At 42.6% G+C, this 72,089-nt stretch overlaps 1 long non-coding RNA gene across 1 annotated transcript; it reads right to left on the bottom strand.

The window, feature by feature from the left end:
- Positions 1-33,906: 33,906 nt before the first annotated feature.
- On the bottom strand, positions 33,907-64,235 carry LOC126188017 (uncharacterized). The gene is made up of 3 exons (XR_007537818.1): positions 64,222-64,235; positions 40,258-40,337; positions 33,907-34,067 (listed from the first exon to the last, which is right to left on the bottom strand). It is a non-coding gene; the product is annotated as an uncharacterized LOC126188017 (long non-coding RNA).
- Between the last annotated feature and the right edge of the window lie 7,854 nt (positions 64,236-72,089).

Below are 72,089 nucleotides of genomic sequence, written 5' to 3'. Positions count from 1 at the left end.
TTTCAGAACTGAGTTCATAATTTCCTTGTTCGATATATTACGCCTACATGGTCAAGACTTTTACTGTGTATAAGCGTTTGGAGAGAAACGCTTGAAAGCTATATGCTGGAGTGGCTGAAGAAACATAGTACAGAGCTATATCGTCCTCTTTATTGTTGATCTGTATTTTATGATTGTAAGACGTATGTGTTCATTTCAGATGCCGAACTCGTGGATAAAATAAATAAATAAAAGACAAAAAGTGTTTTAGTTTTGATTCATATGAGGCATCTGTTCACACAGACCATTAGGATCCAAGAATTGAAGAATGCCAATGTAAATATCACGTAACAATTTAATTTTGTAATAAAATACAAACGTATACAAATGATACGGTACATAAGCAATGTAGAGCCTTAGCAGTATTTTGTTTAGGAACCATGAATTATTTACAAAATATATGAAAAATTGATAGTACAGCTTGCCTTTTTAACTTGAGGAATGCCATTGTACATAACCGGTTCCCTAAGTCTTCAGATCTCAGTTCTATAACTAAAATCAATTCGTAATTTATGGCAAACACACACACACACATACACATACATACAAAACATTTTGTGTCATACAACATTTTCCTCAATAGTACAGTAGAAATAAACCAGTAACATTTCTGTTTCTACTGTTATGCAGGGATACTTTTACCTACATCACATCACTATTACTACATCATTCGACACAGCGACTTCGCCTTTCTGTTTCCGCATTTGTCTTCTTTCCGTGGTCAACTGCGGCCCTGAGACAACCTTTGGCAGCTTCACCATTTGCTCTCTCGTCACTACCATGCATCTTCGAGTATACACGGAACTGCAAACTGTCTGTTCGAACAATAGCAGGTCGACCTAATTTCATAGTCTTACATAGTGTAGAATGTAGATCACAATCATCATACACTTCGGGCTGGAAGTCTTTTCAGGGATCAAACCAGTCCACGTTAACACTGGCATACGAAAATACAGATCGGGACACAAGGCGTGTGAAATTTTATAAGTAAAGCTTGACGAAAAACATAAACTGTGTACACCACGTTAAAGTCAGCGTAATAATGTTTTTAAAAACAGGCATAATAAATGTGAGGTGTATAACACGGGCTTCGAGGAACATAAGCACTTTCTTGGTCAGTGTGACAGGCGTTTGCTGTACTAGAAATTATCCTTCTGGCCTACAATATACGACAGCCGATCAAAAAGTACCATACATAAAGCACGTCTGTTACAGTAAGAGCACGGAAGTGGATATTTTGTATGTAGAAACATACTTGCACGAAACCAAATTTGGTTGTTCTAGCTGAGGCATCATGGATGATAAATGCAACACTCTTCTACCCTATCGCGCAACTTCTCTACAAATATGGTCTTAACTAACGAACACCTGCTCACAGTAAGCTATTAGTAGTCCATGGCGACAACACATTGGATCTACGTGCATTGTTCCGATGGCCTCAGATGTTTCACCACAGTAATTACAGCATCTAGGAATAGCCATCAAGAGTCATTTTAACTTGAAACGCGTCACTCATTCGTGAAGACAATGAATATTACGAATGTATCAGTATGATATAGTTCATGATGCATGTAGGAATGGCGAAAATATTCACTTTAACGAAAATCGAACAACTGGGACATGGAAAAGATTGTGTACACTGAATTACATTTCTCTTCGTAAGGAACTGATTTCAATTAGAAAGGAAGTGTACGACGATCTGTGAACTTAATGTAGGACTTGATCTAGCCCTAGAGCGAAAGGGAGTGGAAGACGTGTACCTCGGCACCGTACAGTCCGCAACTTCGCACATAACGTAACAAATTGCTGGCGTTCTTTCGCGATCTCAGGGAAACGTTTTTCCGCCGGATTTCTTCGATATGAAACGAACAGTACCAAACAGCGACTTGACCAAACTGCAGCGCACCGAGGGAACAAAATAGCGAGAGTGTCAGTCTGAAGACAATGAGTTACCAAGCAATAGTGTAATCCCGCCTGCTTCACAAGTTATCACGTCACAGTTCGAAAGGTTGACCAAGTGGGGACAGCTTTGGTGCCACATCTCACATACAACTCTGTGTCAGTACCATCGGTTTCATAACTGTTTGGACGACTAAAAGATCGTCAGCGTGGGAATAAGTTTCTATGAGCACATTGCGTATGTGAAGTAGTACATTCTTATCAGGGGAGCAATGAAGTCTGCAGTATAGTGAAGCAGAGAAATTATATACGAGTGCCTTTTCCGAAGGAGTAAAGTACCAGTGCTCCTAGCTTCAAAGTTTAATTTGCGTGGTGCCTATCATGACCAAGTGACAGTGTACTGTGAGTTAACTTTTGATTGATCATTGTAGTGAGTTGAAAGGGACAATCACATGTAACGGAATTATACTTCTTCTCGTACGAGATGATGCGTACTTCAGAAGATTTGAGAACCGGCTACACCAGAGAGTATGTTCTGGCGGTATCTGACTCCACGTCAGAGACGTCACCAGTAGCCACAATCAATACGGATTGGAGACGGCGGGTATGCATTCCAGTGAGCAACTCTTACTTGTAAGTCATACCTCAGTAATTATCTTTTATAGGATCATTTTCTATGAGAATTCCCTGTTGGTACTGATATGTTCGGTGCGTGAAGGTCATAGTAAATGCAGCCGCGGCGGAGAGATTTCTCTCAGTTGTAGTTGTGTGATATGTTCTGCGAACACGAGGTACGGGGTTCGTTTCGGGAGAGGGAAACCAGGCTGTAAGTCGCTGTGTGGCGCCGTGGCTCGCAGGTCAGGAAAACCGCAGGGCAGCAGCGCTAGTGGGCCGCAGCTGGCGAAGTCTCCTGCTTCTGAGGCGGACACGGAGGAGTGGGGCCCCGGGTTCGGTCCCCGTCACACTACAAGACGGCCGGCCGCTGCGCTGCGATCCACCTGAAAAATAGCCAGGGGCGCTCCCTCAGACAGGTGCTCCCAGCAACGAACCAACCGGCAACAAGGGAGTTATATTTTGTAACATCGGTGTATAATACGCAAATTACACGTGAGAGATGAAAAAGAATCGGTACCATCAAGTCGAGTGTTTCCTCAGCATGAAACTAAGTTTTGTCAGTAACCTGCACCAGCAATTAAATGGGCCCCGAAGGGAAACACGGACAGCAGAAAAGCAGAGCGCATTATTACATAAACTATCTATATTACTAACAAGGGAAACTCCCCATCGCATTCCTTTCAGATTTAGTAGTAACATGGCCATCAAAAACTGAACACACATCAAGCGTGAAAACAGGAAGAAGGTATATTGCACTGTGAAAAAAGAAGCAAAATAGAAACAAATAATGGTCCAAGATGTGGAACATCGAGAGCGTTGGAAGAATTATGGCGTCCTGGTTCTACGTTCACGGCGGTAAACTGCCAAGAGGAAGATCCCTTTTCAAATCATCCTATTGCCTGATTTTTTTCACGAATTATGAACTGTCCGTCCAGTCAGTACAACGAAAAACCAGTCCAGAGCTGCAAATTTTACTTTTTTTATTCGCTCGATGACTAGTTTCGGGCCGAGACCCATTTTCAAATCATCCTACAGGGCGGAAAACCAAATTCACACTCCTGAATAACAGAGCTGTTACTAAATTTTCAAGCATATACCGAAAATACAGAACATATCGTTTCAAGGGTTAAGTAACATAGTCAAAAATGGTATTTCCGGAGATGTGAAAACCGTGCAAAAAATGTGCAACGAACGGTAACAGCTCATTCTGATCTCTGGCGGTATATGCTGCAACTGTTCGTTGCATCTATGTCACTGTATCAGCTGTTTCCCTCTCGGGCTAACATATATTATTAACTATATTAAAATACGTAATTACGTATAATCCATTTACTTAAAATACATTAATTTACAAATACATATGAGAAATGAAATACATAGTTTAATATTCCCCATCATTGCCCTGGAATTCCCGGTCGCTTTTGTGATGGTTGCAATCTATGTCAATCATCTCATCACCTGCAACCAAACATAATAATAATAATAGTATATTATTAAATAAAAAATACTTGCATAAAGTGCTTCTATACTTTTAATACATAGTAACGCATGAACGTAATTTTTAAATAAATCAGAATATTATTTATAAAAGGTGTCTGAGTTAGAATGGAAAATTTTTAAATGTTTTTAAATTTTTAAATTAAGCAAACTAATCAGATAAGTACATTTAAATAAGGAAATATTAGTAGAGAGATGGAGAATTCTAACCAGCAGAACTTCAATAAAAGAATACATCGTCCATTACGTTAATGTGTTTTATTAAAATCGTGCTGTTAGTTAATTTTGGCCATGAGCCATTATCAATCACCAGAAATAAACCAGCGTGAATGAGCGTCACGTGTCTGCATAGATTGTCATGTACAAATAAAGCTCTCCATAACTCACTTTAACATAACCAAATTCACAGTGCAATAACATGGCTTACATTTGCTATATCATGTATACATCGTGCTCATCACATCAAAAATGGCTCTGAGCACTATGGGACTTAACCTCTGAGGTCATCAGTCGCCTAGAACGTAAAACTACTTAAACCTAACTAACCTAAGCACATCACACACAACCATGCCCGAGGCAGGATTCGAACCTGCGACCGTAGCGGTCGCGCGGTTCCAGACTGTTAGCGCGTAAAACCGCTCGGCCACGCCGGCCGGCGTGGTCATCACATACATATCATGCTGATGACACATACTTAAATGCAGAAGTCGTACTTCATCGCAACATACTATAAGTGCTCCAGCCTGACAACAAAAACAGCTGTCACGATGTTGTCAAAGATGCACTTACTTCCAAATATTGTAAACCTGTCGATAGCGATGTGCAACTATATTACATTTACTGCTCACGTGTCAGACTTAGTTGAAGTATTGTTTACTCGGTAATGTGACGAATGTCACTTAAGGGCTTATATATTCTTTACAGTAAATTAAAATCATATATGAAAGCATCAATGTCATGAAAAGTATACAGAGAAAGAGTCTATTTATTACTGGTGCACCAGACCGCTAATCTATTATAACGTAGGTCATCAGTGACCTGGGATTACATACAGATACACGGAGACCAAGTTATTCACATATTTTACATACGAATGGTTCATAAAGATACAAATTTCAAAAATATTTTAAGTTTACATTGTCTGTGATAGGTCAGTGGGACCAAATGACAATTTATGACAAACAAATCTGTAACTATAGTTCTGCTTTATATTACACCAAGGTGTGTTGGAAGTGATAATAGGAACCAGTAAAGATATACGTCTATCAGTACACTTAAAATTCATTGCAACTATACTGCACACAGACAAATGAGAAAACACCCTTCTCAAAACCAAGTATATGTATCTTACATTAATCAAAACACATCGCATAAACCCCATTATGTATCTTGAACATGAGGTAAAAATAATTCTAAGGCATGTATCGAATAAAAGTGTGGGCCACTACAAACAGTATCACAGGTCATCACTGTGTGAAGATACACAGAGAGATCAACTTAATGACATCTCATACAGAGGAAGTTTTTTAAGCTACAACTAAAGAAAACCAAGGAAATATTTGGAAAGGAAATAAAAATTCAGAGAGAAGGATTAAATTTTTGAGAGGTTTTCCGATAACATTCTGATTTTTTCTGAGACTTAGAAAGACTTCGAGTAACCATTGAGCGAAACGAATAATGTCTTGAAAAGCAAAAGATCAACAAAATTAAAACAGTGCTAATGGGATGTAGTCGAATTAAATCAGGCGATGATGACGGAATTAGATTAGCAAATAAGACACTTAAAAGTAGTAAATGATTTGTGCTATTTTAGCAGCATATAACTGATGATGGCTGAAGTAGAGGAAAAGACAAACTCATTAACATCTAATACCACCTTAGGTATTGGGGACTATGTTCGGAAGGTATTTGTCTGGAGTGTAGCTTTATGTACAAATGTGGAGTGGACGATCAACAGCTCAGATAAAAAGAGAAAAGAAGCTTTCTAAATTTGGTGCTACAAAAGAACGTTGAAGATAAGATGGGTAGACTGGATTGTGAATGAGGTGGCACTAAGTCAAACTGGGGAAAAAGGGTATATGGCGCAAGGTGAGTAAAATAAGGGTTCGGTTTGACAGGACACATCATGAGACATCTAAGAATCGCTTGATTATGGTAAATGAGTACAAATGGATATAGGTATCAATACTTGCGCAGAGATGGAGAGGCTCGCACAGAATACACTACCGTGGAGAGCCGCATCAAACCAGTTTTAGGACTGAAGACCACACAACACAGTACACTCCGTAAATTCTATAAAGCAGCCTTCAGTTCTCAAGAAAATCGGTCCAAAGTAAGTTTAATAAACACAGCAAACAGTTTTCAAAGAGCTATGTTTGTTGTTTTTTACTTCAATGTTAAAACGAACTTCACTGTGAAGCGGCCTCGTAAAATATTGGGCAAACCAGGAAAGTTTTTATATGAGATACGTCATAAGTATTGTCTCAGAACACCACCATGAAACAACAATAGTGGGTAACAATAAGGTCAGAAAAACAGGACGTGAAACATCAGCGTCCTATAACAATTTTCATAACTAACATAGCAAGATTTAGATTAACCTTATTGTAATAAATTGTAAATTAATCGTAAGCTTAGCATTTGAATGAAAAATTTATTCTGAGTGATGGCCTGATTATGAGCTGAAATACGAAACGCGTGACGACGTGTGTAATTGACTTAGCTTAAAACGAATTTTGGTTAGTGACTGGTATCCGATTGCATAAAATTAATAAAAAAATTATCATACAGTCGCTTAGTCGCGGACTCTCAGTCGCCAAAGAAGGCAAGAGATTTTTTAAATAAGAGTATTAAACTGTTAGAAACTGGTCAGTCTCATTATTGACCTCTTCTAGGATTTTCATCATTCCTACTCCAACCCTTTTAATATTTTCGTCCGATGGATGTGCCTCATTATTCACTGCACAGAACATTTTCTCCTTTATTTCAGAGCACAAATTAGCATCAAAGGTTGCTAAGGCGACTGATTTAGAAGACAGGACGATAAATAATTTCTCGAATTTTCTAAACCACGCGAAAAATATCATGATCGAGAAATTGACGTCTAAAATCCAAATAACACGCTTTGGCTTCAGTAAGTGCCCAGAGATCATGCTTCGACGTTCTCAGTCACAAGGGAGACACAGATATCAGAAACTGTATTGTCTTGTAGTGATTATTCAAATTCATCATGACATATGAACATAAATAGCTTTAGACACCCACTATGCATATTGCATAGTCCCTGGAGCACAGGAAGGTACTCCATTACATGTTGCTCGGATCAGAAATATCACAATTAATTCTAATTCCACGTACTCCTCTCTCGGTTGCTTTTTATTATGATACTGCGGAGACATGGCTTAGCCACAGCCTGGGAGAGGTTTCCAGAATGAAATTTTCACTCTGCAGCGGAGTGTGCGCTGATATGAAACTTCCTGGCAGATTAAAACTGTGTGCCCGACCGAGACTCGAGGCAAAGGTCCCAAGTTCGAGTCTCGGTCGGGCACACAGTTTTAATCTGCCAGGAAGTTTCATATCAGCGCACACAGCCCAGACTGTGGCTAAGCCATGTCTCTGCAGTATCCTTTCTTTCAGGAGTGCTAGTTCTGCAAGGTTCGCAGGAGAGCTTCTGTGAAGTTTGAAAGGTAGGAGACGAGATACTGGCAGAAGTAAAGCTGTGAGGACGGGCGTGAGTCGTGCTTCGGTAGCTCAGATGGTAGAGCACTTGCCCGCGAAAGGCAAAGGTCTCGAGTTCGAGTCTCGGTCGGGCACACAGTTTTAATCTGCCAGGAAGTTTCAAGTGAAAGAGCATTGAATGCTGTTTTAAATCAGTGTACGGGACTTTAGAAACAGAAATGTGTATCTGTGGAATGTCGTAATCGCCCACCAGCCTGCGAACAATGGAATGCCACGGAAGATCGGATTAACGTCAGGAGAATCTTTTATTAAGCAGGCGGATGTATCCACCGTAATTTCGTTGCTGATGGAGCTACAATAGTTACGCTGTCAGTATCAACGAGTCACTGTTTACGTCATAACCGTCGTCTACAAAAAAAAAAAAAGAAAGTCTCCTCTCACCTGCACAGATTTAAAGAATTTCGTGTAGTTTCAAATGTAATTCCTTTCTCTATTGCGAAGAACTTTTCTTAATTTTGGTTTCTTCAGAAATAAATCCAATTTCAGTGATGTGTGTGTACTATCTATGTTGAAATTATTGACACATCGTTAGTAGTAGTTATTGCTGTTTACTTCCAGTATTTTATTCATTTATTTTATTGCAGTTTTATTGCATGTGTTTTACGTATTGTTTTGGAGGGGTGTGTTCTCATGCATCCATGTAGCGTTCTTTATCAGGCGCAGTTAGGTGTTTTTTGTGGTTTGTGCCATACCATGTAAGTTGCGGTGTCCGCCATTAAGGCTACAGGGTACTTATAAATAGTGGAAAAATCGAAATGTTTTATGACTTTACTAAATTCTATAGCCTTTCCTTATTACATTGATATACACATAATAGGGTTTCAAATTAAAAATGACCTATATATACCAAATTTTAAAGTTATAGTCATATATGCCGCCACACCCTCTTTATTTCTGTTACAGAAACCAGTATTATTTCGAAAAGAACTGTGAACTTTCTTTTTCCCAGCGATTACAAGTATGATGCATTGTATATGTTGGTAACAGTGCTGGTTTCTAGAGTCTGTAAATGATTATCTTTGCTAGTATTTACTTTTGTTTCGCTAAAGCAGTTTTTTTATGTGTTACTGAATGTTTCTTGCCCAAGTGCTACATATATTTGTCGAAGTACTCGTCCTTTAGCGTGCAATAAAAACGAACTCTGCCACACATCAAGAAATGCAATAAAAGGAAATTCCATGGTAACCAGTTCACAAAAAAAGCACGCCACATTGTTGAAAGTAACCTATGTATCAGTTCTTCAGGTAATTCAAATTTTTGTGGTAGCTATGATGCTGTTTGTAGTGGATTTGTTGTTGTTGATGTGGGATCTTATATTCTTTGATAAAGGAAGTGGCGAACTGTAAACGATTTGATAGCGAAGGCTGTCTGGAAGTAACTGAACAAGAAACTAGCAGGAAGGCTTAGCGTCAAAATTAGTTGTTCTGTGTAGATCCTGTAATAAAACTACTTCTAAAATGACTTCGAACATTGTGCATAATTCATATGACGTGAATTTGAAGATAGTGTGTGCAATGCCTGCAATAGGAAAAGGAGAAAAGGCTACTCAAATGTTTTGTGCTTTGATGGACCTCCCAGCAGGTTCATCAAGTACATAAAAATACTTTTAGGTGCCTTGACGGTTGTGTCTAAATCATCTATGAAACCTACAGTAGAAGAAACCGTAAATATTAGTGGAGCCAGGGACACTGCTGTTACACTTGATGGGACATGGTAACGTCGAGGACATCGTTCTTTTAGTGGTGTTGTAAGTGGTACTTCTCTGGAGAATAGCTAACTAAGTACTGCCACACCTGCCACAGTAACATTGAAGGACATATTGAATATCATTGTTCTAAGAATTATGATGATTACAGTGGAGGTATAAAGTGTGATGGAGCTCTAAAAATATTTCAGAGGTCGGTGCCAGTTTATAACGTTAGATATATGAAGTACATAGGCGATGGGGACTCTAAAGCTTTCAATAAAGTTAATGGGTTCAATGTTTATGGTGATACCTTGCTAACAAAACTGGAGTGTTGTGGACATCTGCAAAAGGGGATGGGTGCTAGATTGAGGAAGCTACGAAGAGAAATGAAAGGAAAGTTGCTATCTGATGGAAAATCTCTGTCTGGCCGAGGCAGAGTGACAGAAACTGAAACAGACCTTCTTCAGAGTTATTATGGAATGGCCATTAGACGAACTGCACCTCTGAATGATAAAAGCCGTATGGACCACCTACTTTCAAAAGGAGTCCACAGGTGACCACCTGTTCAAGGACTTTGCCCTAAAGGAGCAGATTCTTGATGTGGTAACCAAAAAGCAAAAGAAAGCCTTCAAATATACTAACATCAGCATTCTCATCCTGAGCCTGTTATGAATGAAATAAGTTAATTGGACTCCTATATTCATCCACAATTTCCCACAAGTTGTACTTTTCAGAATTCAGTTACAAATATTTCCTAAAGTTTATAAAGCATTGCTCTATTTTTTTCTGTGTCTTGCAATAGTTCCTACATATGCAGTAGACCTAAACTTTATTGCAGAATCAACTAAATTATAGAAAAAATTAACATTTTTACTGGGAAAAAAATTATAAAAATTAAAATGTAAGATGTGATACTTTTTTTCCTTGTAATATACATAATAGGTGGAATTAAATACGTCTACTATCACTGCCATCATGTCATGCTTATCTGTAAAAATTTGGTCTCCTTCAAATGTATAACATTGGATTAAATGGTACCTCAATTTGAGGAAGCATTATGGAAAAGAAATTGCATCAATTTTTTGTAATTTTTTTAATAACCCTAAGCAGGTTCAAAAATATTCAAAATACTTCTAATTTGTTTAGAAAGTGTGCTGCATTACCTGATATCAACAAAAAATCTGTAAAACACGTACATTACAAACAGTACATGAAAGGAACAGGTGTCGATTGTTAGATAATATTGAGCCGAAAAAGTACCCTGTATCCTTAAATTCTGAGCGCTGACCAATCGAAGTTAGACAGCTCGTCCACTGTTGTTGCGAGGCACTTTATACGTGAGATTTTTTTTAATGTGACAGCTGTCAACTACATAAATTGTGATTACATTCAATAAGAGATCATATTACGCCACACTCATGACCAAATGTGAGTTTATTTGGCTCTTACAGTTATAGCTGAATACAGTTATAGAAATTTCCCAAATTATTTACGAACTAACTTACGGCAGTTTTCGTGTTTTATGTTATTGCGGCGTTTGCTGCTAAACTCTGACGCCATTCCTTTAGTTAAGTTTGGGAGTAAAACGGGATCTTTTGAGTTTAGATAATCAAAGTTCACGGTCAAAATTACGCAGATATCTGAAAACCTGTTTTCTTCATTTATGGATCACTTCGTGATAGGATCAGATAACACAGCATGATATGGCTTAATTTTCTTACACACGTAAGTCATTTTATTCACAAAGGCTGAAGAATTTCATCAGTTCATCTACCACATGGTTCCCAATCCCGATTTGAAATTTATAGCTAATTTCATTTTTCCTCGTTATTTTCGTCATTAATTACTTTTCTTATAGTCCATATGCAGTGCTCATTAGATTGTTCATTCACTTAATCAAATGTTGTAATTCTTCCCTATATTCACTGAGGATAGTAATGTTTTCAGCTAATCTTATCGATATCGTTTCATTGCTTCTTGAATCTACATCATCTTTAGTCCGAGAATTTTTGTCTTGTTGTTCCAGTAGTATTGGTCTCTGTTGTTTTGTATACATATTGACTATTCCTCGATTTTACGTATGGCTTATACCTTTTATCCCGAGAATTTCGAACGTCTTGCGTCTTGTCGAACGTTTTTTCTAAGTAAACAAATCCTGTGAAGAGGTCATGATTTTTCTGAAGTCTTGCTTGTGCTGGCTAAGCTGGCGCTAGCACACCATGTGGCAAAGGGATTTGGAGAAGATCGAAAGAGGCCAATGCCAGACTCGCAGAAAACACGCCGCCAACGCCCTCTCGGCCGCCAGTATTTAGATAGTCGCCGTGTACCGGAGGGCCAGTTCGAGTTTGTCGGACCTAGTGAGTTCCAGCGTGTCACCGAGATGGAGCTGCTGTCTTAGCCTTTAGCAAAGAAACAGGCAGCACACAGTAACCTTATAGTGAACATAGCGGACTTGTACTTCACCACTAGTGAGGCTAACGTGGAATACGCCACGCAACAACTAGCTAAAGTACGAGGGCAGTTCAATAAGTAATGCAACACATTTTTTTCTCGGCCAATTTTGGTTGAAAAAACCGGAAATTTCTTGTGGAATATTTTCAAACATTCCCGCTTCGTCTCGTATAGTTTCATTGCCTTCCGACAGGTGGCAGCGCTGTACGGAGCTGTTAAAATGGCGTCTGTAACGGATGTGCATTGCAAACAACGGGCAGTGATCGAGTTTCTTTTGGCAGAAAACCAGGGCATCTCAGATATTCATAGGCGCTTGCAGAATGTCTACGGTGATCTGGCAGTGGACAAAAGCACGTTGAGTCGTTGGGCAAAGCGTGTGTCATCATCGCCTCAAGGTCAAGCAAGACTGTCTGATCTCCCGCGTGCGGGCCGGCCGTGCACAGCTGTGACTTCTGCAATGGCGGAGCGTGCGAACACACTCGTTCGAGATGATCGACGGATCACCATCAAACAACTCAGTGCTCAACTTGACATCTCTGTTGGTAGTGCTGTCACAATTGTTCACCAGTTGGGATATTCAAAGGTTTGTTCCCGAACTTCTCCTTCTTCATGACAACGCAAGACCTCACACAAGTCTTCGCACCCGAGAGGAGCTCACAAAACTTCAGTGGACTGTTCTTCCTCATGCACCCTACAGCCCCGATCTCGCACCGTCGGATTTCCATATGTTTGGCCCAATGAAGGACGCAATCCGTGGGAGGCACTACGCGGATGATGAAGAAGTTATTGATGCAGTACGACGTTGGATCCGACATCAACCAGTGGAATGGTACCGTGCAGGCATACAGGCCCTCATTTCAAGGTGGCGTAAGGCCGTAGCATTGAATGGAGATTACGTTGAAAAATAGTGTTGTGTAGCTAAAAGATTGGGGAATAACCTGGTGTATATCAATGCTGAATATAACAACCCCTGTTTCAGAAAAAAAATGTGTTGCATTACTTATTGAACTGCCCTCATAGATTTCTATTCTTACCAATAAAGAATCCAGTTAATAATTGTGTGCAGTTTTGTGTTATAGAAAGAGGATACCGTCCAGCAACAACATCCTCTCCTTGTTCCCACGGTACAGCTCTACAGAGACAGCGAGACGACGTAAAAGACGGCGACGAGGATTTAAAATTGCTTCCATTATCAAGCTTAACGTCAGAACTGGCTCTGTGATGTTCTAACCTTTCGGAGGCAAAACTGTTCGTCATCTAACAGATTCTCAATTTTCTTTTTAATTTTTACTATCAAAAACAGTCTTGATCACAATTTATTTATTACGGTGACCAGTTTCAAAAATGGTTCAAATGGCACTGAGCACTATGGGATTCAACTGCTGAGGTCATAAGTCCCCTAGAACTTAGAACTACTTAAACCTAAGTAATCTAAGGACATCACACACATCCATGCCCGAGGCAGGATTCATACCTGTGACCGTAGCAGTTGCGCGGTTCCAGACTGTAGCGCCTAGAACCGCTTGGCCAGTCCGGCCGGCGGTCACCGGTTTCGACCACTACTGTGTTCATCAGTAAGAACCTCCTCCTGCTGGAGAGGTTCTTACTCATTGGTCTGAAGATGACCACAGCAGTGGTCGAAACCGGTCACCGTAATAAATAAATTGTGATCAAGACTGTTTTTGATAGTAAATATTAGTAATACGTTGATCACTGTTCACTCCCATAATGTATTCAGAAGTAATTTCTTCTAAATTCTTTTGGAGAAGGAGGAGGAGGAGATTAGTGTTTAACGTCCCGTCGACAACGAGGTCATTAGAGACGGAGCGCAAGCTCGGGTAAGGGAAGGATGGGGAAGGAAATCGGCCGTGCCCTTTCAAAGGAACCATCCCGGCATTTGCCTGAAGCGATTTAGGGAAATCACGGAAAACCTAAATCAGGATGGCCGGAGACGGGATTGAACCGTCGTCCTCCCGAATGCGAGTCCAGTGTGCTAACCACTGCGCCACCTCGCTCGGTTAAATTCTTTTGCATATCATTCTCGTCAGCATGCTGATTGCATATTGTTCGACAGTTCTCGCATTTATGTAGAGGAAAAACTAAACAACAGCCGTACTTCGATCAGTTCTTATTTATTTTTATTTAAACTAGCAGTTTCGGCACTTCGCTGGTGCCATCCTCGGGCTCCGATTCACACTGTGAACTGATGTACGACAAGTGTTGGTGTAGCATCCATAAAAACAAGTCTAGATTCCGTGGTTTATTCTTCTGAAGAGAGTACCCTAAGGATTAGACAACAATACTTACCGTCTAACCGTTGAGGTACTTACTTCAATAAAATATTCACGGAATCCAGATTTATTTGATGTCCTCTACACCTAGCATTGCGCTACATCCGTTCAGATTGTGCCTTGGGGCCTGAGGATGGCATCAGTGAAGTGACGAAACTGGTAACTTGAAGAAAAATAAGTAAGAATACGGGTGTTATATGGGCTGTGCTGTACATACTGTTTGATCAGCCGCTACAGTTTGATTAGCCGCTATACCGAGCCCATAACGGATCCAAAAGTTCTCGCATTTATCCGTCTTTGTTATCTTTGCAGCTGCGTGGTCGGTATCCTTCCGAAAGTTCTATGGTATGTCTGATATTACACAGGTTCAACACAAGAAATTTAATTCCTGGCAGTTTTCTTAAGCTTCGTCATTACTAAATTGTGGCCTGTGATGAAGTGCAATGTGGAAATCGCAGTTTAGGTCACGACAGGCGCGTAGCTAGAACATACCCTCAGCCTGTGAGCGATTTGAAAATTCGCCAGTAGCTCAGTAGGTATTAATGAGGGGCGTTCAGTAAGTAATACAACACTTGTTTTCTGAAAGTAGATTGGTTTTATTCAGGTTTCCAATACACAATATTATCCCCACTCTTTTCGGACTAAACCCTGTTTTTCGACATAATCTCCGGTCAATGCAACGGCCTTACGCCACGTTATTCGGAGGGTTTGTACGACCGCATGATACCACTCTACCGGTCGACGTCGGAGAAAATGTTTTACTACCTCAATAACCCTCCCATCGTCATGTACTGCTTCCTGTGGAATGCGTCTTTCATTGGATCAAACAGATGGAAGATGGAAGGTGCGAGATCGGGGCTGTACGGTGGATGACCGAGTACAGTCCAATGAAAGTTAGTAAGCGCAGACTTATGTGAGACCTTGCGATGTGTGGAGAGGGAGAAGTTCATTTGCATTTTTGTGGCGATGAGCACGCTGAAGTCGGTTCTTCAATTTCCTCGACGCTACGACAACACACTTCCAACACTTCTGAGTTGATTGTTGCACCATGAGTGATGAAATCGAAAAGAACAACGCCTTCAGGTTTCCAAAAGAACATCGTCATAACTTTACCGCCTGAGAGTGCAGCTTTGAACTTTTTCTTCGTAGTGGTGTGGTGTGATGTGGTTCCACTACTTGGACTGCCGTTTTGTTTCCGCTTCGAAGTGAAGAATCTATGTTTTATCTCCTGTGACCATTTTCGACAAAAAATTGTCACGATCGGCCTCGTAACAAGCAAGGAACTCCGCAGCAGATGGTCCTTCGTTGCTCTTTACGATCTTCTGTTTGGTGGTGAGGAACCCAGCTGACGCACACTTTCGAGTACCCCAACTTGTGCAAGAGTGTGTCAGTACCGCCAAATGAGACGTCAAGTTCTGCAGCGAGGTTTGTGATTGTGATCCGTTGATCACCTCGAACGAGAGTGTCCGCACGTTCCAAAATTACAGGAAACACAGCTGTGTGCGGCCGGCCGACACGCGGGAGCTTGGAGATGTCTGCGTGACCTTGTTACGATGATGACAGACGCTTCCCCCAAAAACCCACCGTGCTTTTGTTCACTGCCACGTCTCCTTAGACATTCTGCAAGCGCCTGTCTACATCTACACTACGTCTACATCCATACTCCGCAAGCCGGCCGGGATCGCCGACGGGTTCTAGACGCTACAGTCTGGAACCCCGCGACCGCTGCGGTCGCAGGTTCGAATCCTGCCTCGGGCATTGATGTGTGTGATGTCCATAGGTTAGTTACGTTCAAGTAGTTCTAAGTTCTAGGGGACTGATGACCTCAAAAGTTAAGTCCCATAGTGCTTAGAGCCATTAGAATCCACAAGCCACCTGACGGTGTCAGGCGGAGGGCACCTTGAGTACCTCTATCGGTTCTCCTATTCCAGTCTTGTATTGTTCGTAGAAAGAAGAATTGTCGCTCTGCCTCTGTGTGGGCTCTAATCTCTCTGATTTTATCATGTTGTCTTCGCGAGATATACGTAGGAGGGAACAATATACTACTTGACTCCTCGGTGAAGGTATGTTCTCGAAACTTGAGCAAAAGCCCGTACCGAGCTACTGAGCGTCTCTCTTGCAGAGTCTTCCACTGGAGTTTATCATCTCGGTTACGCTTTCGCGATTACTAAATGGTCCTGTAACGAAGCGCACTGCTCTCCGTTGGATCTTCTCTATCTCTTGTATCAACCCTGTCTGGTACGGATCCCATACCGGTGAGCAGTATTCAAGCAGTGAGCGAACAAGTGTACAGTAACCTATTTCCTTTGTTTTCGGAATGCATTTCCTTAGGATTCTTCCAGTGAATCTCAGTCTGGCATCTGCTTTACCGACGATTAATTTTATATGGTCATTCCATTTTAAACCACTCCTAATGCCTACTCCCAGATAATTTATGGAATTAACTTCTTCCAGCTGCTGACCTGCTATATTGTAGCTAATTGATAAGGGATCTTTCTTTCTATGTATTCGCAGCACATTACACTTGTCTACATTGAGATTCAATTGACATACCCTTGCACCATGCGTCAATTCGTTGCAGATCCTCCTGCATTTCAGTACAATTTTCCATTCTTACAACCTCTCGATATACTACAGCATCATCCGCAAAAAGGATCAGTGAACTTCCGATGTTATCCACAAGGTCGTTTATGTATATTGTGAATAGCAACGGTCCTACGACACTCCCCTGCGGCACACCTGAAATTACTCTTACTTCGGCAATGCTCTGCAATGATCTGTCTTTCCGCCTAAACAAACTCGATGACAGCGCCCTCAGCTTCGAACTCGTCTCCGGTACAGACGCCATTTTGAAGTGTACATATACTACTGGCCATTAAAATTGCTACACCAAGAAGAGATGCAGATGATAAACGGGTATTCATTAGACAAATATATTATGCTAGAACTGACATGTGATTACATTTTCACGCAATTTTGGTGCATAGATCCTGAGAATTCAGTACCCAGAACAACCACCTCTGGCCGTAATAACGGCCTTGATACGCCTGGGCATTGAGTCAAACAGAGCTTGGATGGCGTGTACAGGTACAGCTGCCCATGCAGCTTCAACACGATACCACAGTTCATCAAGAGTAGTGACTGGCGTATTGTGACGAACCAGTTGCTCGGCCACGATTGACCAGACGTTTTCAATTGGTGAAAGATCTGGAAAATGTCTGTGCCAGGGCAGCAGTCGAACATTTTCTGTATCCAGAAAGGCCCGTACAGGACCTGCAAAATGCGGTCGTGCATTATCCTGCTGAAATGTAGTGTTTCGCAGGGATCGAATGAAGGGTAGAGCCACGAGCCGTAACACATCTGAAATGTAACGCCCACTGTTCAAAGCGCCGTCAGTGCGAACAAGAGGTGAGCGAGACGTGTAACCAATGGCACCCCATACCATCACGCCGGGTGATACGCCAATATGGCGATGATGAATACACACTTCGAATGTGCGTTCACCGCGACGTCACCAGACACAGATGCGGCCATCATGATGCTGTAAACGGAACCTGGATTCATCCGAAACGATTTGCCATTCGTGCACCCAGGTTCGTCGTCGAGTACACCATCGCAGGCGCTCCTGTCTGTGATGCAGCGTCAAGGGTAACCGCAGCCATGGTCTCCGAGCTGATAGTCAATGCTGCTGCGAACGTCGTCGAACTGTTCGTGCAGATGGTTGTTGTCTAGAAAACGTCCCCATCTATTGACTCAGGGATCGAGACGTGGCTGCACGATCCGTTACAGCCATGCGGATAAGATGCCTGTCATCTCGACTGCTAGTGATACGAGGCCGTTGGGATCCAGCACGGCGTTCCGTATTACCCTCCTGAACCCACCGATTCCATATTCTGCTAACAGTCATTGGATCTCGACCAACGCGAGCAGCAACGTCGCGATACGATAAACCGCAATCGCGATAGGCTAAAATCCGACCTTTATCAAACTCGGAAACGTGATGGTACGCATTTCTCCTCCTTACACGAGGCATCACAACAACGTTGGACCAGGCAACGCCGGTCAACTGTTGTTTGTGTATGAGAAATCGGTTGGAAACTTTCCTGATGCAGCACGTTGTAGGTGTCGCCACCGGCGCCAACCTTGCGTGAATGCTCTGAAAAGCTAAGCATTTGCATATCACAGCATCTTCTTCCTGTCGGTTAATTTTCACGTCTGTAGCAAGTCATCTTCGTGGTGTATCAATTTTAATGGCCAGTAGCGTACGACACGGACACGCGTCGGAACTTTGTGAAACATCACGGGCTGAAGCGGGAATATTCCACGACATCTTGTAACAAATTCCACATTTTTTTCAACCGAAATCGACCAACAAAAAAAAGGTGTTGCATTACACATCGAACGCCTCTCGCGCGTGTCAGAAGGGTGGAGCACTGGTGGTGGCAGACAACAGGTGACGAGCGAGCGGGCTGTCGCTTTTCCATGTGACCTCTGGTCTCTCCCTGACAGGGTAGGCCCGCTGCTTGCTTGCGCGTCACGAGACAGCGTCGTTCCTTTTTCTCTCTGTTAAAACATATGAGGAAGCAGCCTATGCGGACGCCGACGCTTGCGGCTGATGGATGGCTGTGCGGTTCAGTGAAGGGCCGAGGCAAAGGCCACTGCACCGCCGGGGGAGAAACTGCCAGCTCAGTGACACGTAGACGCTACTCACTGGCAGCGGAGAACAACACATCGAACGAGACAATCAGGGGAAAGTGGCAGCGGAGAAGCCAGTGAAATTAGCGGAAAACGAGAGGCGCTCGGAGGACATAAGAAGTGCGAGCGGAAACACTCAGCGCTTTCTCTGGATTCATTTCTCTTATAAATGGTAATGTTCAATAAAAGGTGTCCTGAAACTCACACTTTCCGAGAAGAAGACGTGCGTGTCTCGAACTTTACGTGGGCCGAGACAGCGCTGCCAATCACGGTCCTTCCCCCCCCCCCCCTTCCTTTTTTTTTGTCAGGAGACGCAGCTTTCGTTCCAGTTCAGTGCAAGATAACTGACTGCTCCCTTTCATTAGGGAGCAAGGGAATTTCAAACAGGTGGTCTCCGTGCTTACTTTATCGAATCCCAGATGTAGGACGAGGCATCTATTTCACTTTAAACGTTTTTTTGATTCGATAGCGATATACAGGGGCATTCAATTGCCTCTAACGATATGTTTTATACAACCCTCAACACCTTCAAAAACCATATGAAAGATTTTCATATTCTCTCGCTGGCTACGTGCAAGTAAAAAATGAACAGGGCCTTTTTGTAGGAAATTTAATGTAGTTAAATTTTGTACTGAGATACGTTTTCGCTGGAGGCCACTCTTTCAGTTTACTCAAGAAAAACGAGTTTCAAGGTAACTTTTCTACGTTTTTCTTGAATAATTCGAAAACTATGGCCTCTAGCGAAAATATATGCCATGACAAAATTTAACTACATTAAGGTTCCTACAACGAGGTCCTGTTTTTTTTCTGTAGGTCTGATAATTTCTACATAGCAGGCGAAAGAGTATGAAAATTTTGTGCGTGGTATTTGAAAGCGTTGCAGCTTGCACAAAACTCATGGGTAGGGGCAGTTGAATCACCATGTATATACAATCTTGAAACTTGCTGGCATAGTTTTAATCTGCCAGGAAGTTTCATATCAGCGCACACTCTGCTGCAGAGTGAAAATCTCATTCCATATATTTCTTGTTTCCACTTTGGTGAACAGTCAACAAGGCCTCATAAACTAGTGAACAGCGTTTTAATGTGCTGTCTTGACAAAATACAGGTGCTAAATTTTCAGTTTCTAATGATCTATGAAGTTTTTTTTTCAGAAAAGCAGTATCATATCATTTCCGCTAGTCTTCATTCATTCTTCTTAAGCTACTCATTCTCCTTTAATAAACAGCATTGTAGAGCCAAAACACATTTACAGATTAATAACGCCATTATGTCAAACCAGCCCTGTATTTAAGGGGATGATGGTAGGAGGGCAGATGCACGAATTCTATTTCGTGATTCTGTGAAATGTCAAAATGGGGATAGTTTTCCTTTGCCTTCCTCCAACCTGTTATGAAGTATCAAATTGTGTTTTTGTGTCCTGTGAACGACTATGATGAGCGCTTTTACAGCTTAGAGTTGGGTTTGTGTTGTTACGAATGAAGGGAAGGGAGAGGGTGAAACACAGTGCCGACACGTACCTTACTCCTCTCGAATAGTACCGAGGAGGATGTAGAGTCTAACGTCCCCAGGTCATGGACGGATCATCATCAACAGTGTCACATGCCAACACAAAACACTGCGAAGAGGTTTGGAATTTAATCCAAGACACCGGCGCACGGCTACAGAGGCAGGCTAAAACGCCACGACACTACGCACTTTACGAAGCCATAAAATAAATTAAATTCGGAATATCTCACAATAAGCGAAGACTTCTTAAGTAATAGGACCCAGCAGATTGTCCTCGAGGCGAATGTTCATCGCTGGCCGGGGTGGCCGAGCGGTTCTAGGCGCTACAGTCTGGAACCACGCGACCGCTACGGGTGCAGGTTCGAATCCTGCCTCGGGCATGGATGTATGTGATATCCTTAGGTTAGTTAGATTTAAGTGATTCTAAGTTCTAGGGGTCTGATGACCTTAGTAGTTCAGTCCCATAGTGTTCAGAGCCATTTGAACCATTTTTGAATGTTCATCAACGAGCAGGGTAATGTCAGGAGTGCCCCAGGGAAGTGTGTCAGGACCGTTCTTGTTCTCCAAAAACATAAATGAAATGACGGATAGCGTGAGGAGCAGTCTGCAGCTGCCGATGGCGCTGTAATGTATGAGAAAGTGTCGTCTTCGAGTGACTGCAGAAGGATATAAGATAGAGTTTTTATTTGTGTTGGTGAATGCCAGCGTGCTCTTAAAGTAGTAAACTGTAAGTTAATGCAGATCAGGGAAGAAATCTTGTGATTTTCTATAATAGTGTTTGTGGTGTGCTGCGTGACAGTCACGTCGATTAAATGGCGAGGTGTAACATCGCAAAGTAATACGAAATGGAATCAGCATGTAAGATCTGTAATAGGGAAGGAGAATGGTCGACTTCGGTTTATTGGGAGAATTTTAGGAAAGTGTGTTTTATCTGTAAAGGAGACCGCATATGGGACACTGTTGCGACCCATTGCTGAATACTGTTAGAGTGTTTGTGATTCGCACCAGGTGGAATTAAAGGAAGATAATGAAACAATTCAGAGGCGGGCTGCTAGATTTGTTACCGGTAGGTTGGTGCTATACGATAAAATTGGGAACAATACGCAAGTATCGGGAACTCAAACGGGAATCACTGGAGCGAAGGAGACGTTTTTCTTCGAGGAGCACTATTGAGGAAATTTAGAGGCCTTTGCAGCTGACTGCAGAAAGATTCTACTGCGGCCGACGTACATTTCGCGTAAGTATCATCAAGATAAGTTTAGTGAGATTAGGATCATACGGAGGCATAAAGAGAGTTTCCTTGGTACGTCTCCGAGCGGAACAGGAAAGGAAGTGAATAATAGTGGCGCAGGGTACCTTCCACCATGCACGATATGGTGGCTTCGGAGAATGTATGTAGATGTAGCTGTAGATACACTGACCTACGAAATTGTGTATATCGCAGAATTATGTAACACACACACACGTTTTTATATGAGAAAAATGTTACCTACACACCTTTTCCCGCTAGTATTCCATGAAGGTTTAGACGCTACTGAGGTTCAACCTCGTTCTTCACACTACCTTGTGTTGCATTTTGTTTAAGAGAAGTTGCTGGAACTGTCGTCCGCTTGCATAAATGCGCAACTGGCGTATGCGTGTTACGCAGTTCGGTGAGGAACTCTGGCTGAGATGGCGACTACTTCTGCTATGTTAATAGATATATCGGATTCCGATTCTGAGTTTGAGTTCGAAACGGTGTGTTACATCGCTTTGATGAAACAAAAAGCTTTAACTAAGGAATCTGATGATGAAAAATTCACGAACTATTTTAGATTAAACCGTGATCAATTCCAAGAAGTGCATGGTCTCATCAAGAATGAAATTGACATACAGGGATGCAACGCTACAGGGCTTGTATCATACAGAACTTTGCGAACACGTACGGCTTCAATTAGCTTTTTCTCCATTTCGCACTACCAACAGCCAGAACCACCGTGAGCCTCGTAGTACGAGGCCTCCGATTTTTTTTTTTTCTGATTAACTACTCACCCGAAATCGATGAAACTGGCGTTACTTCTCGACGTAATCGCCCTGCAGACGTACACATTTTTCACAACGCTGACGCCATGATTCCATGGCAGCGGCGAAGGCTTCTTTAGGAGTCTGTTTTGACCACTGGAAAATCGCTGAGGCAATAGCAGCACGGCTGGTGAATGTGCGGCCACGGAGAGTGTCTTTCATTGTTGGAAAAATCCAAAAGTCACTAGCAGCTATGTCAGGTGAGTAGGGAGCATGAGGAATCACTTCAAAGTTGTTATCACGAAGAAACTGTTGCGTAACGTTAGCTCGATGTGCAGGTGCGTTGTCTAGGTGAGACAGCACACGCGCAGCCCTTCCCGGACGTGTTTGTTGCAGTGAAGGAAGGAATTTGTTCTTCAAAACATTTTCGTAGGATGCACCTGTTACCGTAGAGCCCTTTGGAACGCAACGGGTAAGGATTACGCCCTCGCTGTCCCAGAACATGGACACCATCATTTTTTCAGCACTGGCAGTTACCCGAAATTTTTTTGGTGGTGGTGGATCTGTGTGCTTCCATTGAGCTGACTGGCGCTTTGTTTCTGGATTGAAAAATGGCATCCACGACTCATCCATTATCACAACCGACGAATAGAAAGTCCCATTCATGCTGTCGTTGCGCGTCAACATTGCTTGGCAACATGCCACACGGGCAGCCATGTGGTCGTCCGTCAGCATTCGTGGCACCCACCTGGATGACACTTTTCGCATTTTCAGGTCGTCAAGCAGGATTGTGTGCACAGAACCCACAGAAACGCCAACTCTGGAGGCGATCTGTTCAACAGTCATTCGGCGATCCCCCAAAACAATTCTCTCCACTTTCTCGATCATGTCGTCAGAACGGCTTGTGCGAGCCCGAGGTTGTTTCAGTTTGTTGTCACACGATGTTCTGCCTTCATTAAACTGTCGCACCCACGAACGCACTTTCGACACATCCATAACTCCATCACCACATGTCTCCTTCAACTGTCGATGAATTTCAATTGGTTTCACACCACGCAAATTCAGAAAACGAATGATTGCACGCTGTTCAAGTAAGGAAAACGTCGCCATTTTAAGTATTTAAAACAGTTCTCATTCTCGCCGCTGGCGGTAAAATTCCATATGCCGTACGATGCTGCCATCTATGGGACGTATTGACAATGAACGCGGCCTCATTTTAAAACAATGCTCATGTGTCTATCTCTTTCCAGTCCGGAGAAAAAAAATCGGAGGTCTTAGAACTTGAATGCACCTCGTAAACTGCGTACAGGAGACTGCGGACCGCAGGGTCACCAAGCGCAGGAACTGCGTCACGTCACGCTGCACTCTAACGTGCGCAGGACCATTCAGTTGTGTGGTTCGCAAAAACTCGCCGTGAGTCACCTTGCGTCACCTCACGGACCTGCGTCTCATCTTGCGGTCAGCCTTAGTGATTGCCTAACACGCTCATAAAATCCAGGTACTTTGCGAGTAGTAGCTGCGTCTTCAGCGAGACGGGCCACCAGTTGTTCTGCAGTGTTTATACGTGCCTCGAACACCAAAAAACCCGCACAAAAAGAAGGAATGAGTTCGGCAGAAAGTGGTAGCCACGGTACTAACCCAAACCTCCCAAATGACAATTTGGGGAAAACATTGTATAAATGTTCAGCGACGTCAGTGACAAAGTGTGGGGGCCCCGTCATGCTGGAATCATAATCATGTAATCAGCCACCAAGCACTTATATACATCATTAGAAACGTTCATTTAAACATATCATAAAGTAAATAATAAAGCATCCTTACCAGAACGCAGCTCGTAAAAACGTGATTTTTTTCGGGGCTCATAGCACAGGTTTGTTGGTAACAGAAACGAAGCGTCAAGTGTTTTGGAATGCCCTTGGGATAGGGATCATTTTGTATACCCAGCACAAGGATCGTCTTAGTGCGTCTGTCCTACGGTACGGGATCAAAGTACACTACTGGCCATTAAAATTGCTACACCACGAAGACGACGTGCTACAGACGCAAAATTTAACCGACAGGAAGACGATGCTGTGATATGCAAATGATTAGTTTTTCAGAGCATACACACAAGGTTGGCACCGGTGGCGACACCTACAACGTGCTGCATGAGGAAAGTTTCCAACCCATTTCTCATACACAAACAGCAGTTCACCGGCGTTGCCTGGTGAAACGTTGTTGTGATGCCTCGTGTTAGGAGGAGAAATGCGTACCATCACGTTTCCGACTTTGATAAAGGTCAAATTGTAGCCCATCGCGATTGCGGTTTATCGTATCGCGACATTGCTGCTCGCGTTGGTCGAGATCCAATGACTGTTAGCAGAATATGGAATCGGTGGGTTCAGGAGGGTAATATGGAACGTCATGCTGGATCCCAACGGCTTCTTATCACTAGCAGTCGAGATGATAGGCATCTTATCCGCATGGCTGTAACGGATCGTGCAGCCACGTCTCGATCCCTGAGTCAACAGATGGGGACGTTTGCAAGACAACAACCATCTGCACGAACAGTTCGACGACGTTTGCAGCAGCGTGGACTAACAGCTCGGAGACGATAGCTGCGGTTACCTTTGACGCTTCATTACAGACAGGAGCGCCTGCGATGGTGTACTCAACGATGAACCTGGGTGCACGAATGGCAAAATGTCATTTTTTCGGATGAATCCAGGTTCTATTTACAGCATCATGATGGTCGCATCCGTGTTTGGCGAAATCGAGGTGAACGCACATTGGAAACGTGTATTCGTCATCGCCATACTGGCGTATCACCCGGCTTGATGGTATGGGGTACCATTGGTTACACGTCTCGGTCACCTCTTGTTTGCATTGACGGCACTTTGAACAGTGCACGTTACATTTCACATGTGTTACGAACCGTGGCTGTACCCTTCATTCGATCCCTGCGAAACACTACATTTCAGCAGGATAATGCACGACCGCATATTGCAGGTCCTGTCCGGGCCTTTCTGGATACAGAAAATGTTCGACTGCTGCCCTGGCCAGCACATTCTCCAAATCTCTCACGAATTGAAAACGTCTGGTCAATGGTGGCCGAGCAAGTGGCTCGTCACAATACGCCAGTCACTACTCTTGGTGAACTGTGGTATCGTGTTGAAGCTGCATGGGCAGCTGTACCTGTACACGCCATCCAAGCTCTGTTTGACTCAATGCCCAGGCGTATCAAGGCCGTTATTACGGTCAGAGGTGGTTTGTTCTGGGTACTGATTTCTCAGGATCTATGCACCCAAATTGCGTGAAGATGTAATCACATGTCAGTTCTAGGATAATATATTTGTCCAATGAATACCCGTTTATCATCTGCATTTCTTCTTGGTGTAGCAATTTTAATGGCCAGTAGTGTATTAATATTACTTAATTCCTCCTGCTTGGGCAAATAGGGTAAATCGATTGGTTCTCATTGAGTTTCCTGTGGTCTACGGTGAGCTTTAAGGGGCTTATGGAGGCACGATTAGTTCACTGGCGGTTCCTTGTAAAACCTTAAAAAAGGTTTTTTACTATTTTTTTTTTTGTTCCAAAACCGAGTCGCCGATTCCAACATGGCTACGAACAACAAATCGCTGTTATTTTTATGATATGTGCCTAAGATACGGATCTCGAATAACCTTGAAAATTTCTCGGATATGTTTATCCATTTCTGAGGTGCAGAGGTTCAAAGTTAGCCTAATTACACACAAAAAAGACAGGAAACTTGTTTTGGATGTTCTGAATTGTAAAATTGTGCAGTTAGCAAAACTAAAACAATGTGGCAACCTTCGACTACATTATCAACGAATCACAAGTGGAATCGGCCAACTCACACAAATACCTGGGTGTGACAGTTTGTAGGGATATGAAATAGAACGATCACATAGGCTCAGTCACAGTTAGAGCAGGTGGCAGATTTCGGTTTATTGGTAGGATACTAGAGAAATGCAGTCAGTCCGCATACAGAAGACTCGTGTTACCCTACTTGGCATAGTGCTCAAGTGTGTGGGACCACTCCAAATAGGACTAACAATGAGTATTGATCGAAAAGGAGGAAGGTGGCACTAATGGTCACAGGTTAGTTCGACCACTGTGTGTCACGGAGATGCTGATGAAACTGAACTGGCGAGCCCTATAAGATGGAGGCAAACTATTCCGAAAAAGCCCAGTTAGCAAATTCAAGAACCAGCTGTAAATAATGAATCTAGGAATGTAGTACAACCCCTACGTTTTGGTCCCATAGGCATCGTGAGGACAAGTTTGCGGCGCCCACTGAGGCCTTTAATCAATCGTTCTTCCCGTGCACCATACGTGGATGGAATGTTAAGAAACCTTAAGTAGCTGGTAAAGTGGGACGTAGCCTCTGACACACACTTCACAATGGTTTGCAAGGTATGGATGTAGATGTAGAATTATTGCTATAAAGAAAATTGATTTCATATTTTAAGTCACATGTAGAGGATGTGCGCAGGTTGCACTAGGAATGGGAGGAGATAAGTACAACTCATGTCATATACAGGGCTATTACAAATGATTGAAGCGATTTCATAGATTCACTGTAGCTCCATTCATTGACATATGGTCACGACACACTACAGATACGTAGAAAAACTCATAAAGTTTTGTTCGGCTGAAGCCGCACTTCAGGTTTCTGCTGCCAGAGCGCTCGAGAGCGCAGTGACACAAAATGGCGTCAGGAGCCGAGAAAGCGTATGTCGTGCTTCAAATGCACTCACATCAGTCAGTCATAACAGTGCAACGACACTTCAGGACGAAGTTCAACAAAGATCCACCAACTGCTAACTCCATTCGGCGATGGTATGCGCAGTTTAAAGCTTCTGGATGCCTCTCTAAGGGGAAATCAACGGGTCGGCCTGCAGTGAGCGAAGAAACGGTTGAACGCGTGCGGGCAAGTTTCACGCATAGTGATGTGAAAGATTCAGTGTTTAAACCTCCTCTACCAAGAAACGTGCCAGAACTGCGAGCTCGCATCAACAATGCTTTCGAACTCATTGATGGGGACATGCTGCGCCGAGTGTGGGAGGAACTTGATTATCGGTTTGATGTCTGCCGAATCACTAAAGGGGCACATATCGAACATTTGTGAATGCCTAAAAAAACTTTTTGAGTTTTTGTATGTGTGTACAAAGCATTGTGAAAATATCTCCAGTAATAAAGTTATTGCAGAGCTGTGAAATCGCTTCAATCATTTGTAATAACCCTGTATGTAGGGTGAAACGGAAGTCCATCGACAAAATTTCTGAGGTTCTTCAGGAACATTTTCTGAGTATTATGGTACGAAGGACCTGTGGTTACAAAGTAATAATGTAATTATGACTTTTGACATTTATATCAGAACTATCTTTGTTTCTGTAAACATACTTTCACAACAGGAAAAACCCTGTAGTATCAAATCGACAAAACGTAGTAACAAGGAAACATCCAGTTATTCGTGGACGCCTATGTACACATACAAAAATTCTGTTATCTTGTTGACGTCGCTGCGGGTACAGCTGAGCATGTAGCCGTCTTGCTGTTTTTCCAGTGCATTCAGTGAAACGATAGAAGAGAGGTATATCAGCCGATTCTTCAGCAGTAAGCCAGTCCACACTGTTGCGTAGCTCTGTTAACGCACAACTAACGCTGTCGGAAATACCAACTCGAGACTGGACAGAGCGGTAGTGGACGCAGGCCTGAGGGGGAAGAGTAAAGCGGGAACCACTGTTGTCAACGGCGAGTGCCGTGAGTGAACGGAACAACTTCGTTTTCGGACAAGACACACGCACACAGTAGACATCGTCGACATTCCACTGTTTTGCAAATATTTGCAATGCAATACCGATGTAAGGGGTAAGAAATCAAACGATACGTAATCACTTTGCCACTGGGGATCACGGGTACTTTTTGTCTGAGGAGTTCTGATTGATCCCGTATAAATGCATAATGGCCTTTTCTTTAGAATGACAACGCAACTTATGTGCATTACATGTAGGCCATATTTTATGTTAAAGTATAATATTCTTGAGTAGAAGACATAAGATTTTTACAATCCACGTTTGTAACTCAGTTGTCATGTTTCCCATTAAATATATTGGGAAGATTTGGTCGTACGTAAAAAAAATAAAAATAAATACAGGGTTATTGCAAATGATTGAAGCGGTTTCACAGCTCTACAGTAACTTTATTATTTGAGATATTTTCACAATGCTTTGCACACACATACAAAAACTCAAAAAGTTTTTTTAGGCATTCACAAATGTTCGATATATGCCCCTTTAGTGATTCGGCAGACATCGAGCCGATAATCAAGTTCCTCCCACACTCGGCGCAGCATGTCCCCATCAATGAGTACGAAAGCATCGTTGATGCGAGCTCGCAGTTCTGGCACGTTTCTTGGTAGAGGAGGTTTAAACACTGAATCTTTCACATAACCCCACAGAAAGAAATCGCATGGGGTTAAGTCGGGAGAGCGTGGAGGCCATGACATGAATTGCTGATCATGATCTCCACCACGACCGATCCATCGGTTTTCCAATCTCCTGTTTAAGAAATGCCGAACATCATGATGGAAGTGTGGTGGAGCACCATCCTGTTGAAAGATGAAGTCGGCGCTGTCAGTCTCCAGTTGTGGCATGAGCCAATTTTCCAGCATGTCCATATACACGTGTCCTGTAACGTTTTTTTCGCAGAAGAAAAAGGGGCCGTAAACTTTAAACCGTGAGATTGCAACAAAACACATTAACTTTTGGTGAATTGCGAATTTGCTGCACGAATGCGTGAGGATTCTCTACCGCCCAGATTCGCACATTGTGTCTGTTCACTTCACCATTAAGAAAAAATGTTGCTTCATCACTGAAAACAAGTTTCGTACTGAACGCATCCTCTTCCATGAGCTGTTGCAACCGCGCCGAAAATTCAAAGCGTTTGACTTTGTCGTCGGGTGTCAGGGCTTGTAGCAATTGTAAACGGTAAGGTTTCTGCTTTAGCCTTTTCCGTAAGATTTTCCAAACCGTCGGCTGTGGTACGTTTAGCTCCCTGCTTGCTTTATTCGTCGACTTCCGCGGGCTACGCGTGAAACTTGCCCGCACGCGTTCAACCGTTTCTTCGCTCACTGCAGGCCGACCCGTCGATTTCCCCTTACAGAGGCATCCAGAAGCTTTAAACTGCGCATACCATCGCCAAATGGAGTTAGCAGTTGGTGGATCTTTGTTGAACTTCGTCCTGAAGTGTCGTTGCACTGTTATGACTGTCTGATGTGAGTGCATTTCAAGCACGACATACGCTTTCTCGGCTCCTGTCGCCATTTTGTCTCACTGCGCTCTCGAGCGCTCTGGCGGCAGAAACCTGAAGTGCGGCTTCAGCCGAACAAAACTTTATGAGTTTTTCTACGTATCTGTAGTGTGTCGTGACCACATGTCAATGAATGGAGCTACAGTGAATTTATGAAATCGCTTCAATCATTTGTAATAGCCCTGTAAATAAAATATAAAATAAAAAAAAATATCTCGAGTCCTCTTGATCAGCACATCACATAAAGGATGGCCGTTGTGGGCGGTTGGCTCTTCTACCTTCTGGGCCAGTCGCGGAGTTGGGGCAGAGGATCAGCGGACCATTCCTCGACCACCGTTTACAGGACACCGTTTTCGCCATGGCGAATCAGAAGGGGAAAGGACAGAGTGTAGGGTGACAAGTTGGGGTTGGGGCTGGCAGGTAGCGATGCGCCACTGGAGCCGACCACACGAGGACTGTGGATCCGACCGCTGTACAATCTTACAACACAAACACAAACGTGTTGGTGCAGTCCCGCTCGGCAGGAGAGGTGGGGCTGCTTAACTGTCACTATGCCGCGAATGCCTAACGGATCTGCAGGCTTCGTAGTGTCTGCTGTGACCGCCGGATGGCAGTAGCGGTCATTTCTGAAACCTTTGTTACGTCCCTTGTTTCGTAGTCACTAGCTGACTTACAGACTTGTTTCATGCGTTTTGCCTGCTTTTGTGTTGGTTATGTGTTGAAAATGTGCAGTGAAGAGGAGAAACATTTGTAGAAAATAATTTACAACGTGCTTGACGAGTCCACTGCTGATGAAATATTTGATGACGGTTAGATTACCTATCATCTGAAAACAGTAGCAAGTATAGGCTGTTTTGAATATGAGTACATGTGTTTATCATACTATTTTCACAGACTGTGTTGTTATGAAGGATTCTCCTGCAGGTAGAACAGGAAATAAATCTAAGCATATGACTCCAGTGAATGTAACGTGTGACTGCATATGTGTCCATATTTCATTTTGTATCACATTGCATTCCAATATAAATGTTAAATTTTGCTGTGGTGTTGAGTTTTATATGTTTCTTTACATTAAATTTGCTGTAAATGAAATGTAAATACAACGTTAACGTGTTTTGTTATGTATTTGACAACACTAGCGATACGAAAATATGTGTACATAAAGCAGAAAGTCGAGTAAACATAATAATGTGTAGCAATTCCAATTACCCAATATGCACACGACTTTTAATTCCCAAAACACCACTTATTGTAGCCAATTCGCAGGTAATGGCAGTTAACTACGAAACCAGCACCATAAATGTTAATTGGTAGTTGCAGTATGATTAATTAATTTCTCCATTTGCCAATGTTCATTTTGCCATATAAGACACGTCTATTACTGTTTATGACCCTGTAAATTTGCACAACAGTTTTAATTTTTCTATGATGTAATCCGACTACAAAAGGAGATTTTAATCCGCGACAGACTATTTATATCTGAACACTGACTCCCAAAAGCCTCTAGCTTAACGGTCTGTCATGATCCGTCTTCTGTCACTGAAAAGACGGTTTCTGGAACATGCCAATTATGTTCTCTGTTTTACCTTCAAGATGGCGGCGAGACTTGACTCAGTGTGTCACTCGTCGCATAGCGACGTTTTGCGGGACAATGATTAAATGGAAGAAGGAAACTACAAGTATTCGTTTTGAGAAGTAAATTATGATTTTTCATTTTGTCGGCACTGGCTGTTAGTACATAAAATCAGCACTAATTACAGTACTTTGCATGGTTATGGTCAGATTTCGCAGATTAATTTAAGGGGCAACTGGATGCTCTTCTTGTCGCCATCCCGTTATGGAAATGATGATAAGGGATTCCCGTATGGAGGACATAGTGATAGACATTCCTGGGGTTGTGAAGCAGCTGAATGGGTTGAAAATAAATAAATCACCAGGTCCTGATGGGATTCCAATTCGGTTTCACAGAGAGTACTCTACTGCATTGGCTCCTTACTTAGCTTGCATGTATCGCGAATCTCTTGCCCAACGTAAAGTCCCGAGTGACTGGAAAAAAGCGTAGGTGATGCCTGTATATAAGAAGGGCAGAAGGACGGATCCTCAAAATTACAGACCTACATCCTTAACATCGGTTTGTTCCAGGAATCTCGAACATATTCTCAGTTCGAATATAATGAATTTCCTTGAGACAGAGAAGTTGCTGTCCATGCATCATCACGGCTTCAGAAAGCATCGCTCCTGCGAAACACAACTCGCTCTTTTTTCACATGATATGTTGCGAACCATGGATGAAGGGTATCAGACGGATGCCATATTCCTTGACTTCCGGAAAGCGTTTGACTCGGTGCCCCACTGCAGACTCCTAACTAAGGTACGAGCATATGGGATTGGTTCCCAAATATGTGAGTGGCTCAAAGACTTCTTAGAACCCAGTACGTTGTCCTCGATGGTCAGTGTTCATCGGAGGTGAGGGTATCATCTGGAGTGCCGCAGGGAAGTGTGGTAGGTCCACTGTTGTTTTCTATCAACATAAATGATCTTTTGGATAGGGTGGATAGCAATGTGCGGCTGTTTGCTGATGATGCTTTGGTGTACGGGAAGGTGTCGTCGTTGAGTGAGTGTAGGAGGATACAAAATGACTTGGACAGGATTTGTGATTGGTGTAAAGAATGGCAGCAAACTCTAAATATAGAGAAATGTAAATTAATGCAGATGTATAGGAAAAAGAATCCTGTAATGTTTGAATACTCCATTAGTAGTGTAGCACTTGACACAGTCGCGTCGATTAAATATTTGGGCGTAACATTGCAGAGCGATATGAAGTGGGACAAGCATGTAATGGCAGTTGTGGGGAAGGCGGATAGTCGTCTTCGGTTCATTGGTAGAATTTTGGGAAGATGTGGTTCATCTGTAAAGGAGAGCGCTTATAAAACACTAATACGACCTATTCTTGAGTACTGCTCGAGCGTTTGGGATCCCTATGAGGTCCGATTGAGGGTGGACATAGAAGCAATTCAGAGGTGGGCTGCTAGATTTGTTACTGGTAGGTTTGATCATCACGCGAGTGTTACGGAAATGCTTCAGGAACTCGGGTGGGAGCCTCTAGAGGAAACAAGGCGTTCTTTTCGTGAATCGCTACTGAGGGAATTTAGAGAACCAGCATTTGAGGCTGACTGCAGTACAATTTTACTGTCACCAACTTACATTTCGTGGAAAGACCACAAAGCTGAGATAAGAGAGATTAGGTCTCGTACAGAGGCATATAGGCAGTCATTTTTCCCTCTTTCCGTTTGGGAGTGGAACAGGGAGAGAAGATGCTACTTGTGGTACGAGGTACCCTCCGCCACGCACCGTATGGTGGATTGCGGAGTATGTTTGCAGATAAGGTAACGATGAGGACAACACAAGGACAACACAAACACCCAGTCCTCAGGCAGAGAAAATTCCCAACCCGGCTGGGGATCGAACCCGGGACCCCGTGATCCAGAGGCAGCAACGCTAGCCACTAGACCACGAGCTGCGAACGATCATGTCAGACACTATGTCGAATATAATTGTTTCATTGTCGTTCTTGCCATACTGTGTCATCTTTCTTGCACTCTCAAGGCTCTGTCCTAAATGTTGATTTTATCGACGTTTTCGCTCACACTTCCACGTCTTCCGTCGTCGATTCCACGACTGCTAAGGTCCGACCAACACTCAGGTGGCGTCGCTGCCCTCGTGTGTGTCACATCCAGTAATCTTGCGTCTTTCATGAGCTCATCAGAGGACCACATTCCTCTTCTGGACAATTTTTTTTTTCTTTATGAGACTTTTCTAATCAAAAAGTTGCATTAAAGGGGTACTGAATTCTGGGCCAAATTTAGTTAGTCATTTACATATGAAGACATTTAATAAGGTGTGCATTAATAAAATGTGCTGTGACATCTCTGGCGTTGCTGAGGATATACTCATCTTACGTACCTTCCCCATTAAAACAAAAGGAAATTTTCTTTTTAAAGTTAAACATTCTTTACAAATATTTGAACTATTTAAATTTTTAAGGAAAAGGAAATTTCATGCTGTGTAATTAACATAAAATGATAAAAGAATATGAAAACTGAATAACTGAAAAAACTGTCCTCAATATTGCAGGTTTACGTGGCAGTTACCTCGTAGTTGGGCGGGCAAATGCTGCTCAGCTGTTGACGCAGTGCGTTGCTTATCTGAAGAACGGCCGGCGTGGCGGCACTGGCAGCCTGTGCCCGTGGTTGTGGTTGTGGTTATGGTAGTGCACGTGTTCGTGCCGGCCATCCTCCTCGCCTAGCCAGGGCAGGCGCCACTTCCTCGCACTGCAATCACACTCAGATTTGTAATCTGTACGTAAATGCTACAACGAACTTTGTTATGATTGAACAATTGCCTCTAAGTATTAACTTATTTTGGTCTACTTATTTTGGTCTGTCAGTCAACTAGAATTCTACCGTCGGGTTTCATGACCATTATAGTGACCTAGCGAAAGGTTAAATTCATATTATTAATATATATGACACAAAAATTAAAGTAACAATCAAAAAAACCACAGTTAAATACACTGCACATGTTTTGATTAGCGAAAATACACTCCTGGAAATTGAAATAAGAACACCGTGAATTCATTGTCCCAGGAAGGGGAAACTTTATTGACACATTCCTGGGGTCAGATACATCACATGATCACACTGACAGAACCACAAGCACATAGACACAGGCAACAGAGCATGCACAATGTCGGCACTAGTACAGTGTATATCCACCTTTCGCAGCAATGCAGGCTGCTATTCTCCCATGGAGACGATCGTAGAGATGCTGGATGTAGTCCTGTGGAACGGCTTGCCATGCCATTTCCACCTGGCGCCTCAGTTGGACCAGCGTTCGTGCTGGACGTGCAGACCGCGTGAGACGACGCTTCATCCAGTCCCAAACATGCTCAATGGGGGACAGATCCGGAGATCTTGCTGGCCAGGGTAGTTGACTTACACCTTCTAGAGCACGTTGGGTGGCACGGGATACATGCGGACGTGCATTGTCCTGTTGGAACAGCAAGTTCCCTTGCCGGTCTAGGAATGGTAGAACGATGGGTTCGATGACGGTTTTGATGTACCGTGCACTATTCAGTGTCCCCTCGACGATCACCAGTGGTGTACGGCCAGTGTAGGAGATCGCTCCCCACACCATGATGCCGGGTGTTGGCCCTGTGTGCCTCGGTCGTATGCAGTCCTGATTGTGGCGCTCACCTGCACGGCGCCAAACACGCATACGACCATCACTGGCACCAAGGCAGAAGCGACTCTCATCGCTGAAGACGACACGTCTCCATTCGTCCCTCCATTCACGCCTGTCGCGACACCACTGGAGGCGGGCTGCACGATGTTGGGGTGTGAGCGGAAGACGGCCTAACGGTGTGCGGGACCGTAGCCCAGCTTCATGGAGACGGTTGCGAATGGTCCTCGCCGATACCCCAGGAGCAACAGTGTCCCTAATTTGCTGGGAAGTGGCGGTGCGGTCCCCTACGGCACTGCGTAGGATCCTACGGTCTTGGCGTGCATCCGTGCGTCGCTGCGGTCCGGTCCCAGGTCGACGGGCACGTGCACCTTCCGCCGACCACTGGCGACAACATCGATGTACTGTGGAGACCTCACGCCCCACGTGTTGAGCAATTCGGCGGTACGTCCACCCGGCCTCCCGCATGCCCACTATACGCCCTCGCTCAAAGTCCGTCAGCTGCACATACGGTTCACGTCCACGCTGTCGCGGCATGCTACCAGTGTTAAAGACTGCGATGGAGCTCCGTATGCCACGGCAAACTGGCTGACACTGACGGCGGCGGTGCACAAATGCTGCGCAGCTAGCGCCATTCGACGGCCAACACCGCGGTTCCTGGTGTGTCCGCTGTGCCGTGCGTGTGATCATTGCTTGTACAGCCCTCTCGCAGTGTCCGGAGCAAGTATGGTGGGTCTGACACACTGGTGTCAATGTGTTCTTTTTTCTATTTCCAGGAGTGTATGTTGATAAACAGCTTAATACAGTATTGGTACACTTTCAGAACTCAATACCAGACGGACTGCATGACGTGCATTTGAAAAATCCTTGATGTCTTTCCGGAGGTATTTGGCACTATACCTCTAACCACGGGTCAAAAAGTTCCACTAAAATTACCAGCTGGTGGTTTATGGGTACAGGTCTGCCACCCAATAGCGTCGTAAATGTGCAATCGTGTGCGTATCAGGTGAATTTCATGCCCAACACATCAACGTGAGTATACGGTCATGCTCCTAAAACCACTGAAGTATGATTCTGGTCTTGTGACGAGAACAGTCATCTTGCTGGAAGATGCCATTACTATTGGAGAAGGCATCAACCATGAAGGGATGCAGGTAATCAGCTATAATGTTCATTTGGTCCACATCGGTCATGTTCCCTGTGATGACTACCACGGTCCCATGGCGTCCAGGCGAATGTCGTGAGTAACATAACACTGTCGCCACTGGCTTGTGCCATAGCACAGAGCATGTTTCAAACAGCCGCTTGCCAGGATGAAGATGTGACCGCACACGATCATCGCCCTGGTGAGTTTCAACTATCCTCACTCTGCCTGAATAGCTTTATATTTTATTTTATTTATTTATTGTTTTGCACAGTACCATAATCTGGCATCATCAGCAGAATATGACTAAGGTTTTTTTAATAGCGCAATTTGTGCTTTAATATGCTGTAATAAGTTACTAATAAAGTAATATGTTACAATTATGCTACTACATGGCGATGTATACCGCAATCTCTTACAAATTTGCTATTACATAATGGTCTATAAGGCAGTTTGTTACAATTTTGCTATAACATGATGGTGTATAGGGCAATTTGTTACAACTTTTCTACACTCCTGGAAATGGAAAAAAGAACGCATTGACACCGGTGTGTCAGACCCACCATACTTGCTCCGGACACTGCGAGAGGGCTGTACAAGCAATGATCACACGCATGGCACAGCGGACACACCAGGAACCGCGGTGTTGGCCGTCGAACGGCGCTAGCTGCGCAGCATTTGTGCACCGCCGCCGTCAGTGTCAGCCAGTTTGCCGTGGCATACGGAGCTCCATCGCAGTCTTTAACACTGGTAGCATGCCGCGACAGCGTGGACGTGAACCGTATGTGCAGCTGACAGACTTTGAGCGAGGGCGTATAGTGGGCATGCGGGAGGCCGGGTGGACGTACCGCCGAATTGCTCAACACGTGGGGCGTGAGGTCTCCACAGTACATCGATGTTGTCGCCAGTGGTCGGCGGAAGGTGCACGTGCCCGTCGACCTGGGACCGGACCGCAGCGACGCACGGATGCACGCCAAGACCGTAGGATCCTACGCAGTGCCGTAGGGGACCGCACCGGCACTTCCCAGCAAATTAGGGACACTGTTGCTCCTGGGGTATCGGCGAGGACCATTCGCAACCGTCTCCATGAAGCTGGGCTACGGTCCCGCACACCGTTAGGCCGTCTTCCGCTCACGCCCCAACATCGTGCAGCCCGCCTCCAGTGGTGTCGCGACAGGCGTGAATGGAGGGACGAATGGAGACGTGTCGTCTTCAGCGATGAGAGTCGCTTCTGCCTTGGTGCCAGTGATGGTCGTATGCGTGTTTGGCGCCGTGCAGGTGAGCGCCACAATCAGGACTGCATACGACCGAGGCACACAGGGCCAACACCCGGCATCATGGTGTGGGGAGCGATCTCCTACACTGGCCGTACACCACTGGTGATCGTCGAGGGGACACTGAATAGTGCACGGTACATCCAAACCGTCATCGAACCCATCGTTCTACCATTCCTAGACCGGCAAGGGAACTTGCTGTTCCAACAGGACAATGCACGTCCGCATGTATCCCGTGCCACCCAACGTGCTCTAGAAGGTGTAAGTCAACTACCCTGGCCAGCAAGATCTCCGGATCTGTCCCCCATTGAGCATGTTTGGGACTGGATGAAGCGTCGTCTCACGCGGTCTGCACGTCCAGCACGAACGCTGGTCCAACTGAGGCGCCAGGTGGAAATGGCATGGCAAGCCGTTCCACAGGACTACATCCAGCATCTCTACGATCGTCTCCATGGGAGAATAGCAGCCTGCATTGCTGCGAAAGGTGGATATACACTGTACTAGTGCCGACATTGTGCATGCTCTGTTGCCTGTGTCTATGTGCTTGTGGTTCTGTCAGTGTGATCATGTGATGTATCTGACCCCAGGAATGTGTCAATAAAGTTTCCCCTTCCTGGGACAATGAATTCACGGTGTTCTTATTTCAATTTCCAGGAGTGTATATTACCATCAGCACTTGACAAATGTTTTGCACTGCAAGATAAAGTTACTGCCCTAGCATAGTGGTCACTGTAAAGACTGGCTGACTTTGATATCAGTTTTAGCAAAATGACAATGAGTTTCTGTCAAATAATATATACAACTTAGATGTAAGAATAGCGTCGGTTAGTACAAAGACCAGACTATCCTAATCAACAAGTACCCTTTCAGTATCATGAGTGTTCCGCAATGTTATAGAACAAATCTGTACATATTTTAATACACAACACAGATAATTTTTCGTTTGTTAATGTGTGGTACAAAGAGCGAACTAAGCTCATTGACTAACCTGTAAGTTGTATCAGTAGTATCAGTATATGAGCTATGAGTATTTTGCTGTGTAAAACAGACATTTTAGATGTTGAAATGCTTAATTTGAGGGTTCATTGAACCTGGTAGAGTGTTGTACTGCTAATCGAACCACTCTCGTGAATATTTGCAACTTTTCAGTAAGTTACATCAATAGTGTCAATATGCTACTCATGTGTATATTTAAAAAATTTTGTAAATAATTAAGTTCTGACAGTAGTGCCACATGTGTTTTGTACAACAGTAGTTTTATCTGTTTCATATTTAAAGTTTTTATTCATTTTGATAGATAATACAGACAATATTATCCTGGTGCAAAATCGAATTTTTGTTCATGATCAAAGGCATATAATTCTACTAATGTATTACGATAAGCATCCTGTGTCTATTTTCTAATCCAAATCACTATTAATTGTGAAAATTATTTTATTTTGGTGGAATGATCATATTTTTGAAATATGGGGTTTCCTCTTTTTATGGAAACTTGTCCATCTATTCCTTTGCCCACATTGTCTGTTTACATTTTATACTTCGAGCATTACAAATTTATTCTCAGTATTATGAAAATATATAGTGTAATTGAACTGACACATTAAAGATCTCATCAAAATTATTTTTGTTCAAGTTCATCTCTTTGTATAGCCTCATTCAGGCATAGGAGAAACTGTCAACTACATGCTTAGCATGTTATTTTATACAGTTACATAACAATTTAGGCTTGGAAATACCTAAGTGGAAATCAATTTGAGAATCCACACTCATGTTTTTATACTTCAAATGAAGGTTACACCATCTTCTTATTTGGTCATGTTAAGTGTTTATGTCTCATATTTGGATATGAAGTTATCCTTGCATATTACAAAAATATGGAGTTTAAGTTGTACAATCCATTAAATGTCTCATCAGAATGCATTTTAATATGGTTCTCTGTGCTAAATTGTTTCAAAAAAGTAATGCCAGTGGATAAACACATTACCACAGGCATGCGCAAAATATAATGTAAAAAAAGGCTATATTAATCTTGAATAATAATTATTAAATTTTTCTAGTGTAGTACATGATGTGTTTTATTCTCCCCCCCCCCCTTCATGAGGTGAAGTATTACTGAAAAAATTTGTAAAAACATCAGATCATGAAAGTTTTATCTTTCTACCATGAGTTCATTGCCTCATGTAGTCCAATGATCTGAATGTAAATATTTTTTAAGTACCAGTATTTTGATATTTCTAATGTGAAAACATTGTAAGTTACCCATTACCTATTTTTTTGGTGCTGTGTGTACACATGCTAGATGATAGGTACAGTATTTGACACAAATACTTTTTTCGTATTTTTAATAGATAATAAAGGTAGTTCAGATGCTTTTGAACATGGCAGATGCATCTGATGGGTCAGTTTCATTTCAATGGCTGGTAATCTTCTAGGTTCTGCTTGGTGGACAAGGGGAGGAGAGTGGGATGAGGTGGGAGAGAAAGATTGTATAATGTGTTCAAGGTTATTAATAACATCATGTGATCAAGGTGGAAGGTCACTGATGACATCATGCATTGGCCCCTGCATGCAGGCACCCAAAGATGAAAGGTCAAATTTGCCTCCAGATTGGCATTGCATTGGTACTGATGGGTCTCAATGAAAACTATAATTTTTCATCTCCAGTGATGATGCCATGAACAAATTTTGTAGGTAGACAACAATTCATAGAATACACATACACTTGCATTCCCTCCTGTTGTTGAAAAGGTGATATATGATACAATGATATTTGTTTCCGGTTTTCCAATCAGAGTGAAGGAAAGTGTGTCATGTACTGTGATCATTTAACATGTATGATAAATACAGTATTTGTTCACTCACAACTTGAAACACCAGAAGGGCAAGAAGAATGCGCCAGCCTCAGGTGCAGTAATCAGGTGGAGAACAGCCAGCAAGCACACCTGCAAAGGAAGGCACAGAGTTGTTAGTAACAGTGTCCAATGTGTAGCCAAGCATAGCAGATGCTGGGATTCACTAAACTTGCTAAAGTACCACAAGCACACATAATGTCAGTGAACTGTATCAATGGTTTATTTTGTTTCTATGCAGGACATTTACTGTAGCTGATAGTTTTATAATGCTGTACTTTAAGGCACTACTGAATGCAACTTGAATATGCTGGTGGCATTGTCCAGCTGTTGTCAGTGCCTTCGCCAGGGTGGACAGATCTGCTCTGCCTGTGACGGATTTTCGGCGTAGTTCAACATGACAGGAATCAGCAGGTCAGTATGCCCATGAGGTACATGATTGCCTTGGTCGAAGGGGCAACAAAATGACTAGTCGCAGCAGAGTTCAATGTGTCAGTGCTATAGCCATAGAATTTAAATGTGCTTATGCTCATTACAGAACCATTTTGTGATGACATCATGGTTTTTAAAACCTGTGATGAAGTGGACTGCGAAGAACAATTACAGAAGGGACAGTCTGTAACATTAAAGAAGAAAATGTGTGGGGCATTTAATAATTATCTATATGACGGATTTTCCAAGCTGATCTCTGCAAGACATCTGCTACCTCTCCTACATGAGAATGACAGTCCGACAGCAAGAGATATACTAGAAAAAATTGACAAGGAAGCACTAGAAATAATTTCCAGGAAAGATAAAAATCTTGTTGTTGTACAGTATAAAGAGGAACTGGCTCATATTAAAATGGCTGTACTAATGGATGAGCTGTCTCAGATATTGTAGCAGCTATCTGTAGCTGATTATTATGTAGATTATCAACCTGGATGTAATGTAGGATTTTGTTGGGATTTTTGACAGAATTCAGATGTTTGGTTACCCAACATCAAACCACAACTTCTGAATGCAAGAAAACTACCACAGAATAAGCACTGTGATTGTGGAGAATTATAACAGGCTGCTGAATGTGGATGAGCTCAATTGTAGAGTAAAGACAAATAACAAGAATATATTTCGTCACAAATTCTGGGATATAAAAAAATACCAGTAACTATCAATTTTATAAACTGCTCAGACATGTGACTATGTCCATCTTGGCTAAAGAACAAGGTATTACCAGACTGGAAGCTACAATACACGACTACAGAGTTGATGGTTTGTTCCACCAAACAGTATTTATAATGTGCTTCACTTTAGCATGTGCCAGTTGCTTTTATGTGGTGTAGGTTATTGAATAGCTTATAAAACAAATTCTGTGCTGTGTTACAATCATTCAGCAATTTGCTACTGGGCTCTAAGAACAGACAGAAGTTGACTGGTGTGCAAGTAAACCCTCCAGACAAACAAGAAAGAGGAAATATTGTAAACTATGTTCTGTCTGCTTATAGCTATAATTATCTACCTGTAAAGTGTTAGTAACACAGACTCCAACAGAGCAACAAAAATATTATATGTAAGTGTTACAGTAAAGTTTGAGAGGATATTTTTTTCGATCCAGGACATTTTTCTCCATAATTCCATCAAATATAAATATTGCCAAATTACAGCTGGTTGCAGGTTAAATGTTGTTCCCACAGGTCTTAAGAAAAAGAAAAATATATATTGTACAGGTTTTAACCAATCCCTAGTGAATGTAGTAACAGATTATGTATATGTGAAAGAAATCTGAAGGTGGAGGAAATCAAAGTCAAAAAACTAAAATTGTGGTATATTGTGAAAACAACTGTCATAACGAAACAATATAAACTGGTACAAGTAAAGGAAGAAGTCACTGCACATGTGCAAGCAAGGCTTACAAATTACTTTACACACACATACATAAATATCTGGATGTCATTGGGGAATATAAAATATCTGAATTGACTACAAATAGCAATGGAAATGCGACGCACATTGAAGTACTTGAAGAAATCATTGATCCAAGCATGTTCACTGTATTAAAGGATACACAAAAAATCTGTTTATAAACATTTATTCCTATTTCTTTAACTTGCTTAAAAGGAATAGTTACGTTGCATCTAAATATGGTGGACTGGGCATTATGCATCTAACAACAGAAAAGACATAGGGACATTCCACAAGAATGTGAAAGGAAAGATATGGAAATGTACACCCAAGAATGTGGAACACTTTAATAATTGACTAATGCAGAAAATGAAATGCAAAATTGATATCCCTGAATGTTCTTGGCTAAAAGACTTACAATAAGGAATGGAGTTAGTTGTTAAGGGGATGCTAGAGTTAGTTTACAGGTAAAGTTTTAGATATGTATTGGAATTCATAAATATACCTTGCAGTTTTTGTAAAAAAAGCTATTGCCTGGAAAAATAATTAAGTGGTTTGGATGTTAAGTTGGTTTTTTTAAAATTATACCAAACAAGTATTAAAAATAAATTGTTTTCAGTGTATAAATGTATATGCACAAAGTAAAATTTGTTTTCTTATTATTTCCTCTACCAAAATTCGTAAGAATATGTTATTTTTGTTTGTATTTTGAAAGCCGATCTTGCAAAGTAAGCAAAATTTGGTATACAGGGTGTTTCAAAAATGACCGGTATATTTGAAACGGTAATAAAAACTAAACGAGCAGCGATAGAAATACACCGTTTGTTGCAATATGCTTGGGACAACAGTACATTTTCAGGCAGACAAACTTTCGAAATTACAGTAGTTACAATTGTCAACAACAGATGGCGCTGCGGTCTGGGAAACTCTATAGTACGATATTTTCCACATATCCACCATGCGTAGCAATAATATGGCGTAGTCTCTGAATGAAATTACCCGAAACCTTTGACAACGTGTCTGGCGGAATGGCTTCACATGCAGATGAGATGTACTGCTTCAGCTGTTTAATTGTTTCTGGATTCTGGCGGTACACCTGGTCTTTCAAGTGTCCCCACAGAAAGAAGTCACAGGGGTTCATGTCTGGCGAATAGGGAGGCCAATCCACGCCGCCTCCTGTATGTTTCGGATAGCCCAAAGCAATCACACGATCATCGAAATATTCATTCAGTAAATTAAAGACGTCGGCCGTGCGATGTAGAGATGGGCAAAACTGTTCTTTTCAGAGATTGGATCAGGACTGTTCACTCCCTGAAATGAATTAGCTCTTTTTCATGACTCACCACTCATTTACAATATAAAATAAATGGAAGGCACATTGCCCTTTAAACTTGGTTTATTCCAGTACTATACCTGTATTTTGATCTTATTTGATCCTATTTTGAAGTAACACAGATAATGAGTAAGAATTTTGTATTGTTTATTGAAATGTCCACGATATGACAAAGTTTTTGATTATTGATTTATTTTGCACTATCGTGGTTTTTTGGGTGATCGGAAAATGTTGTAACTTGAGATTTACATTAACAATATATTTGGCTATAACGTATTAAAATTTCATTAACCTCATACAAATACATCGCAAGCCATATATTTTTAAAGTGAACGTTTCCTTTCGAAGACGCCTAAAATCGCAAAATCCGTACCAGAATAAGAAAAAAAATATATAAATTTGACTGTAAAACGAAAGTTCTGCATATAGCCTTACGCAGAATAAAACAAGGAAAATATTGGTGTATCACATTTTGCGATACGTTTATTGGTTCGCTCGTAATTAAAGCGTTAATTCGAGTGTCTATAATAAAAATCCTTTAGTAAGAGGAGTCATCAGGAACCTAATCTAATCAGTTTAAACAATTAAAAATAAAATAAAAACAATTGATGTATACATAACATAATAATGTAATATACATAGCGGCATTACTACGAAGAACAATATCCAGTGGGGACGAACTCCGATGCAGAGGCGCTGAGTCGAGCAGGTCGAGCCGCGAGCTGTATTACTGCATGAGCTGAGACCGCAGAGACACCTGAGTCGCTTTGCTCGACGCTCTGGCTAGAGTCGAGACGGTGGGGCGAGCGTTGAGCGGGCGAGTTCCGAGGGAGGGGGTAGCGGTGAACTCACCCGCTCCGAGACAAATAGTTCGTTCCCTTGCGAGCGGGTTTTTGCAAGTAGTTCCTATGTTATCCGCTAGGTGGCTCTCTGTCCTGTTGCTCGCATCAACTGCCCAGAGGGCAGGACGTGCGACTGAAACGATCGCCGACAGAGGGCGATGCGAAGTTACGTGCAGGCAGCCAAGGTAGAAGCAGGGCAGAGGCCGGCGCTGGCTGTGTTGTGTGGCGTGCACTGTGCTGTGACCAGCAGAGGCGCCGCTGATATGCTCTCTCTCTCTCTCTCTCTCTCTCTCTCTCTCTCTCTCTGCCGTGGGAAACGTTTGGAGCTACCGTTCTTTTTTTCTGAATCACTGATTGTTCACTCCTTTGAAAGACTGAACTCTATGAATTAGTTCAAGAGCGGATCCCCCATCTCTAGTGCGATGTGGCCGGGCACCATCTTGCATAAACCACGAGGTGTTCGCAGTGTCGTCTAAGGCAGTTTGTACCGCCACAAATTCACGAAGAATGTCCAGATAGCGTGATGCAGTAATCGTTTTGGATCTGAAAAATGGGCCAATGATTCCTTTGGAAGAAATGGCGGCCCAGACCAGTACTTTTTGAGGATGCAAGGACGATGGGACTGCAACATGGGGCTTTTCGGTTCCCCATACGCGCCAGTTCTGTTTATTGACGAAGCCGTCCAGGTAAAAATAAACTTTGTCAGTAAACCAAATGCTGCCCACATGCATATCGCCGTCATCAATCCTGTGCACTATATCGTTAGCGAATGTCTCTCGTGCAGCAATGGTAGCGGCGCTGAGGGGTTGCCGCGTTTGAATTTTGTATGGATAGAAGTGTAAACTCTGGCGCATGAGACGATACGTGGACGTTGGCATCATTTGGACCGCAGCTGCAACACGGCGAACGGAAACCCGAGGCCGCTGTCGGATCACCTGCTGCACTAGCTGCGCGTTGCCCTCTGTGGTTGCCGTATGCGGTCGCCCTACCTTTCCAGCACGTTCATCTGTCACGTTCCCAGTCCGTTGAAATTTTTCAAACAGATCCTTTATTGTATCGCTTTTCGGTCCTTTGGTTACATTAAACCTCCGTTGAAAACTTCGTCTTGTTGCAACAACACTGTGTTCTAGGCGGTGGAATTCCAACACCAGAAAAATCCTCTGTTCTAAGGAATAAACCATGTTGTCTACAGCACACTTGCACGTTGTGAACAGCACACGCTTACAGCAGAAAGACGCCGTACAGAATGGCGCACCCACAGACTGCGTTGTCTTCTATATCTTTCACATCACTTGCAGCGCCATCTGTTGTTGAAAATTGTAACTACTGTAATTTCGAAAGTTTGTCCGCCTGAAAATGTACTGTTGTCCCAAGCATATTGCAACAAACGGTGTATTTCTATCGCTGCTCGTTTAGTTTTTATTGCCGTTTCAAATATACCGGTCATTTTTGAAACACCCTGTATGTATAAACTTGTAATGTAGGTGAAAGCATAGTAAGTGTTGCTTGTGTAATTTCACAGATACATTACGATTGGCTGCCTCATTTTAATATTACTCTGATGAAATACAAAGGTAGGAGGGCAGGTGTTGTAACACCTGTTTTTGACGTTTTTTGTATCTGTATCGATATTTCTATATCAATTTGTATTATTGCTTATGTATAATGAATCTGTCATGGAAATTCTCTAAGTATACATGTTTCAGCTATGTGAAACTTTTTAACAATGTTGCTTAAAATTTGCTTGTGGATTAAAATAACTAATGGAATGATTCTTATGTAGTGTACTTAAATGACTTGGTCCATAGTTATGGAATTTAGTGTTGAATGTAGAAGATGGCTCAAATGGCTCTGAGCACTATGGTCAACAGTCCCCTAGAACTGAGAACTACTTAAACCTAACTAACCTAAGGACATCACACAACACTCAGGCATCACGAGGCAGAGAAAATCCCTAACCCCGCCGGGAATCGAACCCGGGAACCCGGGCGCGGGAAGCGAAAACGCTACCGCACGACCACGAGCTGCGGCCAATGTAGAAGATGTAGAGAAGCCCCACAGCTATGGCAGTAGCCTGGCGGAGTGGAAGACGTCTGGTTGGCGCGCAAGTGGCAACATGTCCTTTGTGATAGGCAAGACGTCAGGACTGAGCAGTTAGTGTGGTTAACATCTCATTAGCAGCAGCGGATTATTGTGGCTCATATTCCTGGAGTTTTTAGGCCAGAAGATCTTCAGGGCAGTATCTATGTGCCTCGGATGTTGAATTTTGTGATACCATTGTCATGGCATGGTTTTTGGCCCTGTAAAAATATAATTCCGATACCAAGAATATATGTAACGGGGAGAGGCCAACAGTATTTCTATGATTGCATCGCCGTCAGATTAATAGTCACTGCAAATTGCACCACCAGTGCCACCAGTCTTCCACTAAATTGTTTATATCTGGCACTCTGTAAATAGACCAAGTATTTGTGAAATTTAGTTGATTTTAATAATGATCGTGGTGCTCTTAAAAATCTTACACATGTGATTATCCCAAATCACAAACCTGGACAGGAATCCTATCCTAGTGAATTTAATTCCGAGTGTCCTAATTTATTATGAGAAAGTGGTTCAAATTGAATTTAATGTTGTGTCGTCATTTGCATAGCCAATTATACTTTTGAGTAGGTCAAAAGGCTGCTTACGAAAGCACATTTGTTATTTAAAGAGTTATAGTTTACTTTGGTTTATTTAATTAATAATTAATGATAAGAATACGAACTATTTCTCACACATACTGGTGTAGTTTTGTTAATGAGCATTCTTCTTCAAACCATGAAAGTTTCAGGGTCCTCATGTATTAGGCTAGTTAGTTAATGAAGCAATGCAAAGGCTCCTTCAGAGCCAGTGTGGTTAGATCTGCAATCTGTTTAGTTGTGTCAAACCGAGTTTATGAAAGAACTATTTAGTGTGTTATATATTCTAATGCAAGCAGGTTAATGCACAGGCATAGAGGCCCTGTACTAAGCAATAAAGTTATAGATTATGATCATTAGCAGATACTCTGATTTAAATTCATAATCACTTCAAGCTTTTCCCTGTTCAGTATTGCTACTAGTTTCATGTGTGTCGATAATTGTTTTTATGAACTGTTACACCTAGTTCATTTAAGATGTGTATTTTTGAGAGGTATATGTTGCTGTTTTCTATCTCATTGGCCATTTGTTTGTTAGTAGCACATTTATCTGCAAGATGAGGCTACTGTGTTGTAGTATGAACAGATATATAGAAAGAGTTTAGTGTGTGTGTCAAGGAAGGTTAGGTTAACCTTAGCATTGCCTTCTGCTTTATCATTTTGCTTGACACAATTATGCCTAATTAAGCTGACGACCAGTTTTAATGTGTAATATTGCAACTTTTTTTTGCGCTGGGAGAATGTCTGACCCTGACCCACTTGTTTACTGTTGGTTATACTCTGCTGGAGTGTTTCGGAAACGATTCCCAGTTTGATTGTTCTGTTTCCATTAGGTTATCTCACGGTCAAAACTTTCAAAAACTCATTGCAGACGTATAACGTTTGCGTCGGTTGCCACTTAAGGTGGTCGGTGGTACTGTTACAGTGCGTGTGTGTGTGTGTGTGTGTGTGTTGTGTGTGTGTGTGTGTGTGTGTGTGTGTGTGTGTGTGTATGAACATAATTCAGAGGCAAATATCTTTGAACATCTCACCAATTCATAAAAAGTACGATTTTTTTTTCAGAAATACTGCATATCTTTGAAATTGGCGCCAATTCAAGTAAATCTTTCATATTTGCAGTGTGATTGATTGCCTTATTTTAATACCCACTGTAATACTACGCTGTGATAGGCTGCCTCATTTAAGTACTACACTGAGAATGGAGACGGGGCAGAAGGAGGAAGGGGGGAATAGGGATAGGGGAAAAAGCTGTGGCTTGTGATGTGACGATCATCGAAAAGGAAGGTGGCACTTGAAGGTCCCACTTGGTGATGTTTGCACTGCAATAAGTTGGTCACAATGCCTGTTTATTTATTATTTAACTGCATTCAGAAATATTCTAAGATCTGACCACACTATTACAAAATGTGTACTACTGACATCCAATACAACATAGCTGATAGTTTCTACCAAGGTAAAACTAGACAAAACTTCATAAGTAAAGGTCAAAAGTTTGAACACTTTGGCGCCATGTTTACCATCCTGTTCCCTAGTTACACATATTCTGTGCAAGCGTTCCCAGCATGATCCAGTTGTTTGGGTGTGCCTAGCGAGTTTGAACACCCAGTGGCAGATATCCTTGGGCCACTTAGTGCGTCATATCTTGGCTGGTTCAGGAACTTTGACCAGTATGAACCAATGAGACGACAGGCTGAAAAAATGTAGCTGTACCGACGTGCTCTGAAAAAGGAAGTTACATTTACTTGTTTCTGAGTCTTGCATTGGTGTGGTATAGACACCCTCACAAATGATGCTGTTCTGTTTGGTACAACTGGGTGACACTGCAGCTGTTGTAGGCTGTAGCCGTACAGCTGATTCACGTTTCAGCCATGATTTTTGTATTTCAAATATGTTTTCAAGTAATGTCTAATCTGAACAGCTGCATATTTTTCGATTTCCTATGGGACTTCAGTATTCCTTTCTTAGCCATTCAAATCCACCTATAAGTCGGGTAGCGTGCACATGTCTTCCTTTCTTTTTTTTTTTTTTTTTTTGTAAGGCTAGGAAGTAGTACGAGGTGTCCTGATGAACACTCACCAGTCGACGTGCAGGCAGGGAAATCAGGACGCGCTCAGTGTAAAGACACTTCAGCTATCAAGACATTAGCAGTAAATTTTCAGTGTTCGGAATAAAGTTCCTGAATTTACTGCCCTCCAGGAAGAGTGTGGCGCTCAAATTATTCTCGGGACTGAGACCTGGCTGAACCCTGAGATAGGAAGTTCTGAAATATTTAGTGAGGGCTGGAACGTGTATCGGAAAGACAGATTAGACACCGTAGGAGGCGGTGTCTTCATTGCAGTTGACAAAAATATTGTGTCTACTGAGGTCGAAGTGGAGTGTGATTGTGAAGTAATCTGGACACGTTTACCAGGGCTAGGAGAAATAAAGTTAATTGCTGGGTGTTATTACCGGCCACCAGGTTCCACCGTGACAGTTCTAGAATCATTCAAAGGGAGTCTACACTCTGTCTCGCAAAAGTACCCGGCTCATGCTATATTAGTCGGAGGCGACTTCAACGTACCTAGTATAGACTAGAATGTCTATGGATTCATTAGAGGTGATACAGACAAGCCATCGTGTGAATTACTTTTGAACACATTATCCGAAAACTGTCTTGAGCAGCTAAATCGACAGCCAACGCGTAATGGAAATATTTTAGATCTGGTAGCCACGAACAGACCAGACCTCATCGACGGTGTCAGTGTTGAGACAGGGATTAGTGCTCATGATGTTGTCATTACGACTACGGTTACAAAGTTAAAAAGTCGGTCAAGAAGGCTAGAAGAGTATTCTTACTAGAAAGAGCAGATAAGCAGTTGTTAGCATCCCACTTAGTAAATGAATCGACTTCATTCACTTCCGGTACGATGCACGTGGAAGAATTATGAGCAAATTTTAAACACATTGTAAATCACGAATTGGAGAAGTATGTGCCGAAAAACTGGGTTACGGACGGAAAAGACCCACCGTGGTTTAACAGCCCAATTCGGAGAACGCTCAGGAAGCAAAGACAGTTGCACTCGCGGTAAAAGAAAGATCGGGAGAATTAGGACAGGCAACAGTTAGTACAGATTCGTGCTGCTGTAAAAAGAGCGATGCGCGAAGCATACAACCACTGCCACCGTCATAGCTTAGCAAAAGATCTTGCTGAAAACACAAGGAATTTCTGGTCTTACGTAAAATCGGTAAGCGGGTCGAAGGCTTCCATCCAGTCACTCACTGAATAGTCTGGCCTGGTAACGGAAGACATTAAAACGAAAGCTGAAATTTTAAATTTAACATTTGAGAAATCTTTCACGCAGGAGGATCGTACAAACATACAGCCGTTTGAGTCTCGTACATATTCCCGTATGGAGGACATAGTGATAGACATCCCTGGGGTTGTGAAGCAGCTGAATGGGTTGAAAATATATAAATCGCCAGGTCATGATGGGATTCCAATTCGGTTTTATAGAGAGTACTCTACTGCATTGGTCCTTACTTAGTTTGAATTTATCGCGAATCTCTTGTCTGACTTAAAGTCCCGAGCGACTGGAAAAATGCGCAGGTGACGCCTGTATATGGACGAGTCCTCAAAATTACAGTCCAATAGCCTTAACATCGGTTTGTTGCAGAATTCTCGAACATATTCTCAGTTCGAATATAATGAATTTCCTTGAGACAGAGAAAATGCTGACCATGCATCAGCGCGGCTTTAGAAAGCATCGCTCCTGCGGAACGCAACTCGCTCTTTTTTCACATGATATCTTGCGAACCATGGATGAAGGGTATCAGACGGATGCCATATTCCTTGACTGCCAAAAGAGTTTGACTCGGTGCCCCACTGCAGAATCCTAACTAAGGTACGAGCATATGGGATTGGTTCCCAAATATGTTAGTGGCTCATTCTTAAGTAATAGAACCCAGTACGTTGTCCTCGATGGTGAGTGTTCATCGGAGGTGAAGATATCATCGCCGGCCGGTGTGGCCGTGCGGTTCTAAGCGCTTCAGTTTGGAACCGCGTGACCGCTACGGTCGCAGGTTCGAATCCTGCCTCGGGCATGGATGTGTGTGATGTCCTTAGGTTAGTTAGGTTTAAGTAGTTCTAAGTTCTAGGGGACTGATGACCTCAGTAGTTAAGTCCCATAGTGCTCAGAGCCATTTGAACCATTTGAAGGTATCATCTGGAGTGCCACAGGGGAGTGTGGTAGGTCCGCTGTTGTTTTCTATCTACATAAATGATCTTTTGGATAGGGTGGATGGTAATATGCGGCTGTTTGCTGATGATGCTGTGGTGTACGGGAAGGTGTCGTCGTTGAGTGACTGTAGGAGGATACAAGATGACTTGGACAGGATTTGTGATTGGTGTAAAGAATGGCAGCTAACTCTAAATATAGATAAATGTAAATTATTGCAGATGAATAGGAAAAAGAATCCCGTAATGTTTGAATACTCCATTAGTAGTGTAGCGCTTGACAGGTACGTCGATTAAACATTTGGGCGTAACATTGCAGAGCGATATGAAGTGGGACAAGCATGTAATGGCAGTTGTGGGGAAGGCGGATAGTCGTCTTCGGTTCATTGGTAGAATTTTGGGAAGATGTGGTTCATCTGTAAAGGAGACCGCTTATAAAACACTAATACGACCTATTCTTGAGTACTGCTCAAGCGTTTGGGATCGCTATCAGGTCGGGTTCAGGGAGGACATAGAAGCAATTCAGAGGTGGGCTGCTAGATTTGTTACTGTCAGGTTTGATCATCACGCGAGTGTTACGGAAATGCTTCAGGAACTCGGGTGGGAGTCTCTAGAGGAAACGAGGCGTTCTTTTCGTGAATCGCTACTGAGGGAATTTAGAGAACCAGCATTTGAGGCTGACTGCAGTACAATTTTACTGCCGCTAACTTGTATTTCGCGGAAAGACCACAAAGATAAGATAAGAGAGATTAGGGCTCGTACAGAGGCATATAGGCAGTCATTTTTTCGTTCTGTTTGGAACAGGGAGAGAAGATGCTAGTTGTAGTACGACGTACCCTCCGCCACGCACCGTATGGTGGATTGCGGAGTATGTATGTAGATGTAGATGTAGATGTACACATTTGTGGTAGTATCCATTTATAATTATTCCATGCTGTGATATAAATGACATATAATATCTTTCTCTTTCTCATTCAGAACCTGTAGGAAACATTTTGTAGCTTTCGTTATTATATTTAAACTGATCTGATGAGGAGCTTCAGGCTCTCTCTTACATCGACGAGGGTTTCACACGTAAGTATTTAGAACATCATAGCTACCAAAGAAATAACAGTTTTAGTATGACTGCTAGTATTAAAATGATTTGAATATCTGAAGAGGTAGTGTGAGTGATTATGAACTAACAAAAGTAGTACTGGCATACCTTATACTGCTGCAGCTTCTGCCACTAACAACAGCAATAATAATAATAATAATGACATTAATTGTGACACTAATAAGAATAATGACAGCGGCAGACATAAGAAGAATTTATAGGAGTACAAAATGGATGTTTTCTGATGTAGCGACTTCTGTGAAAGGGAAGTTTAAGGAGACTACCTCAGCTAAGAATACTGAGAAATCTGGAAGACAGGGTTGGAAAGAGGGGTACACAAGGGTATTGAATGCGTACATGGACGATGTTGCTTTAGTAGGTACATTACTATCTGTTTTCTGAAGCTGGAGGTGTTACTTATTTCTCTAATATAATGTGGAAGGTTGTTCCAGAGTCTGGTTCCTGTTAGTGAGGACTTCGAGCAGGTGACTGAACGATCGAGTGGTAGCAGATGTTTCTGCCATGTTGTTCAGACAAGATATGAGGGACAGTGATCATTGATAATACAACAGATAAGACACAGGGTACGGAAATCTCTGCACTTGTCTACACAAAGCCAGGATAGTTGCGCTTATGATGATGAAAAGTGATCAAAGGGTCAAACATCATAAACAGAACGAACACAGGCATGCATAACCACTTGTAGATATCGTATGCTTTCCTGAGAAAATCTCGGAGGATAACAGATCTGTAATCTATAATTGGGAGTATAAGTGTTTACACAAGTTTCTTTTTCAAATCAAGAGGGAAGATCTTTTTATATTTTTGAAAGTCGTGGAGAAATGCTGATACCTTCTTGTATATTGCAGTTACGTGCTCAATCCAATTTAGGTTTTCATCTATTATTACCCCTATGTGATTAGTGAACTTATGCATCACTTGTACTGATTATTTATATTGTCTCTCTGGGTTCTCTCATTTTACGTATGCATATTTATTGCGTTAGTGGTTTTCGTTTGTTCATGCATACAATCGCTTCTTTTTATCCATGCATACTGATTCCAAGCAAATTACCTACCCAATTTCCACAAGCCTCCTACCTTTCGTAAGATATTTCAGCAATCAGGTGAGGAAGCCGCACGCCGTTTCTGAGAAACAACTTCAAAGTAGTAGTTGCATAATTTTCAGGCCCACCACAGCTCTCTGTTTAGTAATCTTTCAAGTGATAGCTGTAGCAGATGGTAAGTACACTTCCCCCTGCACGAAACGTACCTATAAGGCAAAGGTTGGCCTAGGCAGCGTGTCCACTTAATATTCAATCTGTTGGTTAGAAATGCCCTACAAAAAACTATGTAGCGCTAGCGGAGGTTGTAGAGCGACAGTAATAGATTTTCCAATTCACATTGCGTTATCTAGAGATCCACATTTTAAAATTTGATGTATAAATCAGGGCGAGACTTGTTTAAAACTTTGTCTAGACTTCCAGTTAAAGTTTTACAGGACACGGCAGGCTTTCAAAGTCAGTGAAAGACACAAATCTTCAAGTTTCCATAGCAACAAACTATTGGCTTCAGCCCGTGTCTTTGATGGAACATCCGCTCCAGTTAGCTAACAGCTCTGTGTATCGAACACGTGCACGTTCACTAAATGGCAACAGACACATAAAAAGCCGTAAAATGAATAGTAGTCAGATTTCCTCGTTTATACATGGCAACACACTTGCAAATTCCTGTGAGCTTTATGTATTGGCAAAATGAGTTTGTAGATTACGGAGGATCACTATCTCCCGTGTTCAGAAATTTTAAACACTGCCAGTTAATACCTGGCATAGTGACTGAGCAAAGCGCCAGTGTGCATACTGTGATCAGCGCCTGCCTATGGGCGTATTCATTCACGCACAATGCCTAAAGCAGCGGTTGCGTCGGACGTGGAACATCTTGTGTAATTAAAAACTGAAATACACAGTGCTGATGTTCCACTTCCATATTTATTTCATAGGTCGTTCTGGATCGGGTTTCTTATTTCTTACCTATCCCCAGACTACTTAAGACCAAACAGACAGTGCATATAGTATCAGCTAAGGCTTATAGCTGTAGAAAGATTGTTTTTACGAACGTATGTCTACAAGAGAAACACAAGCATATTGAAATACACAAATAATCTATGAACAAATAAACCATATATCGCACTATACTGAAAAATTGAAAGCAAATTTATGTAGCGCTATAATTCTTAGACTGACTGAAAATGGAGTTGGAGACTGAAAGACAAAGATCCCAACGTCGCTGAACATGCTCTGAATGAATGTGATCCTTGTGATATTAAGTGCGGGAAATACTGTTAATCAGGAAACACTAATAATAGAATTCTGTGTTAGTGCTTAACGACCAAATACAGTTCCATTTTCACACTTGCTAAAGGAGCAGCAGCCAGTCAACATTTCTCTCAGCACAAGATAATACGCTTGTTGCGAATAGTATAAACGTTCCCCACCCACCTTCCACTGACTTGATCCTCGCCTCTGTCTTACCACCCCTTCCCTTTGCCTGTTCATCACAATGACCAGTTATTTTGTCCATAAAAAATAGTAGTCTGCGCCAATACTCACTTGCGTAATGTTTCGGCCTTTACATTCTTATACGTAGTTTTAATCTTTAAGTATCATGTTATACACAGTTTATTTATCCACAGATTCTTTGCGTATTTCAGAATGCTTGTGTCTTTGGGTATAGCTATACAGTCGTAAAAGGTCGCATATACGAGGTGCATTCAAGTTCTAAGGCCACCGATTTTTATTTCTCCGGACTGGAAAGAGATAGAATTGTTTTAAAATGAGGCCGTGTTCATTGTCAATACGTCCCAGAGATGGCAGCACAGTACGGAAGATGGAATTTTACCGCCAGCGGCGAGAATGAGAACTGTTTTAAATACTTAAAATGGCGACGTTTTCCCTACTTGAACAGCGTGTAATCATTCATTTTCCGAATTTGCGTGGTGTGAAACCAATTGAAATTCATCGACAGTTGAGTGAGACATGTGGTGATGGAGTTATGGATGTGTCAAAAGTCCGTTCGTGGGTGCGACAGTTTAATGAAGGCAGAACATTGTGTGACAACGAACCGAAACAACCTCCGGCTCGCACAGGCCGGTCTGACGACATGATCGAGAAAGTGGAGAGAATTGTTTTGGGGGATCGCCGAATGACTGTTGAACAGATCGCCTCCAGAGTTGGCATTTCTGTGGGTTCTGTGCACACAATTCTGCATGACGACCTGAAAATGCGAAAAGTGTCACCCAGGTGGGTGCCACGAATGCTGACGGACGACCACATGGCTGCCCATGTGACATGTTGCCAAGCAATGTTGGCGCGCAACGACAGCCCGAATGGGACTTTCTTTCCGTCGGTTGAGACAATGGATGAGACGTGGATGCCATTTTTCAATCCAGAAACAAAGCCCAGTCAGCTCAATGGAAGCACACAGATTCACCGCCACCAAAAAAATTTCGGGTAACCGCCAGTGCTGAAAAAATGATGGTGTCCATGTTCTGGGACAGCGAGGGCGTTATCCCTACCCATTGCGTTCCAAAGGGCACTACGGTAACAGGTGCATCCTACGAAAATGTTTTGAAGAACGAATTCCTTCCTGCACTGAAACAAAAACGTCCGGGAAGGGCTGCGCGTGTGCTGTTTCACCAAGACAACGCACCCGCACATCGAGCTAACGTTACGCAACAGTTTCTCCGTGATAACAACTTTGAAGTGATGCCTCATGCTCCCTACTCACCTAACCTGGCTCCTAGTGACTTCTGGCTTTTTCCAACAATGAAAGACACTCTCCGTGGCCGCACATTCACCAGCCGTGCTGCTATTGCCTCAGCGATTTTCCAGTGGTCAAAACAAACTCCTAAAGAAGCCTTCGCCGCTGCCATGGAATCATGGCGTCAGCGTTGTGAAAAATGTGTACGTCTGCAGGGCGATTACGTCGAGACGTAACGCCAGTTTCATCGATTTCGGGTGAGTAGTTAATTAGAAAAAAATCGGAGGCCTTAGAACTTGAATGCACCTCGTATTTGAAAAAGCAACCGCTGTACATTTATAAACTCGAGCTTATGTTGTGTGCACTATCTGTTTGGTCGTCTGAGGATGGTCTAGAAATCCGGAAGTTGGCGTAAAACGAGCTATAAAATAAGTATCACTGTGGAACATCAGTACTGCGGATTTTAGTTTTTAATATCTGATTGTTCCCTCACGTACAGACGGAATATGCCATAATCCTTGTATAATTATTACAAAATCCCAGCTAGACCCACAACTAGCGGGATATCAAGGTGGATTTCGTAAAAACTGATATGCACCGAACACATCTGGAATCTAAAAACTGTTCTGCAAAAGAGACAACTGAGAAATGAAAAGTTAGCTTTGTAGGTGTCAGGAAAGCGTATGATTCCATTAACAGAAAACCCCCTCGTCAATATTTCGAAACAAATCCGCTTGAATCCAAGAACTATGAATATTATCCGAGACACACTAACAAATACTTTATGTAAAATCAGGATCTGTGAAGAATTCTCGAAAACTTTGAAATAAAAACAGTAGTAAGGAAAGGCTATGAAGTGTCACGTTTGCTGTTCAACGGCACCCTGGGACGGTGGAGAAAATCGAGCACGAGCGTCGTCTAATTGGAAAAACAAAAAGAGGTCATCTATGTGGACTGCCTGACAATCGTAGATGATGAGATTGGCTTGAGAACAGGAATAACGGAAAATCCAAAAATCCAGATTTAATATTTAGGTGACTGGCTAAGTATAAAGAACAACTAAAAGGATTGTGTATAGCTAAGCGCAAATATTATAAGCAATACATTCTAGAACAACAGAAACATATAGAAGAAAGAGACTTTATCTGCAACAGCAAAATTAAACATTATAATAGGAGAGGTTCTGTATGGCGCCGAAACATTAAAACTAGTATGGAAAGTAGTTAGAAGCATACCTGGCCCAAAATCAACTGGCACAGAACATAGAAGGTCACGATCTAACAGAGAAATCTATGAACACGCAGAGGGATTTTGGCTTTTTTAGTTAAGACGCCAATATTTTTGGTTCATTTATGACTTCCTAAGGCTCATGAACACAGACAATTAAGGATGTCGTTCTTTGATTATCTGCCTAGAATGGATGATGGGAGACTGACGAAGGAAATGTGTAGTAAAATTACGAAGCTGTAAGGACAAGCAGCATGGTTTACACAGTTGCTAAATGACCTCAAAGAAGCACTCGTCAACAAATGGACAGTCATCAGAGGAACATATTTAGGAACAAAACTAAGAAAGTGGTCTGTAGGCACAAACAAGAAAGAAAAAGAAGGCAAGCTCATAATAGCGAACAACTTCGGAAGTAGAGATCAGAACATATGAAACGAATGAGAGCGAATACGAAGAATAATGCATTCAGCAAGAAAATTGATTTAACGTTCTCTGCAAAAAGGTAATTGGAATAAGTAAATAATACGGAAGAAGGTATCAGATAGATTATATAATGGTAAGACAGAGATTTAGGAAACAGGTTTTAAATTGTAAGACATTTCTAGGGGCAGATGTGGACTCTGACCACAATCTATTGGTTATGACCTGTAGATTAAAACTGAAGAAACTGCAAAAAGGTGGGAATTTAAGGAGATGGGACCTGGATAAACTGAAAGAACCAGAGGTTGTACAGAGTTTCAGGGAGAGCATAAGGGAACAATTGACAGGAATGGGGGAAAGAAATACAGTAGAAGAAGAATGGGTAGCTTTGAGGGATGAAGTAGTGAAAGCAGCAGAGGATCAAGTAGGTAAAAAGACGAGGGCTAGTAGAAATCCTTGTGTAACAGAAGAAATATTGAATTTAATTGATGAAAGGAGAAAATATAAAAATGCAGTAAGTGAAGCAGGCAACAAGGAATACAAACGTCTCAAAAATGAGATCGACAGGAAGTGCAAAATGGCTAAGCAGGCATGGCTAGAGGACAAATGTAAGGATGTAGAGGCTTATCTCACTAGGGGTAAGATAGATACTGCGTACAGGAAAATTAAAGAGACCTTTGGAGATAAGAGAACCACTTGTATGAACATCAAGAGCTCAGATGGAAACCCAGTTCTAAGCAAAGAAGGGAAAGCAGAAAGGTGGAAGGAGTATATAGAGGGTCTATACAAGGGCGATGCACTTGAGGACAATATTATGGAAATGGAAGAGGATGTAGACGAAGATGAAATGGGTGATACGATACTGCGTGAAGAGTTCGACAGAGCACTGAAAGACCTGAGCCGAAACAAGGCCCCCGGAGTAGACAACATTCCATTGGAACTACTGACGGCCTTGGGAGAGCCAGTCCTGACAAAACTCTACCATCTGGTGAGCAAGATGTATGAAACAGGCGAAATACCCTCAGACTTCAAGAAGAATATAATAATACCAACCCCAAAGAAAGCAGGTGTTGACAGATGTGAAAATTACCGAACAATCAGTTTAATAAGCCACAGCTGCAAAATACTAACGCGAATTCTTTACAGACGAATGGAAAAACTGGTAGAAGCCGACCTCGGGGAAGATCAGTTTGGATTCCGTAGAAATGTTGGAACACGTGAGGCAATACTGACCTTACGACTTATCTTAGAAGAAAGATTAAGGAAAGGCAAACCTACGTTTCTAGCATTTGTAGACTTAGAGAAAGCTTTTGACAATGTTGACTGGAATACTCTCTTTCAAATTCTAAAGGTGGCAGGGGTAAAATACAGGGAGCGAAAGGCTATTTACAATTTGTACAGAAACCAGATGGCAGTTATAAGAGTCGAGGGACATGAAAGGGAAGCAGTGGTTAAGAAGGGAGTAAGGCAGGGTTGTAGCCTCTCCCCGATGTTATTCAATCTGTATATTGAGCAAGTAGTAAAGGAAACAAAAGAAAATTTCGGCGTAGGTATTAAAATCCATGGAGAAGAAATAAAAACTTTGAGGTTCGCCGATGACATTGTAATTCTGTCAGAGACAGCAAAGGACTTGGAAGAGCAGTTGAACGGAATGGATGGTGTCTTGAAGGGAGTATATAAGATGAACATCAACAAAAACAAAACGAGGATAATGGAATGTAGTCGAATTAAGTCGGGTGATGTTGAGGGTATTAGATTAGGAAATGAGACACTTAAAGTAGTAAAGGAGTTTTGCTATTTTGGGAGCAAAATAACTGATGATGGTCGAAGTAGAGAGGATATAAAATGTAGACTGGCAATGGCAAGGAAAGCGTTTCTCAAGAAGAGAAATTTGTTAACATCGAGTATAGATTTAAGTGTCAGGAAGTCATTTCTGAAAGTATTTGTATGGAGTGTAGCCATGTATGGAAGTGAAACATGGACGGTAAATAGTTTGGATAAGAAGAGAATAGAAGCTTTCGAAATATGGTGCGACAGAAGAATGCTGAAGATTAGATGGGTAGATCACATAACTAATGAGGAAGTATTGAATAGGATTGGGGAGAAGAGAAGTTCGTGGCACAACTTGACCAGAAGAAGGGATCAGTTGGTAGGACATGTTCTGAGGCATCAAGGGATCACCAATTTAGTATTGGAGGGCAGCGTGGAGGGTAAAAATCGTAGGGGGAGACCAAGAGATGAATACACTAAGCAGATTCAGAAGGATGTAGGTTGCAGTAGGTACTGGGAGATGAAGAAGCTTGCACAGGATAGAGTAGCATGGAGAGCTGCATCAAACCAGTCTCAGGACTGAAGACCATAACAACAACAACGGAAGAATTAAATAGCTGCAAAAAGCAGTGGAAAAGTATATACAGTGAGCTGACAAAAGTCTTGGGATAGCGAATTCCACATACAAAGATGGCCTTAGTGTCATGTATATAAGGTATAACAGGGCAGCGCATTGGCGAAGCTGTCATTTGTACTCAGCTGATACATGTGAAAAGGCTTCCAAAGTGATTATGACCGCAGGACGGGAATTAACAGACTTTGAACGCGGAATGGTAGTTGGACCTCGACACATGGAACATTCCATTGCAGACGTCGTTAGGGAATTCAGTATTCCGCGATCCGCAGTTTCAAGAGCGTTCCGAGACTACCAAATATCAGGCACTACCTCTCACAACAGACGAAGCAGTAGCCGACGGACTTAACGACCGAGCGTAGCAGCGTTTACGTAGTTAGTGCTAACAGACAATCAACACTTCGTGAAATAACCTCAGAAATCCATGTCGGACGTATGACGCACGTATGCGTTAGGAGAGTGCGGCGAAATTTGGAGTTAATAGACTATGGAAGCAAAGCAGACGACGGACGCGATGTCTTTGCTAACAGCACGATATCGAATTGCAACGCCACTCCTGCGCCCATGGCCACATCAGTTGGACCCTTTTTCCAAAGCTGTTTCACAGAGGAAGACTGCACTGTAGTTCGCGGGCCGGAGTGGCCGAGTGGTTCTAGGCGTTACAGTCTGGAACCGCCCCACCGTATGGTCGCAGGTTCGAATCCTGCCTCGGGAATGGATGTGTGTGATGTCCTTAGGTTAGTTAGGTTTAAGTAGTTCTAAGTTCTAGGGGACTGATGACCTCAGAAGTTAAGTCCCATAGTGCTCAGAGCCATTTGAACCATTTTTTGCACTGTAGTTCCCTCTCTAGATTGTCGCACAGATGACGAAATGGTAGATATCGAAATAGACGACAGAGGGATATAGAAACAATTAAAATCGCTCAAAAGAGAAAAGGCCGCCGGACCTGATGGGATACCAGTTCGATTTTACACAGAGTACGCGAAGGAACTTGCCCCCCTTCTTGCAGCGGTGTACCGTAGGTCTCTAGAAGAGCGTAGCGTTCCAAAGCATTGGAAAAGGGCACAGGTCATCCCCGTTTTTAAGAAGGGACGTCGAACCGATGTGCAGAACTATAGACCTATATCTCTAACGTCGAGCAGTTGTAGAATTTTGGAACACGTATTATGTTGAGTATAATGACTTTTTTGGAGACTGGAAATCTACTCTGTAGGAATCAGCATGGGTTCCGAAAAAGACGGTCGTGTGAAACGCAGCTCGCGCTATTCGTCCACGAGACTCAGAGGGCCATAGACACGGGTTCCGAGGTAGATGCCGTGCTTCTTGACTTCCGCAAGGCGTTCGATACAGTTACGCACAGTCGTTTAATGAACAAAGTAAGAGCATATGGACTATCAGACCAATTGTGTGATTGGATTGAAGAGTTCCTAGATAACAGAACGCAGCATGTCATTCTCAATGGAGAGAAGTCTTCCGAAGTAAGAGTGATTTCAGGTGTGCCGCAGGGGAGTATCGTAGGACCGTTGCTATTCACAATATACATAAATCACCTTGTGGATAACATCGGAAGTTCACTTAGTCTTTTTGCGGATGATGCTGTAGTATATCGAGAGGTTGTAACAATGGAAAATTGTACTAAAATGCAGGAGGATCTGCAACGAATTGACACATGGTGCAGGGAATTGCAATTGAATCTCAGTGTAGACTGGTGTAATGTGCTGCGAATACATAGAAAGAAAGATCCCTTATCATTTAGCTACAATATAGCAGGTCAGTAACTGGAAGCAGTTAATGCCATAAATTATCTGGGAGTACGCATTAGGAAGGTTTAAAATGGAATGATCATATAAAGTTGATCGTCGGTAAAGCAGATGCCAGACTGAGATTCATTGGAAGAATCCTAAGGAAGCGCAATCCGAAAACAAAGGAAGTAGGTTACAGTACACTTATTCGGCCACTGCTTGAATATTGCTCATCAGTATGGGATCCGTACCAGATAGGGTTGATAGAAGAGAGAGAGAAGATCCAACGGAGAGCAGCGCGCTTCGTTACAGGATCATTTAGTAATCGCGAAAGCGTTACAGAGATGATAGATAAACTCCAGTGGAATACTTTGCAGGAGAGACGCTCAGTAGCTCGGTACGGGCTTTTGTCGAAGTTTCGAGAACATACCTTCACCGAGGAGTCAAGCGGTATATTCCTCCCTCCTACGTATATCTCGCGAGGAGACCATGAGGATAAAATCAGAGAGATTAGAGCCCACACAGAGGCATACCGACATTCCTTCTTTCCACGAACAATACGAGACTGGAATAGAAGGGAGAACCGATAGAGGTACTCAGGGTACCCTCCGCCACACACCGTCAGGTGGCTTGCGTAGTATGGATGTGATTGTAAATGTAGATGTAGATGTTGATGACTGGAACACATTGGTCTGATCGAATGAGTTCTGTTTTCAATTGGTAAGAGTCGATAGTAGGGTTCGAGTGTGGCGCGGACCCCATGTTGTCAACAAGGCGCTGTGCAAGCTGCTGGTGGCTGCACAATGACGTAGGCTGTGTTTGGATGGTGTGGTTATGTTAGGCTACTTGGAGACCATTTGCAGCCGATGATGGACTTCACGTTGCGGTCGGCCGATGTGGCCGAGCGGTTCTAGGCGCTTCAGTCTGGAACCGCGCGACCGCTACGGTCGCAGGTTCTACATCTACATCTACATCCATACTCCGCAAGCCACCTGACGGTGTGTGGCGGAGGGTACCTTCAGTACCTCTATCGGTTCTCCCTTCTATTCCAGTCTCGTATTGTTCGTGGAAAGAAGGATTGTCGGCATGCCTCTGTGTGGGCTCTAATCTCTCTGATTTTATCCTCATGGTCTCTTCGCGAGATATACGTAGGAGGGAGCAATATACTGCTTGACTCTTCGGTGAAGGTATGTTCTCGAAACTTTGACAAAAGCCCGTACCGAGCTACTGAGCGTCTCTCCTGCAGAGTCTTCCATTGGAGTTTATCTATCATCTCCGTAACGCTTTCGCGATTACTAAATGATCCTGTAACGAAGCGCGCTGCTCTCCGTTGGATCTTCTCTATGTCTTGTATCAACCCTATCTGGTACGGATCCCACACTGCTGAGCAGTATTCAAGCAGTGGGCGAACAAGCGTACTGTAACCTACTTCCTTTGTTTTCGGATTGCATTTCCTTAGGATTCTTCCAATGAATCCTGCCTCGGGCATCGATATGTGTGATGTCCTTAGGTCAGTTAGGTTTAAGTAGTTCTAAGTTCTAGGGGACTGATGACCTCAGATGTTAAGTCCCATAGTGCTCCGAGCAATTTGACTTCACGTTGCCTAACAACGGTGCAATTTTTGTGGACGATTAGATGATAATGCGCGATGTCAATGGGGCGATTGATTTGCTGAACATTTCGGACACGAACGGTTTGGGCGCCGAGATTGCTCGACATGAATTCCATCTAACGTTTACGGGATATAATCGAGATCTCAGTTCGTTTGCAAAATCCCGCACAGGCAGTAATAAAGCATTTATGGACAGATATAGAGGCAGCATGGCTCAATATTTCTGCAGGGGACTTTCAACGACTTACTGAGAGGCCATGCCAGGTCGAGTTGCCGCTTCACTTTGCAAAAACAGACATAATGTCTTATGGGATAACAGCAATCAGTGATTTTATAATGTTGCTTAAAATCCGTCTTGATTGCAAAAAAATTTTTTTATTATTCATATGACCGGTTTCGGTTCATTCAGAACCATCTTCAGATCTGATATTTCAGTTACAGGAGTAACCCGTCCAAATCCAGCAACTTTCACATGCTACGTCACATCTAGCATGTGACGTAGCATGTGAAAGTTGCTGGATTTGGACGGGTTACTCCTGTAACTGAAATATCAGATCTGAAGATGGTTCTGAATGAACCGAAACCGGTCATATGAATAATTAAAAAAAATTTTTGCAATCAACAAGGATCTTAAGCAACATTGCTGCTTTACACCTAGGCGATGTTAGGAGGTATCCCGTGACTTTTGTCAGCTCGGTGTGGGTCGCACACTGGAGACTAGCGGCTGGTGGGGGCCGCTCGCCTCGTGGCTCAGCGCCGGCTGGACACTCACCTGGGCTGCGATCCTCATGGCAGCGGCGGGCGCAGCGGCCGCCGGGCGCCTATATAGGACCCCGCAGGCCGCGCCGGCGCCGCAAGAAGCGAAACAAGGCCAGGCCGCGACACCGCCCCGCCCCACCCCGCCATGGCCCTGGCGACATGCTCCAACGGCGATTCTCTCCTCCGGCGGTCCCGGATGCTGGAAATCTGCCTAGCCCCCCTCCGCCACAGGCGTCTAGCCTCAGCCGAAATGGGGACCGTGAACTACGAGGTGCATTCATGTTCTAAGGCCTCCGATTTTTTTTCTACTTCTCACCCGAAATCGATGAAACTGGCGTTACTTCTCGACGTAATCGCCCTGCAGACGTACACATTTTTCACAACGCTGACGCCATGATTCCATGGCAGCGGCGAAGGCTTCTTTAGGAGTCTGTTTTGATCACTGGAAAATCGCTGAGGCAATAGCAGCACGGCTGGTGAATGTGCGGCCACGTAGAGTGTCTTTCATTGTTGGAAAAAGCCAAAAGTCACTAGGAGCCAGGTCAGGTGAGTAGGGAGCATGAGGAATCACTTCAAAGTTGTTATCACGAAGAAACTGTTGCGTAACGTTAGCTCGATGTGCGGGTGCGTTGTCTTGGTGAAACAGCACATGCGCAGCCCTTCCCGGACGTTTTTGTTGCAGTGCAGGAAGGAATTTGTTCTTCAAAACATTTTCGTAGGAAGCACCTGTTACCGTAGTGCCCTTTGGAACGCAATGGGTAAGGATTACGCCCTCGCTGTCCCAGAACATGGACACCATAATTTTTTCAGCACTGGCGGTTACCCGAAATTTTTTTGGTGGCGGTGAATCTGTGTGCTTCCATTGAGCTGACTGGCGCTTTGTTTCTGGATTGAAAAATGGCATCCACGACTCATCCATTGTCACAACCGACGAAAAGAAAGTCCCATTCATGCTGTCATTGCGTGTCAACATTGTTTGGCAACATGCCACACGGGCAGCCCTGTGGTCGTCCGTCAGCATTCGTGGCACCCACCTGGATGACACTTTTCTCATTTTCAGGTCGTCATGCAGGACTGTGTGCACAGAACCCACAGAAATGCCAACTCTGGAGGCGATCTGCTCAACAGTCATTCGGCGATCCCCCAAAACAATTCTCTCCACTTTCTCGATCATGTCGTCAGACCGGCTTGTGCGAGCCCGAAGTTGTTTCAGTTTGTTGTCACACGATGTTCTGCCTTCATTAAACTGTCGCACCCACAAACGCACTTTCGACACATCCATAACTCCATCACCACATGTCTCCTTCAACTGTCGATGAATTTCAATTGGTTTCACACCACGTAAATTCAGAAAACGAATGACTGCACGCTGTTCAAGTAAGGAAAACGTCGCCATTTTAAGTATTTAAAACAGTTCTCATTCTCGCCGCTGGCGGTAAAATTCCATCTACTGTACGGTGCTGCCAACTCTGGGACATATTGACAATGAACGCGGCCTCATTTTAAAACAATGCGCATGTTTCCATCTCTTTCCAGTCCGGAGAAAAAAAATCGGAGGCCTTAGAACTTGAATGCACCTCGTACCGAGAGAAGCTGTAGGGTCTTTGCGACGGTTAGGCAGTGATCTATTTATGCAGGAGGGGGAAAACAGATGAACAGGAGTCATATTTTAGCATACAGCCTCCATTTAAACAATGTTTAACAGAAAGTAATGAGAAACTGCCAGTTCATCTTCGCCAAAGCAGTTATAATCCCATTAGTATGCAGTATCAGTTATCTTTATTACACCAGAACATTCCGGGACTCATTTGTATTGATGAAATGAGTTCATCTAACCAAATTGACATAATCTGCCTCTCTGAACATCAAGTGACCACTGGTATAGATATGTTAGACATTTCTGGATTTAAGCTAGCTTCCTACTTCTGCAGAGTAGATGTGGATGGAGGACGACTTGCCACATTTATTAGAAACTGCCATTAATTCAAGAAAACTGACATTAGTAAATTCTGTTTAGACCAGCATCTATAAGCATGTGCAATAGAAGTTCCATAACAGATCCTATATAATAGTAACTATTTACCGAGCACCTGCAGGAAATTATAATCTATTCATAAATCATCTAGAAGCTCTTTTGGGTTATTTAACAGGAAGAAACAGAGAAATTTTGATTGCTGGTGGCTTTTATACAGATTTTCTAATGCAAATCTTCCAGTAAACATTTACTGCAGTTAGTAATGTTGTCTTTCAATCTAACTCACACTGAACTTTCCAACTAGGATCACTAAATCCTCAAAGATCCTGTAGAAACCTCTTCAAAGAACTGGGTATACTAAGTACTGCCTCTCAGTATATTTACTCCTTAATGAAATTTGTCCTAAATAATATATCTCTTTTTCGAACAAACAGCTCAGTTCATACATACAATACCAGGAACAAAAATAATCTGCACAAGGACTTAAAAGCACTTACTTCAGCTCAAAAAGGGGTCCAATACTCACGAACACTCATCTTCAATAATTTGCCAGCAAACATAAAAAATTTAGTTACAAATAAAGATCAGTTTAAAAGGAGCCTGAAAGACTTACTAGTGGCCAACTCCTTCTACTCCACTCACGAATTTTTTAATAGAAACAAATGATGTATTGTATATACTCATACTATTAGTATTGTTATTTCAGCTTTTAAAAAAATTGACTTGTTCCACATCCACGAGGATCTTCTCAGCACGGATCTATGGAACTAAAAAAAAAAAAAAAAAAAATCTTTACAGACTGCTCGCGGCACTGAAATCCTTCGTAGCGGTAATATTCAAAAATTCAAAAATGGGTTTCGCCGATAAATCTGAGAAGTTCTGAAAGAGTTTCGTGTACATCGCGCATCAAATGGATCCTCAAATGGATCCTCTGCAATTCTCTGACGCAGGAGAATATCGTATCTGATACAGGTGCCGTGATTAATTTGACCTTAAGCCGCATATAGGACTGATAAGAACAATTGAAACAAATGGATAGTGTCTTAAAAGGGGACAAGTAAAAAAAGGGTAATGCAATGTAATAAAATTACATAATGCGATGCTGATGGAATTAGATGAGGAATTAATACACTGAAACCAGTAAATGAGTTTCGCTATTTGTGCAGCAAAATAACACGTGTTGGTTGAAGCAGAGAGAATATTAAAGACACACCGGCTATAGCAAGGAAAGCATTTCTCAAAGGGAGGAATTTGTTAGCATTTAATATACATTTAAGCCTTAGGAATTTTCTGAACGTATTTGTCTGGGATGTACACTTGGACGGAACTAAAGTGCGAACGATAAGCAGTTCAGACAGGAAGAGAAGCCTTAGAAATATGGTGATGCAGAAGAATGATGGAGTAAGGTAGAACTTAACAATTGATGAGGAGCTATTGAATCGAAATGTGACACAAAGAAATTTAGACCACATCTAGACTAAAAGAAGAGATCGGTTGAGAGGACACTCGTGGAGGCATGAAGGAAACGTCAGTTTGTTAATGGAGGGAAACATATGGGGCTAGACGCTGAAGAAGGAGAGCAGGCTTTGAATACAGTAATCAGATTCAGATGGACGTAGACTGCATAGCTGTGCAGAGATGGAGAGTCTGCATAGGACATGCTAGCCTGAAGAGCTGCAACAAACCAGTCTTTGGAGCGATGGCCACAACAACATGTTTTCGTTGTGTAAGAAGGCCAACGCCAGCAGAAGAGTTAAATTACGTCCATCTGCCGAGTTCCCAGTGCCACCTGATGGCTATGAAATAGAGGCTTTCAGGTTAGACAGAGCAGTCTTCGAAATACACAAGAGCAAGCAACAAAGGAAATTAATCCCGTGTTGTAAAGCAGCGTACTGCACTAACAAAAAGAGTGTGTACAAAAGAAACTGCTTACAAAACACTTGTCCATCACATTTTAAAATATTACTAAAGTGAGTGAGACCCATATCAAATATTACTAAGGCGAGATATTCGGTGTCTACAAAGAAGAGCAGCACTTATGGTCACCGGTTTGTTTGGCTTGTGAGAAGGCATCCAAAATGCTGAAAACCATGAACTGTCAGGCGTCAATTAGCCACTGAATGCCTAGTTACAAAGTCACACCCGAACGGTTGTTAGCTGGAGAATCTAGAGATATTCTTCAGTTACCACGCATCGCTTCCATAGAGGCCGTTAATATAAAATTACGCTCACTACCGGACGCACAGGAGCATTTACGCAGACATCTTTCCAACGCCCCCTATCGGAGTCAAATGGGAAGAAATATTAATACATGGTACTGTCAGAGGTACCACCTACCGTGCAAATGATAGTGGTCCGCAAGGTCTGGATCGGCACGAACAGAGCACATGAATTGTCCTGCCATCGGAATAGTCTGTCGCCTTTGGTATGCCCTTGTCTTCTTCTTGTTTTAAAACAACTTAGCGAAACTTACGTGGAGGCCGTATCACGGTGCAATTTGGAATTTTGCACCTTCATAAGCAGAATATCTTGGATCACAGTGGGCTCGAACGCAAGACCGCAAGGTTTTGTAGGGTAGCACTCACCGGCTGAGCCAAAGGCCCACAATCGAACTGGCTTGATATAATAATGCGTAATGATACTTTTCGTAGTATATATGTAAATAATGAGCATGAAATTGGTAAATTATTTCTTTCGAAGGAATAGAAGGTAGCAGTACCTTCCAAAACTGCAGTGAATGAACCGTCTGAAGAAATGAAGACCTCGGCTGTAAAAGCATGGTTGATTGAGAAACTGCATAATAATGTTTCAATAAATTCTCATAGATAAGATACTTCAAGTACATCCATTGTGACTTTTTTATTCAGTTAAGTCATTATTTTCAAGTATTGCTAGTGTAAAGACATATTTTTAAAATATGAATCAACAGAGTTTATTTTTAAAATCAGTTAACATTCTTTACTTTCAAACTGAGTGCACATAACATCAGTTACCATTCACTTACCAGTGTTAACTTACTGGGAGAGTTAACGAACATGACTGTGAACCCTCTCAAAAACTGAAAGTAATGAGCAACAATTTTTAATACTTTTAATCTTTATTTTTTAGACAAACCAAGTATATCATCTTTATCTACATACTCTCTGTCACTTTTCAACAAGGTCTCCATTTCTTTGCACACATTTTTCCCACGATTTTGCAAGTTCTTACTGCATAGCTCCGACACATCTTCCTAAAGACACTGACACACTGCTGAATATCCTTCACTGTCTCGAACCGTCGGCCTCGCATTTGTTCTTTAACAGAACCGAAAAGTCGGTACTTAATTCGTGCGAAGTCGGGATTACAGGGAAGATGCAGAAGAGTTTCCCTCCCACATATCCTGATCTTCTCCACAGTGACACAAACAGTGTGAGGATGCACATTATCCTGTTGAAGGGTGATCTATCCCTATTCACAGCGCATTTATGGGGTTGTGCACGACGCAGCTTCAGAAGAGTCTAGGTATTGCGGGCAGCCCTTACAATTTTCCCAGGGTAAAGAAAATCAGAATGCAGCCCTGTGCACCCCATTTCAAGGGAGATCGCTATGAGGCTCTCCTTCGATACTCGCGTTCCAATCTTTGAAATGTTTCACGTATCTCCTAATACTGATGGCACCCATACAGATATCTCATTACGAACGGTGAACTCTAAGGTGAATTTCATCAGCACATTTTCCTCTTCAACGAGGAATTCAATACTATCATGCTGAAAAACGAGATAATAATGTAGGCCATTTTTGAAATACTGCCGGTGGTCACGTGATAAACGCCAATGACGTCACAGCGTGGCAATATATGATGCAAGGTCTCTAAATTACGATCCTGCAGTCGTTTTTCTTACATTATTGGAATTGGAATGGCTTTCAGTACGCCCCTCATACAAACATAAAAGGTAGACATTGTTTCAGTTAATGACACTAAGAATTGCATACCTCAAAAATTAACCTATGACTCAACAAAATGTTAAGGATGGCCCTTAACATTTCTGCCATCGTACTGTTACGGAAATACAGCCGACCGTAGTGGCCGAGCGGTTCTAGGCGCTTCAGTCTGGAACCGCGTGACCGCTGCGGTCACAGGTTCGAATCCTGGCCTCGGGCATGGATGTGTGTGATGTCCTTAGTTAGGTTTAAGTAGTTCTAAGTTCTAGGGGACTGATGACCTCCGACGTTAAATCCCATAGTTCTCACAGCTATTTGAACCATTTGAACGGAAATACACGTAAACAATGGTAAGGGGAACAACTTAGCATTGTTTACATCCTTAAAGAATTTTCACATTTACGTGATTAGCAACAACGTTTGAAGCCATTTACTGTCTGGAATATATTTAGGATCTTTATCTGAGTCTTAATTGTCCACATGATCCTCAGATTTGTACAAATCGTCCCTCAAAATCGAATTTTCTGGCACGAACATCGCACACTTTACTATTAGTGGAAGCCAAGTTTTGGCTCTCACCACTTTTTACATGCGCTCATCCTGACTGTCATTAGTGAGAATCCGAAATTAGAGACAAAGCTGCCATTTCTCGGTTTATTGCGTAACTAACAACTCATATGAGTAAAGCATGCAACATACCATGTTTTACATGCAGTGCCCCTTTCTTCTCGTCGATTGTCCCTTACCACTGTTTACAGCCGAGGCCCTCATACAATTAAGAGCAGCTGCTTCAGTTCGTCCACTAGGATGACCATCGCAGTGTAGGATCGTGGTACATTCACAACAGATAGACATTTATCGGTGCCTTCGGTCGTCCAGGGCTTCCATTTCTGTTATGTCCATACGCCTCAGACTCAGACTAACTGTGCCACACCCTCCCTTCATAAAAACGATCTTTTTTTTGTGGCCTGCAGACAGAGAATGGTTTGATGTTGCTCTCCACGCTCTTCCATCCTGTGCAAACCTCTTCATTTCAGCATAACTACCGCAACTTACATCCTCTTGAACCTCTTCACTATATTCAAACCTTAGTCAACTGCTACAATTTTTACTGTCACACCTCCCTCCACAACAAAATTAACTACTCCTTGATGCCTAAGGATACGTCTCATCAAATGATTCCTCGTTTTAGTTTACTTGTGCCACAAATGCACCATTCTTCCAGTTTCGATTCAGCACTTCTTCATTAGCTATGTGACCTACCCATTGAGACTGATCCGTCAGATCCATCTCATATACATTTCTGCGACTACAGGTCACTCCTGTTTTACATTGCCACTCGTTACCAATTTGCGAATATAGCATGTGCCTTGGGAGAAATTGAGTCGTTTTAGTCTCGAAATTTACATTGCTATTGGTGCACCTGTGTCCTTCCTGTCTCCTTCTCCTGTTATTTAAATTAGTATGTAATCTCGATGAATAAATGCCGGTTTCATAAGTGTGGCTGGTATCTGTTGTTTGCCAGTGTAGTTTTGCTAATAGTGGTAGCTTAGGTGGAAAGGCAAAGAGGTTTAATTTGATCATCAGGGCAGACGTCTTTCCAGGCAGTCACGGTTTGGTTGGTAACTGGGTGCCATAGTCATCTCTGGTGGTGGATAGCGAGGGACAGTTACCGCTCGTCCGGTACAAGCACTTTGTGTTGGGACTGGGTAAGAACGGACGTACCTTCGGGCAGTCTGTGGATGGAGGTATTTGAAATTATTTAATGTGTGAGGTTCACATTTAATTATTAAATTAAAAAAAAACCGTCTCAGCTGTATTCTCACACATTTACTATCTTACGACCAGTTTCGTTCACTGAACATCTTCAGGTTGCGTGCAGTTAAACAAAACAAGAAATTAGGCTAAATCTACAGTATCTTAATGAGTGAAATAGGCAACTCACACTGATAACAGCCTTATAGAAAATTCTCATCGTCTTG

This window comes from Schistocerca cancellata, chromosome 5, assembly GCF_023864275.1.
Source record: "Schistocerca cancellata isolate TAMUIC-IGC-003103 chromosome 5, iqSchCanc2.1, whole genome shotgun sequence".
Classification (NCBI taxonomy): domain Eukaryota; kingdom Metazoa; phylum Arthropoda; class Insecta; order Orthoptera; family Acrididae; genus Schistocerca; species Schistocerca cancellata.
The sequence above is the reverse complement of the archived record's forward strand: the minus strand, read 5'-3'. Positions and strand labels throughout refer to the sequence as shown.